This window comes from Procambarus clarkii, chromosome 63 (genome assembly GCF_040958095.1).
Source record: "Procambarus clarkii isolate CNS0578487 chromosome 63, FALCON_Pclarkii_2.0, whole genome shotgun sequence".
Classification (NCBI taxonomy): Eukaryota; Metazoa; Arthropoda; class Malacostraca; order Decapoda; family Cambaridae; genus Procambarus; species Procambarus clarkii.
This window is the reverse complement of record NC_091212.1, coordinates 21,092,306-21,164,394: the sequence shown is the minus strand read 5'-3', so window position 1 is coordinate 21,164,394 and position 72,089 is coordinate 21,092,306. Positions and strand designations below refer to the sequence as shown.

Sequence of the window (72,089 nt, the reverse complement as noted above, 5' to 3'; positions counted from 1 at the left end):
GGACCCGTTGCAGGTCGCTTCCGAACTGGGTTCCCATTTTTCTTCTGTTAGCTCTGGTCTTCATCTTCCCCAATCTTTCCTTCTTCGTAAACCTGTCCTTGAGTCTCGTCCTTTAGATTTCTGCACTCATCTTCAGCTTCCCTATAATGATCCCTTCTCTCTCTCTGAACTTCGTTCTGCCCTGGCCCTCTGCGGTTCTACGGCGGCGGGCTCCGATGGTATTCATTATGAGATGCTTCGCCATCTCCCTCCGGGCACGTCTCAGTATTTACTGAGTCTGTATAATCGGATCTGGGAGTCGTCGTCAGTCCCTGAGGACTGGCTCGATGCCGTTGTCCTCCCTGTTCGCAAACCAGGGTCTCTGGGTACTTCCCCTAAGGACTTTCGCCCTATTGCTCTCACAAGTTGTGTCTGCAAACTCTTTGAACGTATGGTTAACGTTCGTCTGATGTGGTTCCTGGAACACCATCACCTCCTCTCCCCTTCTCAATTTGGTTTCCGCAAGTGCCGCAGCACGACAGATGTCCTGGTGAACTTGGAGGTCTATATTCGTACTGCTTTTGCTGCGAAGACCTCCGTTGTTGCCGTCCTTTTTGACCTAGAAAAGGCTTACGACACCACTTGGCGTTATCATATCCTCTCTCAACTTCATTCTTTTGGCCTTCGTGGTCATCTCCCTCTCTTTCTCCGCAGCTTCCTCTCTCGTCGTTCCTTTCGGGTGCGCCTTGGTACCGCTCTCTCTCCCTCTTTTCAGCAATACGAAGGTGTGCCCCAGGGTAGTGTTCTGAGCACTACTCTTTTTCTTGTTGCCCTCAATGGTCTTCTTTCCTCTCTTCCTTCTGGTGTCTTCTCCGCTCTCTATGTCGATGATCTTACCCTTTGTTGTCAGGGTGATGATTCGCCTCTCCTTCAACGCCGGCTTCAACTTGCAATTGATGCCGTGTCGTCTTGGGCCACAGGTCATGGCTTCAAGTTCTCTACTTCTAAGACTTGTGCCATGACTTTTACGCGGAAACGGGTTGTTCTTCGTCCCTCTTTGTCGCTTTATGGTCATCCCCTTGAATACAAAGATTCCGTGAAGCTTTTGGGGTTATTCCTTGACACTCGTTTGTCTTGGTCTCCCCATATCTCTTACCTCCGTGTTGAGTGCTCTAAGGCCCTTACCCTCCTTCGGGTCTTGTCCCATACTTCTTGGGGGGCAGATAGGCGCACTCTCCTTGCTTTACATTCCTCTCTCGTCCTGTCTAAGCTCGATTATGGTTGCCCTGCTTACTCGTCTGCTTCTCCTTCTACTCTTCGCCGTCTTGATGCTTTGCACCATACTGGGTTGCGCCTCAGTTCTGATGCCTTTCGTTCGACTCCCATCCTTAGCTTGTATGTTGACACTGGCTTCCTGTCTCTCCAGGACCGCCGTGATCGCTACTGTCTTCGCTATCTTGCGCGGTCCTTGCAACATCCTTCCTCTCGCCTCTGTCGTGCTTTAACTTTTACCCCTCCTGCGGTTCCTGTTCCTCTTCACCACCTCCCTCTTTCTGTCCGGTTATCTCGCCTACAGGATTCTCTCTCCGTTCATATTTCTGATGTTTCTCCTGGTGTTGTTCCTTCTTTGCCCCCGTGGAGGGTCCCTCTTCCGCGGTTTTGTACTTCCTTGACCCGTATCACTAAAGCTTTTACCCCTCCTACGGTTCTAAAACGCCTTTTCCTCGAGCACTTTTCTTCTCACTCCCGCTCCGTTTCTGTCTTCACCGATGGGTCTAAGTCAGCGGACGGTGTTGGCTACTCTGTTGTTTTTCCTGATCGCACTTATATGTGTCGCTTGCCTCCGGAGACTAGCATCTTTACAGCAGAACTTTATGCTATTCTCTATGCTCTTTCTCGTCTCCTGCTTTCTCGTTGTCAGTCCTCCTTTGTGGTTGTTGTTGACTCTCGTAGTGCCCTCATGGCTCTCGGGTCCTTTAATCCGGTTCATCCAGTAGTTGTCGAGATCCAGCATTGGCTGTTTCTCGTTCACAGTAAATTTAAGTCGGTTGAGTTTTGTTGGGTTCCCAGCCATATTGGTGTGTCTTTAAATGAGCGTGCGGATGCTGCCGCTAAGGAAGCTGTCCGCTCTTGTCCCATCTCTCGTAAAGGCATTCTGTATTCCGACTTTTACCCAGTTATCCATTCCTCAGTTCTTACCCGTTGGCAGGCTTCTTGGTTGTCTGTTACTGGTAACAAGCTACGTACTCTTAAATGTTGTGTTTCCTCGTGGCCGTCCTCCTTCCACCGTAACCGGCGGTGGGAAACAGCTCTGGCGAGGTTGCGTATTGGCCATACTCGCTTAACCCATGGTCACTTGATGGAGCGCCGCCCTGCTCCTTATTGTCCTAGTTGCATTGTCCCTCTTACGGTCGTGCATGTCCTTCTTGAATGTCCTGACTTCCAGGACGAGCGTGTGTCTTGCTTTCCGACCGCCCCTCGCGGTCACCTGTCCCTCGATAGAATTCTTGGTGACTCGGATACTTTTGATATCGTTCGCCTTATGCGTTTTTGTTCTCGTATTGGCATCCTTGGTGATATTTAGCGCCCTCTGATTATTTTGCGTATTTGATGGTGCTACATAGCCTTCCCGGTTTGGTGCCTTCTTTTGATAATTACTTACTTACTTGGTGTTGACAACGGCTTTAATCAGGCCGAAACGTTCACTTCCTTACACATTTCTCTGTGGATTTTCCGCACATACATACATATATACTTGCATATTCATGCATATATTCATATATACTTGCATATACATGCATATATTCATATATACTTACATATACATGCATATATTTATATATACATGCATATATTCATACATACAAACACATACATTTTATTTATACATACATGCGTACATACATACGTACATGCATACATATACATACGTACATATATACACCCATAGTTAATAATCCCATTTTATATAAATGACACCTCTATATTGACCAGACCACACACTAGATGGTGAAGGGACGGCGACGTTTCGGTCCGTCCTGTGGACCATTCTCAAGTTGATTGTGATGAGGAAGTAGAGACAGGCAATAGAAAATGGTCCAGGACGGACCGAAACGTCGTCGTCCCTTCACCTTCTAGTGTGTGGTTTGGTCAACATACTTTAGCCACGTTATTGTGACTCATCGCCGACACCTCTATATTATACAGTCAGGTGTAATTAGTTGAACCCTAAACCCCTTTTTAAAAATTATGGGTCATATTTTAGCAATAAATAAAGTGCGTATTCGTCCCAATAATCGTTCAGTTGATAATACCCATAATATTTTATGCATAACAATCAGCGAGATTAACATATCATTCGAGCAACTCCGAAAATATAATGCAAATTACCCTATTCTAACCTAACCTATCCTAGTCTAAACTAACCCTACATTATCCTATCCTAAACCTGCCCTGCCCCAATCCACTCTATCCAAAAACCTATCCATACCCCAAACAGTTGGTTGTCCAACAGCCTGGTTGACCAGTCCAGCAACGAGGCCTGGTCGACGACCGGGCCTCGGGGACGCTAAGCCCCGAAAACACTTCACGGTAACTTCAAGGTAACAAGGTACCCCCCATCAGGCCCTTACCTATCCTAGCCAAAACTATCCTAGAACCTAAATATAGGTTCTAATATAGAACCTAAATTAGGATAAGTTAGAATAGATTTTGGCTAGGTTTTTGGCGATCCCAGCCAGACTAGGATAGGTTAGGTTAGGATAGTTTTGGCTAGGATAGGTAAGGACCTGATGGAGTATGGGTAGGTTTTTGGATAGATTGGATTGGGGCAAGACAGGATTTGGATAGGATGGTGTAGGGTTAATTTAGACTAGGATAGGTTAGGTTAGAATAGGGTAATTTGTGTTGTATTTTTGGAGTTTGGTCGAATGATATGTTAATCTCGTTGATTGTTATGCATAAAATATTATGGGTATTATCAGCTGAACGATTATTGGGACGAATACACACTTTATTTATTGATAGAATGTGACCCATAATTTTTAAAAAAGGCTTTAGGGGTTCATCTAATTACACCCGAGTAAATAGAGATGTCGTTTATATAAAATGGGATTATTAGCTATTGGTGTATGTGCATACGTATATATGCAAATATGAATGTATGTATGTATGAAAAAATGTATGTTTGTATGTATTTATGTATAAATGCGAATATATGTAAGTGTGTGTCTGTATGTGCCCCCGTTTTTTCTTTTTGATTAGGAAAAACAGGACAAATAATTTTTTGGAATAATATTAGGATTTATGTGTATTTTTCGAAGTCCAGGAATGTTTATCCTTAGAATATAGTGACTAGTCCCAAGCTGAGTTGTCAGATGTATGAACTGAGTACGATATTTGGTCAGCAAATTTTTAAATAATGTAATCAAATGATTACAGCGGTAGATGCAATTTTTGTTGTATAATTTCCAGGGTCTGGGAATGACTAGCCTATGATCCCAGGTATTAGCATGCTGAGTTGTCATATGTATGATATACTATTGTAAAATATAGTGTACAATTTATCTACAGTGATGCCTAGTTGTTTTTCCTGTGAAGGAATTACCCAGATATAAAATGGTAGAGGAACTGCAGTAAATCTCTCCCTGCAATGAAGCAGCAGTGTGATTACCGAGATTGTCGTCTAGAATATTGTGCTTCTCACGTTATATATTTGGATATGAACTAGATTGTAAACTTCTTATTGCTAATAAAATAATAAAACGTATAAAATGTATATTCTTAAACCTGTGATGAGGTTAGGTTAGGATGGGGATGGTTAGTCTAGCCACTTTTGAATAATATTATTATGATTATCATTAAACATTAAATATATTACAAAATAAGTAAGACGCCAAGGCATCATTGCATAGCTTGTGACGTTACCCTCCCGTGAAGAGTTAGGCTGCTGTGAGACTGTCACACTTCTGTGTTAATGAGAGGCAAAACTTATCTCTCACTGGAACCACTTGTGACGTCATGCGTCACTTAAGCAACGTACCCAATTTGTGGAACAATCCTCATTATGGATGATGACGTTTCTATTGAGATTATAAGAACATAAGAATGAAAGTAACTGCAGAAGGCCTATTTTACCCATACGTGATAGTTCCTATTTATGTCCTCCAAATATCATTCATATATATGAACACTGAAGGAGTATTTTGATTGGGTATAGATGGATATATGTTACAGTGATGTGTGCGGTGTATGTTTTGAGCGTTAATGAGACATGGGATTGGAAGTGTGGGAGGAATAAATGTAAAATGTCTGAGCGATGTTATAGCTTTGTTTTTTTTTTAAATTATATAATAACAGATAGTTGCATGTCGTTGGAGACTCCACCAGAGGGTTAAGTAGTTTTCCGGTGTGTGATTCTGTGATAATTGACGCAAGTTTAGTTCATGCTCTGTGTTGCTCCCCTTGTTTCATATGAATGGGGAATAGGGAATTAAATAGACCTACTGCAGTTCATCTAATAGTGGTAGTTGATGTTTTGGTTAACATAGATTTGAAGTAAATAGGAAATCCTACAAAAGCCTTTCTGCAATTTCATTTCTTATGTTCAATATGCGATCTTAGCATACTGCTTGTGGCTGCCCCCCTAGTATCCCTTGTCCCCTCCTCCCCCCTGCTTGTGTCTATCCCACCCCCCTGCTTGTCTCTCCTCCCCCCTGCTTGTGTCTCCTCCCCCCTGCTTGTGTCTACTTCCCTCCTCCCCCAGCATCGCTTGTCCCTCCTCCCCCCCTGCTTGTGTCTACCCCCCCCCCCCCAAGCATCGCTTGTTCCCTCCCCCTGCTGGTGTCCACCTTGTCGTGTCGTGAAATATATCCTCTGACCAGACTGTGGCACGTTTATCTAGATTTATTTATGCTGAGCCTTCCGTTGTCCCCTTCTGCTGTCGGTGTCTGTCTGATGTTTGGCTCAGTTGTGTTGTGTTTGTGGTCAGATAGGCGAGGCTTTGCTCAGTTATGTTTGTGGTCAGTTATGTGATGTTTGTGATCAATTATGTGACGTTTGGTCAGTTTTGTGATGTTTATGGTCAGATCTTTCGGGTCAGTTATTGGATGTTATGCGTAAGGTTGCTGATGTTTGGGTCAATTATGAGATGTTTGTGGTCAGCTTTGAGATGTTCGGGTGGGTAGTGTGATGTTTGGGTCCGTTCAGATGCATGAGATGAAAGGAAACCTGATTTGATGATCTGTATATAAGAGATCTTTTGATTCTTTCTACAATCACAGCTTTAAATATTTTTGTATATAATTTTTTTTACATTTGCTGCAGACCTGCAGGTTTCATACTAAATTAGGTCCATTGTTTTTTGTTTTGAAGATGAATAATGAAAAAAATGAGATCTTGTTAGGTATGAACTCGTAGAGGGCGCATACCTTTAACATGCTGAGGAATACTTAGAGACAAGTATCAGCATATGTGTATGCTTTCTCAGCCAGGATATTATACCAAGACTATCTGCTTGCTACTGGAAAGGCTTTTCTTTAAACATGTGCTTCACAACCTTTTTTATTTACTTGCGGCCGTATTTTTGTATTAATCAAAATATCTACGATCTCCTGCCACACTTTCATAACTGAACAAAAAATTGATTCGACGATTCATATATATGATAAAACTATATATTGCTATCCATACAGTTTAACAAATCTCTCACCCTGTCCAAGGAGGACAGAAGAAAATGTTTATATATGCTAGATAGCATTGTAAATGTGTGGCCACGTCTGTGGTAGACAATAATAATAATAATAATAATAATAATAATAATAATAATAATAATAAAAAGTTTCTCTGAAGTGCAGTGTTCCACCAGTTATACTAGTACTCAACATTTAGGTTTTGCGACCAGCCAGACAGCATTTCGCGATTCCCCCCCCCCTACTCCTGGTTGGTCGCCACTGCTCTAGAACATACAATATACAAGCCTGCAGACTTGTATATTGTATGTTGGGTATGTGAGCTGCCTCGCATGGACCAAGCCTATTGGTCCATGCGAGGCAGCTCACATACCCATCTACACACTTATTTAATATTTGTCTAACCATCTCTTGAAACACTCAGGTTATCTTGAGGTGATTTCGGGGCTTAGCGTCCCCGCAGCCCAGTCCTCGACCAGGCCTCCATATACTTGTCTGCCTGCCTGTCTGCCTGCCTGCTTGCCTGCCTGCCTGCTTGCTTGCTTGCCTGCCTGCCTGCCTGCCTGCCTGCCTGCCTGCCTGCCTGCCTGCCTGCTTGCTTGCTTGCTTGCCTGCCTGCCTCCGGCCTGTCTGACTGATTGATTTGATTTATTCATAAACATATATATTTTTAATTAACTTGTAGTCATTAGCGAAGTCTAGAAATTACTTTTATATTATGCATTATGCTGGGATTACCTTGGGAGGGGTGGGGGGGGAGGATTACCCTGGGAGGGAGGATTACCCTGGGAGAGGGGGAGGGAGGATTACCCTGGGAGAGGTGGGGGGTGGGGAGGAAGGATGAGGGCGGGGAGGGGGGATGGGGTGCAACCTGTCCTCCCAAGTTTTCACAACGTCACAAAAATGATGCAATAAATTGTCAGAACATAACCGAGGACCAACAGAAGAAAACGTAACAGGCCGTCCATTTAGCGAGCCGCTACGGCTTGTAGTACACCATATTTTGACGTTGGAGATTGTTACGTCCATAAATGATGTATTATTTGAGTGAACCGGTTATGGGTTGGGAAGGGAGGATGGGGCGAGGGGAAGAGGGTGTAGGATGGATGAAACGGAAGCTTAGAAAGGATGATGAGATAGCTTTAGCTCCCAGCGTCCCACAGCTTCCCTCCCTCCCCCCGAGACCTCTCCCAGCGTCCCACAGCTTCCCTCCCTCCCCCCGAGACCTCTCCCAGCGTCCCACAGCTTCCCTCCCTCCCCCCGAGACCTCTCCCAGGGTCCCACAGCTTCCCTCCCTCCCCCCGAGACCTCTCCCAGCGTCCCACAGCTTCCCTCCCTCCCCCCGAGACCTCTCCCAGGGACCCACAGCTTCCCTCCCTCCCCCCGAGACCTCTCCCAGCGTCCCACAGCTTCCCTCCCTCCCCCCGAGACCTCTCCCAGGGACCCACAGCTTCCCTCCCTCCCCCCGAGACCTCTCCCAGCGTCCCACAGCTTCCCTCCCTCCCCCCGAGACCTCTCCCAGGGACCCACAGCTTCCCTCCCTCCCCCCGAGACCTCTCCCAGCGTCCCACAGCTTCCCTCCCTCCCCCCGAGACCTCTCCCAGGGACCCACAGCTTCCCTCCCTCCCCCCGAGACCTCTCCCAGCGTCCCACAGCTTCCCTCCCTCCCCCCGAGACCTCTCCCAGCGTCCCACAGCTTCCCTCCCTCCTCCCCAGACCTCTCCCAGGGTCCCACAGCTTCCCTCCCTCCCACAGACCTCTCCCAGCGTCCCACAGCTTCCCTCCCTCCTCCCGAGACCTCTCCCAGGGTCCCACAGCTTCCCTCCCTCCCACAGACCTCTCCCAGGGACCTGCTTCAAGTGTCACCCTCGGGTACTCCTGGACCCAACAGAGCGACATAATAAATTATAAAACCATAATATACAACGTTGGACAGTGATAAATGGACGGAGATTTATTGTGCCTTATAATCTATTTATATTCATAATTGGCTTCCACGCGACGTCATCTGTCTTAGCTTCCACGCGACGTCATCTGTCTTAGCTTCCACGCGACGTCATCTGTCTTAGCTTCCACGCGACGTCATCTGTCTTAGCTTCCACGCGACGTCATCTGTCTTAGCTTCCACGCGACGTCATCTGTCTTAGCTTCCACGCGACGTCATCTGTCTTAGCTTCCACGCGACGTCATCTGTCTTAGCTTCCACGCGACGTCATCTGTCTTAGCTTCCACGCGACGTCATCTGTCTTAGCTTCCACGCGACGTCATCTGTCTTAGCTTCCACGCGACGTCATCTGTCTTAGCTTCCACGCGACGTCCCCAATCGTGGCTTCCACTTAGCTTCCCAAAGCTTTCCTTCCACTTAGCGTCCCAAGGTTTGGCTTAGTTTCCCAAGGTTTAGCTTCCACTTAGCGTCCCAAGGTTTGGCTTCTAGATAGCGTCCCATCGCTTGCCTTCCACTTAGCGTCTCAAGGCTTGGCTTCCACTCTGCGTCCCAACGTTTGGCTTCCACTTAGCGTCCCAAGGGTTGGCTTCCACTTAGCGTCCCAACGTTTGGCTTCCACTTAGCGTCCCAAGGCTTGGCTTCTCTTAGCGTCCCAAGCTTGGCTTCCACTTAGCATCCCAAGGCTTGGCTTCCACTTAGCGTCCTAAGGTTTGGCTTAGCTTCCCAAGGTTTGGCTTCTACTTAGCGTCCCAAGGTTTAGCTTCCACTTAGCTTCCTAAGGTTGGGCTTAGCTTCCCAAGGTTTGGCTTCCACTTAGTGTCCCATCGCTTGGCTTCCACTTAGCGTCCCAAGGCTTGTCTTCCACTTAGCGTCCCAAAGCTTGGCTTCCACAAAGCGTCCCAAGGCTTGTCTTCCACTTAGCGTCCCAAAGCATGGCTTCCACTTAGCGTCCCAAGGCTTGTCTTCCACTTAGCGTCCCAAAGCTTGGCTTCCACTTAGCGTCCCAAGGTTTGGTTTCCTTGTATCACACACCACCAGCTGCCCTTGTATCACACACCACCAGCTGCCCTTGTATCACACACACACCTCCAGCTGCCCTTGTATCACACGCCACCAGCTGCCCTTGTATCACACACCACCAGCTGCCCTTGTATCACACACACACCTCCAGCTGCCCTTGTATCACACGCCACCAGCTGCCCTTGTATCACACACACACCTCCAGCTGCCCTTGTATCACACACCTCCAGCTGCCCTTGTATCACACACCTCCAGCTGCCCTTGTATCACACATCTCCAGCTGCCCTTGTATCACACATCTCCAGCTGCCCTTGTTTCACACACCTACAGCTGCCTTTGTATCACACACCTCCAGCTGCCCTTGTATCACACACCTCCAGCTGCCCTTGTATCACACACCTCCAGCTGCCCTTGTATCACACACCTCCAGATGCCCTTGTATCACACACACACCTCCAGCTGCCCTTGTATCACACACCTCCAGCTGCCCTTGTATCACACATCTTCAGCTGCCCTTGTATCACACACCTCCAGCTGCCCTTGTATCACACACCTCCAGCTGCCCTTGTATCACACACCACCAGCTGCCCTTGTATCACACACCTACAGCTGCCCTTGTATCACACACCTCCAGCTGCCCTTGTATCACACACCTACAGCTGCCCTTGTATCACACACCTCCAGCTGCCCTTGTATCACACACCACCAGCTGCCCTTGTATCATACACCTACAGCTGCCCTTGTATCACACACCTCCAGCTGCCCTTGTATCACACACCTACAGCTGCCCTTGTATCACACACCTCCAGCTGCCCTTGTATCACACACCTACAGCTGCCCTTGTATCACACACCTCCAGCTGCCCTTGTATCACACACCACCAGCTGCCCTTGTATCACACACCACCAGCTGCCCTTTTATCACACACCACCAGCTGCCCTTGTATCACACACCACCAGATGCCCTTGTATCACACACCTCCAGCTGCCCTTGTATCACACACCACCAGCTGCCCTTGTATCACACACCACCAGCTGCCCTTGTATCACACACACACCTACAGCTGCCCTTGTATCACACACCTCCAGCTGCCCTTGTATCACACACCACCAGCTGCCCTTGTATCACACACCTCCAGCTGCCCTTGTATCACACACCTCCAGCTGCCCTTGTATCACACACCTACAGCTGCTCTTGTATCACACACACACCTCCAGCTGCCCTTGTATCACACACACACCTCCAGCTGCCCTTGTATCACACACCTACAGCTGCCCTTGTATCACACACACACCTCCAGCTGCCCTTGTATCACACACCTCCAGCTGCCCTTGTATCACACACCTCCAGCTGCCCTTGTATCACACACACACCTCCAGCTGCCCTTGTATCACACACACACCTCCAGCTGCCCTTGTAACACACACCTCCAGCTGCCCTTGTATCACACACACACCTACAGCTGCCCTTGTATCACATACACACCACCAGCTGCCCTTGTATCACACACCACCAGCTGCCCTTGTATCACACACCTCCAGCTGCCCTTGTATCACACACCTACAGCTGTCCTTGTATCACACACCTCCAGCTGCCCTTGTATCACATACACACCTCCAGCTGCCCTTGTATCACACATCTCCAGCTGCCCTTGTATCACACACCTCCAACTGCCCTTGTATCACACACCTCCAGCTGCCCTTGTATCACACACCACCAGCTGCCCTTGTATCACACACACCTCCAGCTGCCCTTGTATCACACACCTCCAGCTGCCCTTGTATCACACACACACCTCCAGCTGCCCTTGTATCACACACACACCTCCAGCTGCCCTTGTATCACACACACACCTCCAGCTGCCCTTGTATCACACATCTCCAGCTGCCCTTGTATCACACACCTCCAGCTGCCCTTGTATCACACACCTCCAGCTGCCGTTGTATCACACACCTCCAGCTGCCCTTGTATCACACACACACCTCCAGCTGCCCTTGTATCACACACCTCCAGCTGCCCTTGTATCACACACCTCCAGCTGCCCTTGTATCACACACCTCCAGCTGCCCTTGTATCACACACCTACAGCTGCCCTTGTATCACACACACACCTCCAGCTGCCCTTGTATCACACACACACCTCCAGCTGCCCTTGTATCACACACCTACAAATGCCCTTGTATCACACACACACCTCCAGCTGCCCTTGTATCACACACCTTCAGCTGCCCTTGTATCACACACCTCCAGCTGCCCTTGTATCACACACACACCTCCAGCTGCCCTTGTATCACACACCTCCAGCTGCCCTTGTATCACACACCTCCAGCTGCCCTTGTATCACACACCATCAGCTGCCCTTGTATCACACACACACCTCCAGCTGCCCTTGTATCACACACCTCCAGCTGCCGTTGTATCACACACACACCTCCAGCTGCCCTTGTATCACACACCTCCAGCTGCCGTTGTATCACACACACACCTCCAGCTGCCGTTGTATCACACACACACCTCCAGCTGCCCTTGTATCACACACACACCTCCAGCTGCCCTTGTATCACACATCTCCAGCTGCCCTTGTATCACACACACACCTCCAGCTGCCCTTGTATCACACACCTCCAGCTGCATTTGTATCACACATCTCCAGCTGCCGTTGTATCACACACCTCCAGCTGCCCTTGTATCACACACCTCCAGCTGCCCTTGTATCACACACCACCAGCTGCCCTTGTATCACATACCTCCAGCTGCCCTTGTATCACACACCACCAGCTGCCCTTGTATCACACACCTCCAGCTGCCCTTGTATCACACACCTCCAGCTGTTCTTGTATCACACACCTCCAGCTGCCCTTGTATCACACACCTCCAGCTGCCCTTGTATCACACACCTCCAGCTGCCATTGTATCACATACCTCCAGCTGCCCTTGTATCACACACCACCAGCTGCCCTTGTATCACACATCTCCAGCTGCCCTTGTATCACACACACACCTCCAGCTGCCCTTGTATCACACACCACCAGCTGCCCTTGTATCACACACCTCCAGCTGCCCTTGTATCACACACCTCCAGCTGCCTTTGTATCACACATCTCCAGCTGCCCTTGTATCACACACCACCAGCTGCCATTGTATCACACATCTCCAGCTGCCCTTGTATCACACACCTCCAGCTGCCATTGTATCACACACCTCCAGCTGCCCTTGTATCACACACCACCAGCTGCCCTTGTATCACACACACACCTCCAGCTGCCCTTGTATCACACACCACCAGCTGCCCTTGTATCACACACACACCTCCAGCTGCCCTTGTATCACACACCTCCAGCTGCCCTTGTATCACACACCACCAGCTGCCCTTGTATCACACACACACCTCCAGCTGCCCTTGTATCACACACCTCCAGCTGCCCTTGTATCACACACCTCCAGCTGCCCTTGTATCACACACCTCCAGCTGCCCTTGTATCACACACCACCAGCTGCCCTTGTATCACACACCTCCAGCTGCCCTTGTATCACACACCTCCAGCTGCCCTTGTATCACACACCTCCAGCTGCCCTTGTATCACACACCTCCAGCTGCCTTTGTATCACACATCTCCAGCTGCCCTTGTATCACACACCACCAGCTGCCTTTGTATCACACATCTCCAGCTGCCCTTGTATCACACACACACCTCCAGCTGCCTTTGTATCACACATCTCCAGCTGCCCTTGTATCACACACACACCTCCAGCTGCCCTTGTATCACACACCACCAGCTGCCCTTGTATCACACACCTCCAGCTGCCCTTGTATCACACACCTCCAGCTGCCTTTGTATCACACATCTCCAGCTGCCCTTGTATCACACACCACCAGCTGCCTTTGTATCACACATCTCCAGCTGCCCTTGTATCACACACCTCCAGCTGCCCTTGTATCACACACCTCCAGCTGCCTTTGTATCACACATCTCCAGCTGCCCTTGTATCACACACACACCTCCAGCTGCCCTTGTATCACACACACACCTCCAGCTGCCCTTGTATCACACACCTCCAGCTGCCTTTGTATCACACATCTCCAGCTGCCCTTGTATCACACACACACCTCCAGCTGCCCTTGTATCACACACCTCCAGCTGCCCTTGTATCACACACCTCCAGCTGCCCTTGTATCACACACCTCCATCTGCCCTTGTATCACACACCTCCAGCTGCCCTTGTATCACACACCACCAGCTGCCCTTGTATCACACACCACCAGCTGCCCTTGTATCACAAACCTCCATCTGCCGTTGTATCTCACACCTCCAGCTGCCCTTGTATCACACACCTCCAGCTGCCCTTGTATCACACACCTCCAGCTGCCCTTGTATCACACACCTCCAGCTGACCCTTGTATCACACACCTCCAGCTGCCCCTGTATCACACACCTCCAGCTGCCCTTGTATCACACACCTCCAGCTGCCTTTGTATCACACATCTCCAGCTGCCCTTGTATCACACACCTCCAGCTGCCTTTGTATCACACATCTCCAGCTGCCCTTGTATCACACACACACCTCCAGCTGCCCTTGTATCACACACCTCCAGCTGCCCTTGTATCACACACACACCTCCAGCTGCCCTTGTATCACACACCTCCAGCTGCCTTTGTATCACACATCTCCAGCTGCCCTTGTATCACACACCTCCAGCTGCCTTTGTATCACACATCTCCAGCTGCCCTTGTATCACACACACACCTCCAGCTGCCCTTGTATCACACATCTCCAGCTGCCCTTGTATCACACACACACCTCCAGCTGCCCTTGTATCACACACCACCAGCTGCCCTAGTATCACACACCTCCAGCTGCCCTTGTATCACACACACACACCTCCAGCTGCCCTTGTATCACACACCTCCAGCTGCCCTTGTATCACACACCTCCAGCTGTTCTTGTATCACATACCTCCAGCTGCCCTTGTATCACACACCACCAGCTGCCCTTGTATCACACACCTCCAGCTGCCCTTGTATCACACACCTCCAGCTGCCCTTGTATCACACACCTCCAGCTGCCATTGTATCACATACCTCCAGCTGCCCTTGTATCACACACCACCAGCTGCCCTTGTATCACACATCTCCAGCTGCCCTTGTATCACACACACACCTCCAGCTGCCCTTGTATCACACACCACCAGCTGCCCTTGTATCACACACCTCCAGCTGCCCTTGTATCACACACCTCCAGCTGCCTTTGTATCACACATCTCCAGCTGCCCTTGTATCACACACCACCAGCTGCCCTTGTATCACACACCACCAGCTGCCCTTGTATCACACACACACCTCCAGCTGCCCTTGTATCACACACCACCAGCTGCCCTTGTATCACACACACACCTCCAGCTGCCCTTGTATCACACACCTCCAGCTGCCATTGTATCACACACCTCCAGCTGCCCTTGTATCACACACCACCAGCTGCCCTTGTATCACACACCTCCAGTTGCCTTTGTATCACACATCTCCAGCTGCCCTTGTATCACACACCACCAGCTGCCATTGTATCACACATCTCCAGCTGCCCTTGTATCACACACCTCCAGCTGCCATTGTATCACACACCTCCAGCTGCCCTTGTATCACACACCACCAGCTGCCCTTGTATCACACACACACCTCCAGCTGCCCTTGTATCACACACCACCAGCTGCCCTTGTATCACACACATACCTCCAGCTGCCCTTGTATCACACACCTCCAGCTGCCCTTGTATCACACACCACCAGCTGCCCTTGTATCACACACACACCTCCAGCTGCCCTTGTATCACACACCTCCAACTGCCCTTGTATCACACACCTCCAGCTGCCCTTGTATCACACACCTCCAGCTGCCCTTGTATCACACACCACCAGCTGCCCTTGTATCACACACCTCCAGCTGCCCTTGTATCACACACCTCCAGCTGCCCTTGTATCACACACCTCCAGCTGCCCTTGTATCACACACCTCCAGCTGCCTTTGTATCACACATCTCCAGCTGCCCTTGTATCACACACCACCAGCTGCCTTTGTATCACACATCTCCAGCTGCCCTTGTATCACACACACACCTCCAGCTGCCTTTGTATCACACATCTCCAGCTGCCCTTGTATCACACACACACCTCCAGCTGCCCTTGTATCACACACCACCAGCTGCCCTTGTATCACACACCTCCAGCTGCCCTTGTATCACACACCTCCAGCTGCCTTTGTATCACACATCTCCAGCTGCCCTTGTATCACACACCACCAGCTGCCTTTGTATCACACATCTCCAGCTGCCCTTGTATCACACACCTCCAGCTGCCCTTGTATCACACACCTCCAGCTGCCTTTGTATCACACATCTCCAGCTGCCCTTGTATCACACACACACCTCCAGCTGCCCTTGTATCACACACCTCCAGCTGCCCTTGCATCACACACCACCAGCTGCCTTTGTATCACACATCTCCAGCTGCCCTTGTATCACACACACACCTCCAGCTGCCCTTGTATCACACACACACCTCCAGCTGCCCTTGTATCACACACACACCACCAGCTGCTCTTGTATCACACACACACCACCAGCTGCTCTTGTATCACACACCACCAGCTGCCCTTGTATCACACACCACCAGCTGCCCTTGTATCACACACCTCCAGCTGCCCTTGTATCACACACCACCAGCTGCCCTTGTATCACACACCACCAGCTGCCTTTGTATCACACACCACCAGCTGCCCTTGTATCACACACCACCAGCTGCCCTTGTATCACACACCTCCAGCTGCCCTTGTATCACATACACACCACCAGCTGCCCTTGTATCACATACACACCTCCAGCTGCTCTTGTATCACATACACCTCCAGCTGCCCTTGTATCACACACCACCAGCTGCCCTTGTATCACACACCACCAGCTGCCCTTGTATCACACACCACCAGCTGCCCTTGTATCACACACCACCAGCTGCCCTTGTATCACACACCACCAGCTGCCCTTGTATCACACACCTCCAGCTGCTCTTGTATCACATACACCACCAGCTGCCCTTGTATCACACACCTCCAGCTGCCCTTGTATCACACACCACCAGCTGCCCTTGTATCACACACCACCAGCTGCCCTTGTATCACACACCACCAGCTGCCCTTGTATCACACACCACCAGCTGCCCTTGTATCACACACCACCAGCTGCCCTTGTATCACACACCACCAGCTGCCCTTGTATCACACATCACCAGCTGCCCTTGTATCACACACCTCCAGCTGCCCTTGTATCACACACCTCCAGCTGCCCTTGTATCACACACCTCCAGCTGCCCTTGTATCACATACACCACCAGCTGCCCTTGTATCACATACACCACCAGCTGCCCTTGTATCACACACCTCCAGCTGCCCTTGTATCACACACCACCAACTGCCCTTGTATCACACACATCCAGCTGCCCTTGTATCACACACCTCCAGCTGGTCTTGTATCACATACACCACCAGCTGCCCTTGTATCACACACCTCCAGCTGGTCTTGTATCACATACACCACCAGCTGCCCTTGTATCACACATCTCCAGCTGCCCTTGTATCACACACCACCAGCTGCCCTTGTATCACACACCACCAGCTGCCCTTGTATCACACACCACCAGCTGCCCTTGTATCACACACCACCAGCTGCCCTTGTATCACATACACACCTCCAGCTGCCCTTGTATCACACACCACCAGCTGCCCTTGTATCACACATCTCCAGCTGCCCTTGTTTCACACACCTACAGCTGCCCTTGTATCACACACCACCAGCTGCCCTTATATCACACACCACCAGCTGCCCTTGTATCACATACCACCAGCTGCCCTTGTATCACACACCACCAGCTGCCCTTGTATCACACACCACCAGCTGCCCTTGTATCACACACCACCAGCTGCCCTTGTATCACACATTCCAGCTGCCCTTGTATCACACACCTCCAGCTGCCCTTGTATCACACACCTCCAGCTGCCCTTGTATCACACACCTCCAGCTGCCCTTGTATCACATACACCACCAGCTGCCCTTGTATCACATACACCACCAGCTGCCCTTGTATCACACACCTCCAGCTGCCCTTGTATCACACACCACCAGCTGCCCTTGTATCACACACATCCAGCTGCCCTTGTATCACACACCTCCAGCTGGTCTTGTATCACATACACCACCAGCTGCCCTTGTATCACACACCTCCAGCTGGTCTTGTATCACATACACCACCAGCTGCCCTTGTATCACACATCTCCAGCTGCCCTTGTATCACACACCACCAGCTGCCCTTGTATCACACACCACCAGCTGCCCTTGTATCACACACCACCAGCTGCCCTTGTATCATACACCACCAGCTGCCCTTGTATCACATACACACCTCCAGCTGCCCTTGTATCACACACCACCAGCTGCCCTTGTATCACACACCTCCAGCTGCTCTTGTATCACACACCACCAGCTGCCCTTGTATCACACACCACCAGCTGCCCTTGTATCACATACACACCTCCAGCTGCCCTTGTATCACACACCACCAGCTGCCCTTGTATCACACACCACCAGGTGCCCTTGTATCACACACACACCTCCAGCTGCCCTTGTATCACACACCACCAGCTGCCCTTGTATCAAATACACACCTCCAGCTGCCCTTGTATCACACACCACCAGCTGCCCTTGTATCACACACCACCAGCTGCCCTTGTATCACATACACACCACCAGCTGCCCTTGTATCACACACCACCAGCTGCCCTTGTATCACACACCTCCAGCTGCTCTTGTATCACACACCAGCTGCCCTTGTATCACACACCACCAGCTGCCCTTGTATCACATACACACCTCCAGCTGCTCTTGTATCACATACACCTCCAGCTGCCCTTGTATCACACACCTCCAGCTGCCCTTGTATCACATACACCTCCAGCTGCCCTTGTATCACATACACCTCCAGCTGCCCTTGTATCACACACACACCTCCAGCTGCCCTTGTATCACACACCTCCAGCTGCCCTTGTATCACATACACCTCCAGCTGCCCTTGTATCACATACACCTCCAGCTGCCCTTGTATCACACACACACCTCCAGCTGCCCTTGTATCACATACACCTCCAGCTGCCCTTGTATCACATACACCTCCAGCTGCCCTTGTATCACACACACACCTCCAGCTGCCCTTGTATCACACACACACCTCCAGCTGCCCTTGTATCACACACCTCCAGCTGCCCTTGTATCACACACACACCACCAGCTGCCCTTGTATCACACACATACCTCCAGCTGCCCTTGTATCACACACATACCTCCAGCTGCCCTTGTATCACACACACACCTCCAGCTGCCCTTGTATCACACACCACCAGCTGCCCTTGTATCACACACACACCTCCAGCTGCCCTTGTATCACATACCTCCAGCTGCCCTTGTATCACACACCTCCAGCTGCCCTTGTATCACACACCTCCAGCTGCCCTTGTATCACACACCTCCAGCTGCCCTTGTATCACACACACACCTCCAGCTGCCCTTGTATCACATACCTCCAGCTGCCCTTGTATCACACACCTCCAGCTGCCCTTGTATCACACACCTCCAGCTGCCCTTGTATCACACACCTCCAGCTGCCCTTGTATCACACACCTCCAGCTGCCCTTGTATCACACACCTCCAGCTGCCCTTGTATCACACACCTCCAGCTGCCCTTGTATCACACACACACCTCCAGCTGCCCTTGTATCACACACCACCAGCTGCCCTTGTATCACACACACACCTCCAGCTGCCCTTGTATCACATACCTCCAGCTGCCCTTGTATCACACACCACCAGCTGCCCTTGTATCACACATACACCTCCAGCTGCCCTTGTATCACACACCTCCAGCTGCCCTTGTATCACACACCTCCAGCTGCCCTTGTATCACACACACACACCTCCAGCTGCCCTTGTATCACACACACACCTCCAGCTGCCCTTGTATCACACACACACCTCCAGCTGCCCTTGTATCACACACCACCAGCTGCCCTTGTATCACACACACACCTCCAGCTGCCCTTGTATCACACACCTCCAGCTGCCCTTGTATCACACACCTCCAGCTGCCCTTGTATCACACACACACACCACCAGCTGCCCTTGTATCACACACACACCACCAGCTGCCCTTGTATCACACACACACCTCCAGCTGCCCTTGTATCACACACACACCTCCAGCTGCCCTTGTATCACACACACACCTCCAGCTGCCCTTGTATCACATACATACTTCAACAAGCTCCTAAGCACAGGTACATAATCAATTAGACTTAACTCACTATTTCATCATTTACACGGTACCAATTATCACGTATACAATTATGCACGAGTTAATTGACCCAGTCTCCCTTTGTTATAATGCCAGTAATATAATAATAATAATAATAATAATAATAATAATAATAATAGTAATAATTCGTGGAGCAACAAAACTATTGCAAGAGCGAGAGAGCAATAACTAGCAATTCAGAACAGCAACTACAGCAACGATTACATACAACACCAGCAACAAAATACAGCATCAAATACAGCGGCTACAGAAACAATATCAAGTTGATGGTGTTGATGTCCTGACGTTGATGTTCTGATGTTGACGTCCTGATGTTGATGTCCTGACGTTGACGTCCTGATGTTGATGTCCTGACGTTGACGTTCTGATGTTGACATCCTGACGTTGACGTCCTGATGTTGACATCCTGACGTTGACGTCCTGATGTTGACATCCTGACGTTGACGTCCTGATGTTGACATCCTGACGTTGACGTCCTGATGTTGACATCCTGACGTTGACGTCCTGATGTTGACATCCTGACGTTGACGTCCTGATGTTGACATCCTGACGTTGACGTCCTGATGTTGACATCCTGACGTTGACGTCCTGATGTTGACATCCTGACGTTGACGTCCTGACGTTGACGTCCTGATGTTGACGTCCTGACGTTGACGTCCTGACGTTGACGTCCTGACGTTGACGTCCTGATGTTGACATCCTGACGTTGACGTCCTGACGTTGACGTCCTGATGTTGATGTCCTGACGTTGACGTTCTGATGTTGATGTCCAAACGTTGACGTCCAATCGTTGACGTCCTGACGTTGACGTCCAAACATTGACGTCCAGACGTCAATCACCTAAGACAATTGTGCACACACATTTCGGGTGATGTTTGTTAGTTGTTGTTGTTGATGTTGACTTGCAGTTGTTGTGTCGATGAGAACTAATTATCCTGATGCAGATAATCAGATGATGAGTGTTTGTTTGTTTCTTTATTTGCTTGTGCGTGATAGTGATCATTAGTGTAATGGAAATTTGAGTGAATTAGGTCGTGGGGGTTTGAGACGAGTAAATTATGTGGACACGTTTTGTTAGAGGAGAGAGAGACAGAGAGACAGACAGACAGACAGAGAGACAGACAGACAGACAGACAGACAGACAGACAGACAGACAGACAGACAGAGAGAGAGAGAGAGAGAGAGAGAGAGAGAGACAGAAGCAGAGAGAGAGAGAGGGAGACAGAGACAGAGAGAGAGGCAGAGAGAGAGAGAGAGATACAGAGGCACAGAGATAAAAATAAAGAAAGAGAAATGGGGGGGATGGGGGGCAAAGAGGCAGAGAAAGAGAGAGAGAGATAAAAACAAATATACAGAGATAAAGAGAATTTTGAGTGACAGAGACAGAAATATATATATATATATATATATATATATATATATATATATATATATATATATATATATATATATATATATATATATATATATAGAGAGAGAGAGAGAGAGAGAGAGAGGGAGGGAGAGAGAGAGAGAGAGAGAGAGAGAGAGAGAGGCAGAGAGAGAGGGAGACAAACAGTCGAGGACAAAAGGAAACAAAATGAAAGAAAATTTGAGAGTGAGAGAAAGAACAATAGTCACAGTTCGTGACCTGCCGTCGTTTGTGTTATTCATTCACGTACACGACAGCTCGTGCACGGAAGGTCACGTACATGTCAGCTCGTGCACGGAAGGTCACGTACAGGACAGCTCGTGCACGGAAGGTCACGTACATGACGGCTCGTGCATGGAAGGTCACGTACATGTCAGCTCGTGCACGGAAGGTCACGTACATGACGGCTCGTGCACGGAAGGTCATGTACATGTCAGCTCGTGCACGGAAGGTCACGTACAGGACAGCTCGTGCACGGAAGGTCACGTACATGTCAGCTCGTGCACGGAAGGTCACGTATAGGACAGCTCGTGCACGGAAGGTCACGTACATGTCAGCTCGTGCACGGAAGGTCACGTACATGACAGCTCGTGCACGGAAGGTCACGTACAGGACAGCTCGTGCACGGAAGGTCACGTACACGACGGCTCGTGCACGGAAGGTCACGTACATGACAGCTCGTATGCGGAAGGTCAAGTACATGACAGCTTGTGTACGGAAGGTCACGTACATGACAGTTTACGTACACGGGAGGTTAAAAAGAGGCGGTCTGGTATATGGACATGCACGCACTCGGCCGGATATGCTCACATGCACGGATGTAAACACGCACACAATATGGGCACGCACACAATATGGACACGCACACAGTATGGACACGCACACAAGCAGACACGCAAGTATTCCGACACACACATACAAGTATATTTCACCAACCAGACTAGTTCTGGAACTGAGAGGAACGAGCTACTAGGACCTCCCTCCTCCACCCGCATCCCCCTATACCAGATCCTCCCAGCCCCCACACACCCTAGATCCCCCAAGTTCCCCTTCTCAGGCCCTCCCATCCCGCACCCTTCCTGTTTCCCTGCTTCAGGAGAATCAACAGAAACTGAGAAAGGACAGAAGAGAGTCAGTTTCAAGGTGATGTACTCGAATATAGATGGGATTACAAGCAAGGAAAATGAATTAAGGGAAAGAGCACCAGAGATGAACCCAGATGTAATTGGACTCACAGAAACAAAACCCTCCGGAATCATAACAAATGCCGTGTTTCCCTAGGACTACACTGTAATAAGGAAAGAGAGGGAAGGAAGGGGAGGATGTGGAGCGGCCCTACTAATGAGAAAGGAATGGAGCATCAAGGAGATGGTTATCCAGGGTTGTGAGGGGTTCAGTTACTACATAACAGGCACCATGATGATGGGGAAGACCAAGAGTAGTAGTAGTAGTAGTGATATATAATCCTCCACCAAATGACAGAAGTCCAAGGCAAGAGTATAACAACAACAACATGGCAGTTAACACTATAATTGAGAGGCCAGCTGCTGCTGCCTGTAGAAACAGATCCCACCTGCTCATCATGGGGGACTTCAATCACGGAAAGATAGAATGGGAGAACAAGGAACCGCATGGAGGCCAGGATACATGGAGAACCAAACTATTGGAGGTGGCGAGAGAAAACTTTTTAAGCCATCATGTCAGGGAACCCATGAGAGGCAACGATGAACCAGCGAGACGACCTAGTCTTCATTCTGAACGAATTCTGACATAAGGGAAATCGGTTTCGAGGCTCCAGTAAGTAATTGTGACCACAGTGTAATGACGTTTGAGTATCTGGTTGAAAAAGGGTTAATGAACTCAAGGAAAGGAATTGAAAACAAAAGGCTGGCATTCCGAAAGGGAAACTATGAAGAGGTAAGAAAATTCCTGACAGATATAACATGGGAAACAGATCTCAGAGGAAAGACGGCCCAAAACATGATGGACTACATCACGTAGATGTGTAAGGAGGCAGTAAACAAGTTTGTCCCCGGTTCAAAATGAAAAAATGAAATGAAGATCAGAAATCGATGGTTTAATCAGAGATGTAGGCTAGCTAAGCAATAAAGTACAAGGGCGTGGAGAAACTATAGAAATAACATGACGCTTGAGAGCAGAGAAAGTTACCAGAATGCCAGGAATGAATATGTCAGGGTAAGAAGAGAGGAAAAGGACAATACGAAAATGGCATAGCAAGCAAGGCAAAGGCGCAACCAAAAGTAGTGCACAGTCACATCAGGAGAAAAACAACAGTTAAAGAACAGGTAATGAAACTGAGGATAGGGGCAGACAGATTCACTACAAACGACAAGGAAGTGTGCGAGGAACTGAATAAGAAATTCCAAGAAGTCTTCACATTAGAGCAAGGAGAAGTTCGAGAGATAAGAGAGGGAATAGTTAACCAGGCACCGCTAGAGGCGTTCGGGATTACCAGTGGGGATGTAAGGAAGCTCTTGCTAGACTTGGATGTGACAAAGGCTATAGGCCCAGATGAAATCTTCCCTTGGGTCCTAAAGGAAGCAGCAGAAGCACTGTACCTACCACTCTCCATAATGTATAAAAAAATCACTGGTAACAGGGGAACTGCCAAAAATTTGTAAGACAGCTAATGTAGTTCCGATATACAAAAAGGGGGATAGACAGGAGGCACTGAACTACAGGCCAGTGTCTCTAACTTGCATACCATGCAAGTTGATGGAGAAGATTGTGTGAAAAAAGCAAGTGGAACATCTGGAGCAAAAGAACTTTGTAACGCAGCATCAACATGGGTTCAGGGATGGCAGGTCCTGCCTCACAGGATTAATTGAATTCTACGACCAGGTAACAAAAATCAAGCAAGAAAGAGAGGGGTCGGCAGACTGCATATTTTTGGATTGTCAGAAAGCCTTTGACACAGTACCACACAAGAGGCTAGTGCAAAAGCTGGAGATGCAGGCTGGAGTGAAAAGAAAGGTACTCCATTGGATAAGGGAGTACCTAAGCAACAGAAGACAGCGAGTCACTGTGAGGGGTGAGGTCTCAGACTGGCGGGACGTCACCAGTGGAGTCCCGCAGGGGTCAGTCCTTGGACCTATACTGTTTCTGATATATGTAAATGATCTCCCAGAGGGTATAGATTCGTTCCTCTTATTGTTTGCTGATGATGCAAAAATTATGAGGAAGATTAAGACAGAGGAAGATAGTATGAGGCTACTAAAGTGGCCAACCAACCAACGTTCAACCCGAATAAATGTAAGGTAATGAAGCTTGTATAACCTTGTATACCACATATGTAAGACCAATCCTGGAGTATGCGGCACCCCGCATGGAGCCCGTACCTTGTCAAGCACAAGACGAAGCTGGAAAAAGTTCAGAGGTATGTCACTAGGCTAGTCCCAGAACTAAGAGGCATCAATTACGAGGAAAGGCTGTGTGAAATGCACCTCACGACACTGGAAGATAGAAGAGTAAGGCGAGACATGATTACTATCTGCAAAATTCTCAGAGGAATTGGCAGGGTTGAAAAGGATAAACTGTTAAACACGGGTGGGAGGGGGGGGGGGGTACGCGAACAAGGGGACACAGGTGGAAACTGAGTACCCAAATGAGCCACAGGGACGTTAGAAAGAACTTTTTCAGTCTCAGAGTAGTTAACTGGTGGAATGCATTAGGCACTGATGTGGTGGAGGCTGACTCCATACACAGTTTCAAATGTAGATACGACAGAGCCCAGTAGGCTCACGAGTCTGTATATCAGTTGATTGACAGTTGAGAATCGGGACCAAAGAGCCAGAGCTCAACCCCCACAAACACAACAACTAGGTGAATACATACATCATACACAGGCGCTCACATACACAAGCCCCTGGTAGACCTAGGAGTAATCTCTCCAAAAAAGAACTAGAAAACAAGGGCCTGGCGTACCGAAAGGGAAATTATGAGGAGATGAGAAAATTCCTAAGAGATATACCATAGAACACAGAACTCAGAACTAAGTCCGTACAAGACATGATAGACTATGTCACCCAAAAGTGTCAGGAGGCAGTAAACAGGTTTATCCCAGCCCAAAAGGAAAACAATGAGAGGCAAAAGAAGAATCCGTGGTTTAATACGGCATGAATGGAAGCAAAGAAACGGAGCAAAATAGCGTGGAGGAACTTCCGAAATAACAGAACACCAGAAAGCAAAGTGAGATACCAGAGAGCCAGGAATGAGTATGTGAGAAGAGAAGCAGAGAGACAGTAAGAAAATGATATAGCAAATAAAGCCAAAACTTCTCCACAGCCACATCAGGTGGAAAACAACAGTGAAAAGACAGGTGATGAAACTTAGAACGGGTGAGAATAGGTATACACTGAGAATGACAAAGATATGTGTGAAGAATTCAATAAGAAATTCCAAGAGGTCTTCTCAGTAGAACGAGGTGAAGTCCTTGAGCTAGAAAGGTGGCAGTAAACCAGGCGGCCTTGGAAGGGTTCGAAATTACCAGAGATGAGGCATCTGTTGGATCTGGATGTGAGAAAGGCTGTTGGTCCGGATGGAATCTCACCATGGGGTACTGAAAGTGTGTGCAGAAGTACTTTGCTTGCCACTCTCCATAGTGTATAGTAGGTCAATGGAGATGGGAGACTTACCAGAAATATGAAAGACTGCTAATGTAGTCCCAATATACAAAAAGGGTGACAGACAAGAGGCACTGAACTACAAGCCAGTGTCCTTAACTTGTATACCATGCAAGGTGATGAAGAAGATCGCGAGAAAAAAACTAGTAATACATCTGGAGAGAAGGGACTGCGTGACAACCCATCAACATGGGTTCAGGGCAACATGGGTAATCTTGCCTTACAGGCTTAATAGAATTCTATGATCAGGTGACAAAGATTAAGCAAGAAAGAGAAGGAACACAGACTGCATTTTCTTGGACTGTCGGAAAGCCTTTGACACAGTACCCCATAAGAGGCTGGTACATAAGTTTGAGAAACAGGCAAGAATAACTGGTAGGGTGCTCCAGTAGATAAAAGAGTACCTAAGCAATAGGAAGCAGAGAGTTACTGTGAGGGGGTGAGACCTCAGATTGGCGTGAAGTCACTAGTGGAGTCCCACAGGGGCTCAGTACTCGGACCTATCCTGTTTCTGATATACGTAAATGATCTCCAAGAGGGTATAGACTAATTCCTCTCAATTTTTTTTTTTTAATTTTGCCACGAGGAGCGAGTTTATTGGGCAGCGCCACTCATCCTGTGAGTGGACATACCGCCATAGTAGCATGTACAACACTCCCCAATAGGAAGAAAACCCGCTGGATTGTTCATCCTGTCACTTGTACCCAGACACAGCTGGGACTTGCTTAACTGTCTCAAGTGAACAGCTCCTCAAATAAGAAGATTAACATCTGTCAACCCTTAAAAGTTTACGTTATCTTGCGGGTGCAAAATGGGCGAATCTTTTAAGAACAGTATCAATATTTGACAAATAGTGTTTTCCTAACTCAAACAATGTGGGGTTTATTATTCTACACATACTTCTAATGTATCTCAGGTGTTCACATTCACGTAAATAGTGGACAAGGCAGTGTCCGTCACTCTCACCACAGATTCTGCAACTTCGCTGATCAACTGTTGTTTCCATTCCATATCTCCATGGATAGTCCTCCTCCTCTTCGTCCATAATGATTGGGATTTCCAGCTGCAACCATGTGCCATCGTACAGATTCACTGGTTTGTGCTTCTATCCTCCTTTCCTCAGTTACCTTGTCACGGTGATGTTGCCTGACAATACCTGAAATTTGTAGTAGAGTCTTGGATATGAAGTATTCAATATGGTCTCCTTCAGCGCCTTCAGCAGCCAGCACATCTGCTCGTTCATTCCCACGTATTCCAAGATGGGAAGGGATCCACAGAAACTTGATGACTCTTCCCTGATTGGTAAGTACTCTCACAGCTCTCTTAATTTCAGCGACTATTGCAAGATTTTCTGCCCGATTTTTACTTAGGCTTTGTAGTGCTGTTTTTGAATCAGTGCAGATCACTGCACCATTAGTGTTCCGTTCAAGAAACCTTAACGCCATAATAATGGCAGTTAGCTCCGCTTGTGTTGAAGAGGCATAGTTCTCAATACGCGCTTTTTCTTCATTTCTGCGTTGGAAAGCATTATCCTTAATTACCGTGTATGCTGCACCAGCCCTGCCATTGACAGGATTAGATGACCCGTCAGTGTAGATTTGATCTAGTTCATTTCCGGCTTCTTTATAAATTTCCTCGAGATACTTGTCCCCTCATTTCTTGTGGTATCATGTTGGATTTTTTCATTGCCATTTCATTGATGATAATTCTGCACGAGTCTTCCTCCCAGGGAGGTAACCTCTCTACAGGAAGGAGCTCACGGGCTTGCTCAAGCAGGTGAAGTTCTTCGAGGTAGCAGACTGATCTGTGATGCCATTTTTTGCTTCTCCTGTTTCCCCCTGAAAGTAGCACAGAGCTCAGTTTTTCTTAGCAATATCATTGTAATGGGGATCTCTGGCTATCCTAATTGCAAGCTTAACATTCAGCTCCTTAATTCTGCTTTTAACACTGGGTAGGGACAACTTCTCTCGTAGATTAGACGTTTTTGCAGTTCTTGGAACTCCAAGAATGATTGTCATGGCTTCATTCTGAATGCTCTCGAGCCTTTTCATATCGCTTTGGGAGTAGGTGCATAAGGATTAAAACATAGGAGGAGAGCATGAGGTTTCAAGAAAACCTGGACAAACTGAAGGAATGGTCCAACAAATGGTTGTTAGAGTTTAACCCGAGCAAATGTAATATAATGAAGTTAGGTGTAGGGAACAGGTGGCCAGATACAAGGTACCATTTGAGAGATGAAGTTCTTCTAGAATCAGAGATAGAGAAAGACCAATGGGATTATATCACGCCAGACCTGTCCCACACGCACTAGGGAACACAGGTGAAAATTGAGTGCCCAAATTACAAAGAGACATTAGAAAGATTTTTTTAGTGTCAGAGTAGTTAGTTAATAAATGGAATGCACTAGGAAGTGATATGGTGGAGGCTGACCCCATACACAATTTCAAATGTAGATATGATAGAGCCCAGTAGGCTCAGGAATCTGTACACCAGTTGATTGACAGTTCAGAGGCGGGACCAAAGAGCCAGAGCTCAACCCCCCGCAAGCACAACTAGGTGAGTACACATAAACTGACTCGCACACACGTACATTTGGACACTGACAAGCGAACTCGCCTTGTACCATGGCTGCTGACCTGGAGAGAGAGAGAGAGAGAGTGAGAGGGAGAGAGAGTGAGAGAGAGTGAGAGGGAGAGAAAGAGAGGGAGAGAAAGAGAGAAAAAGAGAGAGAGAGAGAGAAAACGAGAGAGAGAGAGAAAACGAGAGAGAGAAATCGAGAGAGAGAGAGAGAGAGAAAGAGAGAGAGAGAGAGAGAGAGAGAGAGAGAGAGAGAGAGAGAGAGAGAGAGAGAGAGAGAGAGAGAGTAATAGGTTAAATTAGTTTCATATTACTACGGAAAAATATCATTGGTATATGAAAACAAAAGCAAGGGGGAAATAAAGAAATATAAAAATATATATTTTTCATTCAGAAAGGGAAGAGTTCACTTAAAAAAGCGAAAGCAAAAAGCAAAATAGAAATAATAAAAGGGCGGTAGGCATAATGCGTGAAGGGAATGTTGAGGGAATGTGGAGGGAATGTGGAGGGAATGTGGAGGGAATGTGGAGGGAATGTGGAGGGAATGTGGAGGGAATGTGAAGGGAATGTGGAGGGAATGTGGAGGGAATGTGGAGGGAATGTGGAGGGAATGTGGAGGGAATGTGGAGGGAATGTGAAGGGAATGTGGAGGGAATGTGGAGGGAATGTGGAGGGAATGTGGAGGGAATGTGGAGGGAATGTGAAGGGAATGTGGAGGGAATGTGGAGGGAATGTGGAGGGAATGTGGAGAGAATGTGAAGAGAATGTAGAGGAAATGTGAAGAGAATGTAGAGGGAATGTGAAGAGAATGTAGAGGGAATGTGAAGAGAATGTGAAGGCATGGTAGCTGCATCACACAGAGGAATTGTATAGGGATTTAAGGAGGGGCGATTCGGGGATGGATTAAAGGATGGATATAGGATGGCTTATGGATAATCATGGGTAAGAATGGATGGGTAAAGATGAGCTTGATGGCTTAGGATGGAATGCCTTGGTAATGAAGGTTAAGGATGGATAAATAATGGATAAAGATGGATAAAGATGGGGTTAATATTGGGTATATGGGTACAAAACGGGGTGGATGGGTTAGGTGCATGGATAACGATGGATAAGGATGGGGGAAGGGGGGGTACATATAATAAGGGATTTAAGAGGAATGTAAAAATATTTCCTTTACTCCAAAAACCATTTGAAATCTCGTACTAAAAATTATACAGCTGCACATAAACAAAAATTGTGACAAGAAAAATGTTACAATTTTCCTTTTAAAGGAAAAATGCGTTTTGTACGCAAACAATAACTCTCGCCAAAACAAAGGAAGAGTTTCAACGCCAAAGTTTACACTCTCTAATAAATTGTTTACAGTCTCTAACAAATTGTTTACAGTCTCTAACAAATTGTTTACAGTCTCTAACAAATTGTTTACAGTCTCTAACAAATTGTTTACAGTCTCTAATAAATTGTTTACAGTCTCTAATAAATTGTTTACAGTCTCTAATAAATTGTTTACAGTCTCTAATAAATTGTTTACAGTCTCTAATAAATTGTTTACAGTCTCTAATAAATTGTTTGCAGTCTCTAATAAATTGTTTACAGTCTCTAATAAATTGTTTTTCGACGAAACTCAAGACAACGCAATAAACAGATATTATGAGGCCTCTGGCACATTACGTTAGTGATGGTGAGAGTTTTGTCTGTGTGGTTGTGATAGTGAGAACAGTGGTTGTTATAGTGAGAACAGTGACTGTGATAGTGAGAACAGTGATTGATTTCTGCATGTAGTCTATCATCTTTCACAACACTACAAGTTCTTCAAACTAATTGTTTCTTCGATTTGAGCCCCCAAGAGTCAGACACTTGACAGAGGACCTTGACAACCACCAGCTGAGTGACGTCAAGCACAACAAGGTGGACCATGGCTCGCTGGAATTTGACGAACCATGTCAAAAGATGAAGAATATTTTTGTTTGAGGAGCTGTTCACTTGAGACAGTTAAGCAAGTCCCAGCTGTGTCTGGGTACAAGTGACAGCATGAACAACCCAGCGGGTTTTCTTCCTATTGGGGAGTGTTGTACATAATGTAAGTAATGAAGGCGCAGAGGGAGGGTTGGTGAGGGCGTCGTGGCAACACTTGCTCCGCGCCTCGCCAGCCATATTGGCCGTGTTCCAGCCTTGTCAGCAAGGATTGACGGGGCATCAGTCTTTGACTGTTCTCCCCCTGTTCACCCAGCAGTAACTGGGGACCTGGTTGCTAACCGTTTGGTGGGTCGTGTTCCAGGGAAAGACTGGTAGGGATAAGGTTTACTGTGAGCTATGGGAAGGGAAGGCTCTCAGCCTGCTTACAGGAGTCAGAAGTTATGTACTCCTGTACCCACATTGTTTTAGAGAGAGAGAGAGAGAGAGAGAGAGAGAGAGAGAGAGAGAGAGAGAGAGGGAGAGAGAGAGAGAGAGAGAGAGAGAGAGAGAGAGAGAGAGAGAGAGAGAGAGAGGGAGGGAGGGAGGGAGGGAGGGAGGGAGGGAGGGGGAGAGAGAGAGAGAGAGAGAGAGAGAGAGAGAGAGAGAGAGAGAGAGAGAGAGAGAGAGAGAGAGAGAGAGAGAGAGAGAGAGAGAGAGAAGGGTTCCGAACCAAAATTTAAGATGTAAACATGAAAAGTTTTTAATTAAGAAGATTTTAATTTTGAATTAAGAATTTTAATTTAATTAAAACAAAACTATGTGTTTTGAACATAAGAAATTACATTTTGAAAGAAGCTAATTTTAAGATTTTAATAAATCATGAGACGAGCAATGCGATAGACAAATTAAGTATCTTGACAACTCTATATGTTTTTTTGAATCTTTGACTGAGAAAATATTGAGTCAATACTATGGGGATCGAACCCGCATTCCTGGCCTCCCTTGGCACACACACTTCCGACTGAAATGAGCACCTAAGCCATAATGTGACACTAAGAAAACCACGGAACCAGATTTAATCCCATTGTATGACCTCAATATAAATCCATCACGCTTACAATTGTTAAATCTGCATTCCCTACAAAGGATACTTGATCAACCAGGCTGTGATTCATACGTCAGACTGCAAGCAGCTGCATCTAACAGCCTGCTCGATCAGACCAGCCAAGAGGCCTGGTCAAAGACCGGTCAGCGGGGACGTTGATCCTAGGAACCAAGAAGAGGTTGTGATTCCATTGTGCTCTGTGAGTCTGTGAGTCTGTAAGTCTGTGAGTCTGTGAGTCTGTGAGACTGTGAGTCTGTGAGACTGTGAGTCTGTGAGACTGTGAGTCTGTGAGACTGTGAGTCTGTGAGTCTGTGAGACTGTATAGTTGTGAGCATTAGTCTGTGAGTCTGTGTCGGTGTGTCTATCATTCTTCCACGTAAAGAGCTGTGTTGGTTCGTAAAAAAGTATATATGTAATTATTAAAACATTCGTTATAATTACGTAATGGGAAAAGAAACGAAAGTGAATTTTAAGTTGCGACCAATTTGTTTATTTCCTCATTCTTCAATGACCGGTATATTAATATTGCTGAAGTATTGCATACACGTTTGTATCGCCATACTTGGGAACCTTGGTTGGATACTGTAACACCACCAATTGTGACACCACTCTACTGCACCACTATAATGGAACACCACTATAATGGAACACTAAACTAATAATGTAAACACTACTTATCCTGAGTTACACTTCCCCATTGGTTGCACTTGGTAACACTGTTATGGGCTGACATATGATGGTTACACCGGGACTACAAAGTACACTGCCAACAAGGAGATGCTAACACAGGATGAAATACGCTGCCACCATCTGCCTTTGACCATTGAGATTATATCAAGCAACGAGGCAAGAAACATTGCTTGACTTGGAGAGTACTTTCTATGACTGTCATTAATTATGGAGACGGTTATTAGCCACTATATCCAAAAGGCTAAGAGGATTCAACAATTGACACAGATGGGAAATTTAACGAGTTTATTGAGACCAAAATTATGTCAATCACCACTGATAAATCCTACTCTAACACTGGCAAAAATTTAAGAAATTTGGACATGGAACAAAACCTCAGAGATCACGCACATTACCTTAAGACCTGTCTCTCCCTGGCTGAGATGTTCTTCACAGCCCTCTCTAGACCCCGGTGTCCCGCACTCTGCCTGTCTAAGTCCCTACAGGACCTCTATATACAACCCCCACAGGGGGGAGGGGGGAGATCTGCTGTCGCTACCCAGGTCAGAAATGCTAGGGGGGGGGGGGGTCGGGCCACACGTGCACAAACACTTAAACAATATTTCAAAAAGCTTGTTTGACATTCACCATACACTCTTCAAGAGAGGAGTTATTAATTACATGTGTGACTGACCTCTGACCTGGCCAAAAGGGGGAGATCCAGGGATGTTTACACATAAGAATCTGGAGTCTAATTCCCTTGCCTGAAATATTACATACTTGAAACTATGCTGACTAAGACTAACCCAGGAATTTTTAATCAATATACAAGATAAACCGGAGGTCATCTGGGCTCACCTCTTGGAGAAGGCTTCCCTGGGTGTGAACTCTAAGGGGGAGGGGGTCATGGGTGTTACAATACAACCCAGGGATACAACAAGGGACCCAGGGATACAACAGGGACCCAGGGATACAACAGGGAGCCAGGAATACAACAGGGACCCAGGGATACAACAGGGACCCAGGGATACAACAGGGACCCAGGGATACAACAGGGACCCAGGAATACAACAGGGACCCAGGAATACAACAGGGACCCAGGAATACAACAAGGACCCAGGGATACAACAGGGAACCAGGGATACAACAGGGACCCAGGAATACAACAGGAACCCAGGAATGCAACATGGACCCAGGGATACAACAGGGACCCAGGAATACAACAGTGACCCAGGGATACAACAGGGACCCAGGAATACAACAGGGACTCAGGAATACAACGGACCCAGGAAAAAAACAGGGACCCAGGAATACAACAGGGACCCAGGGATACAACAGGGACCCAGGAATGCAACATGGACCCAGGGATACAACAGGGACCCAGGAATACAACAGGGACCCAGGAATACAAAAGGGACCCCATGTACCTGGGGCTATTGTATATATCACTTAAATATTCCCTACTAATGTGATCACGTTTCAGCATGGTTGAGTTCATGTGTCGTGAAACTGGTATGAGGAGAATATTTTAAAATGGTAGAAGACCATCTCTTTGTTAACCTAACCACTTGGATTGATGGGTACAGCGAAGACCTCGCTTCTTGCAGGGGTCGGAGTTCGATCCCCGATGGTGCAAGTGGTTGGCACCGTTCCTTCCTTCCGTGCTATCCCAGCTTCCTGTCCTCGTATACCTTCCAAGAGTTACATACTCATGATAGTTTAGTGATTTCCACTCATAATTGCCTTACCTTCGTTAGCTGTATTACACAGCTAGTTAGGGATCAGTTTGGAGCAGTTGTTAAACTTTGTAAAGATGTCAAGTACTGAATGTTATCTCATTATTATTTAATATTTCTTTCTCCTTTCCATCTTCCGTCTCATTCTTTTCGCTTAATATGTCTCCTTCTTACTCTATGTCTTGTCTCTTTCCTTCTTGTCTTAAATCTTACTGCAATTATTCTCTCTCGTTCTCTCGTCCAATCATTCTTTTGCCCACTCTTCCCATTCTTCCTCCTTTCCTCCCTCTCTATCTCTCTTTTGCCTTGGCTGCCTCTCTCTTTGCCTCCCATTCCGTCCCATTCCTCCCTCTCTCTTTGCCTCCCTCCCTCCCTATCCCCTCACCCCTCTCTCTCTCTCTGCCTCCCTCCCTCCCTGCCTCCCTGCCATCCCTCCCTCCCTGCCCTCCCTCCCTAACCCCCTCCCTCCCTCCCTCCCTCCCTCCCTCCGTCTCTCCCTCCCTTCCTCCCTCCCTCCCTCCCTGCCATCCATCCCTCCCTCCCTCCCTCCCTCCCTGCCTACTTCCCTCCCTCCCTGCCCTCCCTCCATAATCCCCTCCCTCCCTCCCTCTCTCCCTCTCTCCCTCCGTCCCTCCCTGCCCTCCCTCCCTCCCACCCTCCCTCCCACCCTCCCTCCCACCAACCACACTATGCAATATTCTCAACACGTACATGTTTAACATTGTGAGTTCCAATGTTAAATATTCCAACAGGACCCTCGCCTGTTGATTAACCTTTCAGGTCTCCCAGAGTTCCGTCCCATGTTAACTTTCACCATGTTAACTTAACATTAGTGTCACCCGGCTGATGTTAAATTGTTGCCGCGATATGGAAAGTTAGCACACAAATTACTAGCATAAGGTGCATGAGAGTGGACTGGAACTTAGTTTTGTCTGGAAGGTAAATTAGTTAACATTTATGGAAGTTAGTTAACATTATACCTGGTAGAAACCGTACCATTTTTACTTGGAAGAGAAGTCAAAATCTTACGAGGAAGCGAAAGGAACCAATGAGCAGAAAAGGAAATAATGGTTCATAATTAAATAAGAGATTGAAGGTATGAGGGAAAAGATAGCTTGATATCACTGCACAAGACGGCTGAGGAATGTAAGAAAGGTATTACCAGACCATACTTGAAGACGGGGTCCATAACTCACACCCTCTTGAGGCCAGGGGCTAGATTCACGAAGCGGTTACGCAAGCACTTGCGAACCTGTACATCTTTTCTCAATCTTTGGCGGCTTTATTTACAATTAGTAAACAGTTAATGAGCTCCGAAGCACAAGGAGGCTGTTTATAACAATAACAACAGTTGATTGGGAAGTTTTCATGCTTGTAAACTTTAATAAATTTGTCAAAGATTGATTAAAGATGTACACGCTCGTAAGTGCTTGCGTAACTGCTTCGTGAATTTGGGCCCAGAAACTCATCGGTTTCTGCTGAGGAGAGAAACTGCTGCAGCTCTGTGGAGGGAGACTTTCTAGTCAAACTTTGACGTTAAATTAGACAAACAGGCTTCTTCTTCGTTTTGGTAGAGGTAGAACTTTAACATGAAGATAGACCAGCTGATAGATGTTAATCTTCTTGTTTGAGGAGCTGTTCACTTGAGACAGTTAAGCAAGTCCCAGCTGTGTCTGGGTACAAGTGACAGGATGAACAACCCAGCGGGTTTTCTTCCTATTGGGGAGTGTTGTACATGCTGCTATGGCGGTGTGTCCACTCACAGGATGAGTGGCGCTGCCCAATAAACTCGCCCCTCGGGGCAAAATTTAAATTTAAATTTAACCCGCCCAGCTTAAGGTTTCACAACATCATGAAAATGGTTAATTTAAAATGACCTAATCTAACCCAAGAGACTACGTCAGAGGACCCATCACTCCCATCACCTCAGGACCCACCACTCCTATCACCTCAGGACCTGTCACTCCCATCACCTCACGACCCACCACTCCCATCACCTCAGGACCCATCACTCCCATCACCTCAGGACCCATCACTCCCATCACCTCAGGACCCACCACTCCCATCACCTCAGGACCTGTCACTCCCATCACCTCAGGACCCACCACTCCCATCACCTGAGGACCCATCACCTCAGGACCCACCACTCCCATCACCTGAGGACCCGTCACTCCCATCACCTCAGGACCACCACTCCCATCACCTCAGGACCACCACTCCCATCACCTCAGGACCCACCACTCCCATGTAACACCCATGACCCCCCTTCCCTAGAGATCTCACCCAGGGAAGCCTTCTCCAAGAGGTCAGCCAGATGACCTGATTATCTTGTATGTTGATTAAAAAATTCCTGGGTTAGTCTTAGTCAGCATAGTTTCAAGTATGTAATATTTCATGATACTCTTCTCAAACATTGCAATGGAATTAGACCCCAGATTCTTATGTGTAAACATCCATGGATCTTCCCCCCCCCCCCTTTAAGCCAGGTCAGAGGTCAGTCACGCACGTAATTAATAACTCCTCTCTTGAAGAGTGTATGGTGAATGTCAAACAAGCTTAATTGAAATATTCTTAAGTGTTTGTGCACGTGTGGCCCGACCCCCTTGCATTTTTGGTGTAGGTAGCAACAGGAAATCTCCCCCTCCCCCTCTTGGGGTTGTATATAGAGGTCTTGTGGAGATTTAGTGGGAACAGAGTGCCGGACACCGGGGTCCAGAGAGGGCTGTAGAGAACATCGCACAGCAGGGAGTGACAGAGTGAATCCACCGGAGGGAGAGACAGAGGTCTTAAGGTCTTAAGATAAAGTGTGATCTCTGAGGGTTTTGTTCCATGTCTAAATTTCTTAACTATTTGCCAGTGTTAGAGTAGGATTTATAGTGGTGATTAGCATAATTTTGTTCTCAATAAACTCATGTTAAATTTCCCGTCTGTGTCAATTGTTGAATCCGCTTAGCCTTTTGGATATAGTGGCTGACAACCGTCCCATAATGACAGTTATAGAAAGTACTCTCCAAGTGAAACAATGTTTCTTGCCTCGTTGCTTGATATAGTCTCAATGGTCAAGGCAGATGGTGGCAGCGTTTTTTTAATCCTGTGTAGCATTTCCTTCTTGGCAGTGTACCTTTTGGTTCCGGTGTAACCATCATATGTCAACTCATATTACAGTGTTCAATAACAGTGTTACCAAGGGCAACCGATAGGAAGTGTTACTCAGGATAAGAAGTAGCTTACCTGAGTAACCATCACCTGAGGATCCATCACTCCCATCACCTCAGGACTCACCACTCCCATCACCTGAGAACCCGTCACTCCCATCACCTGAGGATCCATCACTCCCATCACCTCAGGACCCACCACTCCCATCACCTGAGAACCCTTCACTCCCATCACCTCAGGACCCACCACTCCCATCACCTCAGGACCCGTCACTCCCATCACCTCAGGACCCGTCACTCCCATCACCTCCAGTCGTGGCCAGTTAAAGCTACCTATTACTGCTCGCATCCCAAACTTTAAATGCAAGTTGTGTGAATTTCAACCATCCCGATGCATCCCAGACTTTGCTTTTAATGACACTTAAGGTAATTTACACTTAATGACGGAGCTCTCTGTCAGTTGGCGGCCCGCTGCTGCTGCTGCTGCTGCTGCTGCTGCTGCTGCTGCTGCTGCTGCTGCTGCTCTTACTGTTGGTGGTAATTGTTGACACCTAAATTGTTCATGTTGTCAGCAGGAGAACACAGTGTTGTCATTTGGGAAGATTTTGTTTTGTTAATAGAGTAACACAAGAAAAGTCTCTTGTTGGCAGGTAAGAAATTGTCCCCCGGGAAATATTTTGTTAACAAGAGGAGAAATTGTTGTAAGGAGACTAGAGCTGCCGCCAGGTGAGGCACTGCTGTCAGCAGGTGAGGCACTGTTGTCAGCTGGTGAGGCACTGCTGTCAGCAGGTGAGGCACTGTTGTCAGCAGGTGAGGCACTGTTGTCAGCAGGTGAGGCACTGCTGTCAGCTGGTGAGGCACTGTTGTCAGCTGGTGAGGCACTGCTGTCAGCAGGTGAGGCACTGTTGTCAGCAGGTGAGGCACTGTTGTCAGCTGGTGAGGCACTGCTGTCAGCTGGTGAGGCACTGTTGTCAGCTGGTGAGGCACTGTTGTCAGCAGGTGAGGCACTGCTGTCAGCAGGTGAGGCACTGTTGTCAGCTGGTGAGGCACTGCTGTCAGCAGGTGAGGCACTGCTGTCAGCAGGTGAGGCACTGCTGTCAGCAGGTGAGGCACTGCTGTCAGCAGGTGAGGCACTGTTGTCAGCTGGTGAGGCACTGCTGTCAGCAGGTGAGGCACTGTTGTCAGCAGGTGAGGCACTGTTGTCAGCAGGTGAGGCACTGCTGTCAGCTGGTGAGGCACTGTTGTCAGCTGGTGAGGCACTGCTGTCAGCAGGTGAGGCACTGTTGTCAGCAGGTGAGGCACTGCTGTCAGCTGGTGAGGCACTGCTGTCAGCAGGTGAGGCACTGTTGTCAGCAGGTGAGGCACTGTTGTCAGCAGGTGAGGCGCTGCTGTCAGCAGGTGAGGCACTGCTGTCAGCTGGTGAGGCACTGCTGTCAGCAGGTGAGGCACTGCTGTCAGCAGGTGAGGCACTGCTGTCAGCAGGTGAGGCACTGCTGTCAGCAGGTGAGGCGCTGCTGTCAGCAGGTGAGGCACTGCTGTCAGCAGGTGAGGCACTGCTGTCAGCAGGTGAGGCACTGCTGTCAGCAGGTGAGGCACTGCTGTCAGCAGGTGAGGCACTGCTGTCAGCAGGTGAGGCACTGCTGTCAGCAGGTGAGGCACTGTTGTCAGCAGGTGAGGCACTGTTGTCAGCAGGTGAGGCACTGCTGTCAGCAGGTGAGGCGCTGCTGTCAGCAGGTGAGGCACTGCTGTCAGCAGGTGAGGCACTGCTGTCTGCAGGTGAGGCACTGCTGTCAGCAGGTGAGGCACTGCTGTCAGCAGGTGAGGCACTGCTGTCAGCAGGTGAGGCACTGCTGTCAGCAGGGTAGACAGCCATGTCAGCAGGTGAGGCACTGTGACACTGTTGTCAGCGCGTGGATCAAGTGAGTATGAGTGTCGGGTGGAAGAAAGTGATAACACGCATGTTGGGCATGATGGTGAGGATGATGTTGAAGGTGATGTTTGTGGAGGAAGGTGATGACATGTTGGGAGAATGTTCAGGAGAACACAGAACATAATGATGGGAAGGGATGTTCTTAAGAACGAGCGGAATACACAGTATACCACACAGGACACAATTTTATTGAGCAGCATCCTGAAAAACCATTGATATCGAATTACAAGACGAGCCAATTGTGTTGTATCTCTGATGAACCTGATAAGATCACTCCAAGAGTTGTTCCTACCTGCTGTGGGGTCATTAACGCTGTAATGATCATTACTACAGTCATTAGAGAGGACTGTTGCTCTGGTACGGGCAATACATAACACAAAATTATTGAAATACTGTATGACTATACAGACTATATAGCTTACAATTTCTGGTAATATCGGGAGGTGTTTTGTGTGTAGCCATCTGTATAGCTCTCCCTACCTATCTGTATAGCCCTCCCTCCTCACCTGTATAGCTCTCCCTCCCCATCTGTATAGCCCTTCCTCCCTATCTTTCAAACTCTCCATATTTATCTCCTCTGTCAATCACATCTTTTATTAAGAAAACGTTGTAGTAAATCAGTTAAGTCTGAATTTCTCCCTGTAGCCTGGATGGACCCTAATGTGGTGTTGTCCCTGTAGCCTGGATGGTCCCTAATGTGGTGTTGTCCCTGTAGCCTGGATGGTCCCTAATGTGGTGTTGTCCCTGTAGCCTGGATGGTCCCTAATGTGGTGTTGTCCCTGTAGCCTGGATGGTCCCTAATGTGGTGTTGTCCCTGTAGCCTGGATGGTCCCTAATGTGGTGTTGTCCCTGTAGCCTGGATGGTCCCTAATGTGGTGTTGTCCCTGTAGCCTGGATGGTCCCTAATGTGGTGTTGTCCCTGTAGCCTGGATGGTCCCTAATGTGGTGTTGTCCCTGTAGCCTGGATGGTCCCTAATGTGGTGTTGTCCCTGTAGCCTGGATGGTCCCTAATGTGGTGTTGTCCCTGTAGCCTGGATGGTCCCTTATGTGGTGTTGTCCCTGTAGCCTGGATGGTCCCTAATGTGGTGTTGTCCCTGTAGCCTGGATGGTCCCTTATGTGGTGTTGTCCCTGTAGCATGGATGGTCCCTAATGTGGTGTTGTCCCTGTAGCATGGATGGTCCCTAATGTGGTGTTGTCCCTGTAGCCTGGATGGTCCCTAATGTGGTGTTGTCCCTGTAGCATGGATGGTCCCTAATGTGGTGTTGTCCCTGTAGCATGGATGGTCCCTAATGTGGTGTTGTCCCTGTAGCCTGGATGGTCCCTAATGTGGTGTTGTCCCTGTAGCATGGAAGGTCCCTAATGTGGTGTTGTCCCTGTAGCCTGGATGGTCCCTAATGTGGTGTTGTCCCTGTAGCATGGAAGGTCCCTAATGTGGTGTTGTCCCTGTAGCCTGGATGGTCCCTAATGTGGTGTTGTCCCTGTAGCCTGGATGGTCCCTAATGTGGTGTTGTCCCTGTAGCATGGAAGGTTGCAAACGTTGCTAATTACTTGAATTGCAAATCTCAGTTCGTAATCACCTTCAAAACCGTTAATAAACTAATGTACAACAGTGTGGATACAGTAGAGTGTGTTCATATCTTCCATTATCATTTATAATCAGTTAAGAGGAAAGCGGTAGATAGTAAGTGTTAAAAATTATAATTCTTTGTATCTTCATGTTATCAAGGACTCCGACACTTCTGCCTGATATAACAATCAGGTTGAAGCATCACGTGTCCCCAACTGTAAACAAGCTCTACGTGTTTCTCACCTGTAAACAACTCCACGTGTTCCTCACCTGTAAACAACTCCACGTCTTTCTCACCTGTAAACAACTCCACGTGTTCCTCAACTGTAAACAACTCCACGTGTTTCTCACCTGTAAACAACTCCACGTGTTCCTCAACTGTAAACAACTCCACGTGTTCCTCACCTGTAAATAACTCCACGTGTTCCTCACCTGTAAACAACTCTACGTGTCCCTCAACTGTAAACAACTCCACGTGTTCCTCACCTGTAAACAACTCCACGTGTCCCTCAACTGTAAACAACTCCACGTGTTCCTCAACTGTAAACAACTCCACGTGTCCCTCAACTGTAAACAACTCCACGTGTCCCTCACCTGTAAACAACTCCACGTGTTCCACAACTGTAAACAAGTCCACGTGTCCATCAACTGTAAACAACTCCACGTGTCCCTCAACTGTAAACAACTCCACGTGTCCCTCAACTGTAAACAACTCCACGTGTCCCTCACCTGTAAACAACTCCACGTGTTCCACAACTGTAAACAAGTCCACGTGTCCATCAACTGTAAACAACTCCACGTGTCCCTCAACTGTAAACAACTCCACGTGTCCCTCAACTGTAAACAACTCCACGTGTCCCTCAACTGTAAACAACTCCACGTGTCCCTCACCTGTAAACAACTCCACGTGTTCCACAACTGTAAACAAGTCCACGTGTCCATCAACTGTAAACAACTCCACGTGTCCCTCAACTGTAAACAACTCCACGTGTCCCTCAACTGTAAACAACTCCACGTGTCCCTCAACTGTAAACAACTCCACGTGTCCCTCACCTGTAAACAACTCCACGTGTTCCACAACTGTAAACAAGTCCACGTGTCCCTCACCTGTAAACAAGTCCACGTGTCCCTCAACTGTAAACACGTCCACGTGTCCCTCAACTGTAAACAAGTCCACGTGTCCCTCAACTGTAAACAAGTCCACGTGTCCCTCAACTGTAAACAAGTCCACGTGTCCCTCAACTGTAAACAAGTCCACGTGTCCCTCAACTGTAAACAAGTCCACGTGTTCCACAACTGTAAACAAGTCCACGTGTCCCTCACCTGTAAACAACTCCGCGTGTCCATCAACTGTAAACAAGTCCACGTGTCCCTCACCTGTAAACAACTCCACGCGTCCATCAACTGTAAACAAGTCCACGTGTCCCTCAACTGTAAACAACTCCACGTGTTCCACAACTGTAAACAAGTCCACGTGTCCATCAACTGTAAACAAGCTGTTATGAGTTAGCAATACCCAACAAGGGGGGCATGAGGTAATTAGCTTGTACTCACAGGTGTCGCCCAGAGTAGGCTGCGTGAAATTAGCTCTAAAAACCTGAATGTTTGACCCTGAAGACAAACTGCCAGTGTAACAAACAAGCACTATATCAATACTAACTAGCGCCATGATAAAACTATCACAGTAAAAAGAGTAACCACCACCGTGACAAAGACTGACTAGCACAGTATTTACCAGTTGATTGACAGTTGAGAGGCGGGACCAAAGAGCCAAAGCTCAACCCCCGCAAGCACAATTAGGTGAGTACAGACAAAACTAGCAGGTAAGTGCCATTTTCCGAGACGGTAGTTGAAGACCTTGCCTGGTTGTCTTCAACTTGTCCTCTGACTTACACAGGAGGCCATCCTTCCTTCCTCCTCCTGTTTAGTGTAGTTGCTGAATTTGGCTTCCCCCCCCCCTCCCCCCCCCGTTCCCAAGACACCAGTGAACATAGTATCCAAGAGTATCGTTAATTCGACGTTAAACAACGATGTTAACGTTGATTCAACGGTGTCGTTGTTAATTCAAAATTAAATAACAGGAAACGGTACACTGCGGACTCACTATAGCCCGTGCTACTTGGAACTTTAAGTTCCAGGTAGCGAATCTTAGACAACAACAACAACAACAAACAGGAAACAATTATAATCAGTCAATGAATAATAATTCAGTCGGTCATTTAACAGTTAAAGTCATCCACTCATCAAAAAATATTATTCGTCCACTCATATTATTCATCCTGGGTTATGAACAATAATCATCTTAAAAGCTTACTTCAAAGATTATTCAAGTCGATTTTGCATTATAAAAATACTTATCGGACACATAAAACTAATTAAAGATTACAATGAAAATAATAATTATCTACCGCTTTACAAAAGGGCATAATTGCCAATATATTTACTGCCAACTTTTGTCAAGCTTGGCATAGATCGTGTCAAGTTTGTAATGGTTCGTGTCAAGCTTGGTATGGTTCGTGTCAAGTTTGTAATGGTTCGTGTCAAGCTTGGTATGGTTCGTGTCAAGCTTGGTATGGATCGTGTCAAACTTGGTATGGTTTGTGTCAAGCTTGGTATGGTTCGTGTCAAGCTTGGTATGGATCGTGTCAAACTTGGTATGGTTTGTGTCAAGCTTGGTATGGTTCGTGTCAATCTTGATATGGTTCGTGTCAAACTTGGTATGGTTTGTGTCAAGCTTGGTATGGTTCGTGTCAAGCTTGATATGGTTCGTGTCAAACTTGGTATGATTTGTGTCAAGCTTGGTATGGTTCGTGTCAAGCTTGGTATGGTTCGTGTCAAGCTTGGTATGGTTCGTGTCAAGCTTGGAATGGTTTGTGTCAAGCTTGGTATGGTTCGTGTCAAGCTTGGTATGGTTCGTGTCAAGCTTGTAATGGTTCGTGTCAAGCTTGGTATGGTTCGTGTCAAGCTTGGTATGGTTCGTGTCAAGCTTGGTATGGTTCGTGTAAGCTTGGTATGGTTCGTGTCAAGCTTGGTATGGTTCGTGTCAAGCTTGATATGGTTCGTGTCAAACTTGGTATGGTTTGTGTCAAGCTTGGTATGGTTCGTGTCAAGCTTGATATGGTTCGTGTCAAACTTGGTATGGTTTGTGTCAAGCTTGGTATGGTTCGTGTCAAGCTTGGTATGGTTCGTGTCAAGCTTGGTATGGTTCGTGTCAAGCTTGGAATGGTTTGTGTCAAGCTTGGTATGGTTCGTGTCAAGCTTGGTATGGTTCGTGTCAAGCTTGTAATGTTCGTGTCAAGCTTGGTATGGTTCGTGTAAGCTTGGTATGGTTCGTGTCAAGCTTGGTATGGTTCGTGTCAAGCTTGGTATGGTTCGTGTCAAGCTTGGTATGGATCGTGTAAGCTTGGTATGGTTCGTGTCACGAACCATGTCAAGCATGTCATGGCATGGTTTGTGTCAAGCTTGGCATGGTTCGTGACAAACTTGACATGGTTCATGTCGAACTTGGCATGGTTCGTGTCACGGATATATACCTCACCGTATTTTTTACTGTGTGGTTTTTGGTCCAGTCCGTCCTCATCTAATAGGTCGCGTTTTTTACGTTACTGTAACCAACTTGACAAATGCACACTATTAATTAAGAAAAGTAACGGCTCACAAATATTAAAGTTTTCTAAGTATGGAACTCAGTAAGTTAGGTGGAATGCTCCGGTTTGTACGTTTTTAGTTAGGCTATAAGGTTGGATTTTGCTTCACAGTTCACCATAAATTGTTCCTTTATAACTAGGCTACTGCCGCCCACAGGAGGGGTATGGGACGCATAATAAATGAAGAAAATAAATAAAACAATCACCGCTCGAGTCCGTACACGCACACACTCACATGCTCCCCCCCCCCCCCCCCTAAAAGAAAACGTCATTTTCAATAAAAAGTGTGATGAAAATTACTAAAAAATAAATTATCAGCAAAATATCCGTTGTGCATTAGGTTCGTCGCGCATGGTGACATGCACCTAAAGAAATAATTCACAAACGAAGGATATCCTTTTGTCTGAAATAATTCGAAGGATATCCTTTTGTCTGAAATATATCCCCAGCTGGATATTTGGAGTTGTGAAGGAACTACTGTCACAAAGAGATGGCTAACTGACTGACATGTTCAGTCCTCTTGAAGTCAGATCTATTTTGCATGACGGAAGGAACCATCAGGAGAAAGCGCCGAGTAATTACCACTATAGCACTGAGAAGGGGTGAGGATATGGATTTGGGATGGAAAGGGGGAAAGGAATGGAGCGCAACCATTTGGACGGTCGGGGATTGAACGCCGACCTGCAAGAAGCGAGACTGTCCAGCCCAATATGTTGTATGAACTGTGTGTTGGGAGTGATTTTTTTTTATCCAGGATAACCCTAGACTCCGTTGATGGATAATGCTGAGGGCGTGAAAGTATACCTTCGTGAAGTTCTAAGTTATGTTAGTTTTTTCAATTGTCTTTTCATCATCCTGCTTTTGTGATATAAGGTATGTTAATATCTGTATTACTGCTCTAATGGTAAGCTACACTTTATTTGTGAAATATATATATATATATATATATATATATATATATATATATATATATATATATATATATATATATATATATATATATATATATATATATATCACCTTGAAAGCTGAATGTCTCTCACTTGATGCCAGAAATGCAGTTTCATTTAAACAGCTGTACACCGGTTTAGTTGTCATTATTGTAATGAATTAGACAACTGTACACCTGTTTAGTTCAACCGTTATTGTAATGATTTGTACACGTTGTTGCAAACATATTTCTGACTGAATTTGTCAACTGTGATGGTTTAAATAATCACTTATAAGTGTAGCTTCTAAATCTAAATCTAAATCAAGAATATCCATTATATAATTACAGATATTACATGTTATATTATAATTAAGACCCTTAGCTAAATACTTTACTGTAAATTTGTGTAAACTAACTCATCTATAACTGTACAAACATTCATGAATAAAGTATTTCAATTTCAATTTGATTAATTGTCTGGACAAGGAAGTTATGTTCGATGATGTGCATCAATATTTTCATTAATCACCTCTTGATCTGATGGAGTGTTCCAGCTTATGTTTGTACTTGTAAAATTCCAGTGTTTCTAAGTATCACTTAGTTCTAAGTAGTGTTTTGTGATTGAAGTGGGAGATGGGGAGTAGGATGTGGAAGAATGTGGGAGGGTGTAGGAGGGCGTGGGAGGATGTGGGAGGGTGTAGGAGGGTGTGGGAGGGTGTGGGAGGATGTGGGAGGGTGTAGGAGGGTGTGGGAAGGTGTGGGAGGATGTGGGAGGGTGTAGGAGGGTGTGGGAGGGTGTGGGAAGGTGTGGGAGGGTGTGGGAGGGTGTGGGAAGGTGTGGGAGGGTGTGGGAAGGTGTGGGAGGATGTGGGAGGGTGTAGGAGGATGAGAGAGAGTGTGGGCAGGTGGGTAAGATCCAATATGGTAATCCACCTTTCTATAGTAATAGTACTTACAACAACTATTTGGTCGAGCATACAAATATGTACTGTTGGGACCCTTAACTTTCCAACAGTACAAAGAGAATGAGGGAACCTAATGCTGGAGAATCAGGGAAGGAAGCTGGAAAAGCAGCAACAAGCCTAAACACACCTAATTTAATAATTACAATTACTATTATTTTCATTATTATTGTAATTACATAATAATAATCATGATAATCATAATAATATCAAAATAATAATGTTAGTAATATTTCAACAATATTTTCCTATTGGCTGAGATATTTACACTTGGCTGTGTTGGCTCAAGTGTGTGGCCCCGGCACCTACGGTACGCAGGCAGGTGTCTGCAGGCAGGTGTCTGCAGGCAGGTGTCTACAGACAGGTGTCTGCAGGCAGGTGTCTGCAGGCAGGTGTCTACAGGCAGGTGTCTACAGGCAGGTGTCTGCAGGCAGGTGTCTACAGACAGGTGTCTGCAGGCAGGTGTCTGCAGGCAGGTGTCTGCAGGCAGGTGTCTGCAGGCAGGTGTCTGCAGGCAGGTGTCTACAGACAGGTGTCTGCAGGCAGGTGTCTGCGGACTCACCAGCTCTCTACGATAATAATATTAATGTTGGCAAAGACAGATGATATAACAGCACTCATTACTGATAATGATAGATTGAATTATGTCAATAATTAGATACAGTAATCATGTTATATAGGTACAATAAACATTAGCTCTATTATTACCATTATTATTGCTTGAAACGTGTGCAGAAGAGTGCGTGTAAATGCGAGTTTGGACGGATAGTTTACAAGTGTGTGGTCATTGGCTACTACGAGACCTTAAGGGGGTCACCTATAAGTGACCTATAAGTTCACATATGACCTATAAGGTCACATATGTGCATGACTTTACTGACTATATCCTGAGTCACTAGAACTATCTTGCGTTTACGCCGCTGTTCTCCGGCGTACATTGTTGCGTAAATTTGCTGTCATTAAAATTATTATCCACGACTAAGGGTCGATGATTTTAATTGCTTTGATGTGCATTTAGTGTTTCAAACTAATGGAGGTTTGATGGATTAGCTGTCGTTTCTGGCGTGACGGGGGAAGAACATAGAACAGGTGAACAGTCTGAAAAACAAATCCTTCAGTCTGAATATATGAAATCTGAAGAATATATATGAAGAGTAAGTCTGATGAATATATAACAAGTTCAGCATATTAACACGTATGATGGTGTGTTTAAAGAATAGGGGATTGATTATAAGTGTTCAAATCAACTTTTAAAGATGGATTTAGGTATATTTTGTATGGTTACTTTGTGAGACTGAATAGCATAAAATTACGTTTAGTCTAGGATAAGTGAAGTTAGCTTAGCTTGGGTTGGCTTCAGTTAGGTTAGATTAGATAGGTTAAGTTAAGGTAGGTTAGGGTAGGAGACATGACTCCTAAATGGAAGCTGTATTTTTGCTAAATATAATTTTTCATAGACGTTATTTCCAATTCCGTAATAATGCCTTTCAGTTAAATTCAGTCATTAATAAAAAGAGCGCCGACTATAACAACCCAACAAATAGTTCACACATCACAAAGAGAGAGAGAGAGAGAGAGAGAGAGAGAGAGAGAGAGAGAGAGAGAGAGAGAGAGAGAGAGAGAGAGAGAGAGAGAGAGAGAGAGAGAATAATAAAAATTCAAGTCATCAGAAGGAACGCAGCTGAGTTAAGCTTCCGATAAACTTATTTAAACTTGCCAATATTACCCAGATACGTTATAATCTCCACTTAACCATTCATGTAAACTACCAGTATTAACCAATTGTGTAATTACTAAATCGCATGTCAACAGTCATTCAAACTTCAATATTTTAACCTGGAGGCGACAGAAGTAGAGACACATCCCTGCTACTCCACAGTGCGCCTGTCTGGGCATTTATGCTTCTCTGTTATTACTACCCGCTGTGTATGTTAATGTTGAGAGTAAACACGCCGAGTATATATAGACCATACTAGGAGTAATCTTGTAGTGACCTCGGTGGTAAACCTTGGTGAGCTGGGATGCTTGCCTTAATTTGCAAGATCCTTTACCTGAATGTGATAATTGTGTGTGCTTAGGCTATATCAAACTGAGTCGTGTTGATGTTCACTCTCAATTGTAATCCTCTCACTCTCAGCTGCTCCCTCCCCTCTCACTCTCAGCTGCTCCCTCCCCTCTCACTCTCAGCTGCTCCCTCCCCTCTCACTCTCAGCTGCTCCCTCCCCTCTCACTCTCAGCTGCTCCCTCCCCTCTCACTCTCAGCTGCTCCCTCCCCTCTCACTCTCAGCTGCTCCCTCCCCTCTCACTCTCAGCTGCTCCCTCCCCTCTCACTCTCAGCTGCTCCCTCCCCTCTCACTCTCAGCTGCTGCTCCTACGGAGATGGAACACGAAGAGATACACTTAGAAACGAGTTCGAAACAGCAAGAAACGAGGCCCATATACTCAGTATCAGACCCAGACCTTTTGTAGCTACAACCTGAAGGCGGACACAGGGAACCCGAGCCATACCTCTCACAGGTTCAGTCAACATTACAACGTCTGGTTCTCCAACGGGAAAGTTAACCTCGCAGGACTCCAACGTCTGAGTGGCGCTGCCCAGTAACCTCACTCTTTAAGGCAAAAATATAAACAAAATGTTAAAAAATCCAGCGGCAGAATGTGAAATCTTTGTGACTTATCAACAGGGCAGGTCAGGTCACTAGACCTGTTGAGTGAAACCTGATTGCCAGAATGGTGCTTAACGTTCAGTGAGGTCACCAATCTCTACGCACTCGGGAGTGATCAGATCAGCCTCTGTGCACTCTGGAGGGATCAGATCAGCCTCTGTGCACTCTGGAGGGATCAGATCAGTCTCTGTGCACTCAGGAGTGATCAGATCAGTCTCTGTGCACTCTGGAGGGATCAGATCAGCCTCTGTACACTCTGGAGTGATCACAACAAATCAAGAAGCGAGAGAAACGCATGGCTGCTAACATGATGCAACTCGTCCTAAGCCCATCGAGGCCCCAGACACCTCGAGGGTCCGCACTGTGGCGCAAAAGGAGAACTACCAGATATGAACACTTGATGATAAAATTTTTGGAACAGGGCGGTGGAATCAAACCTGATGTGACCCGGGGCGCAGGTTCGATCCCCGCCCTGCTCCAAAGATTTTCTCCTAAATATATCACTTTATAGTGATATATTTCTATACTTTCCTATACATGGAAGAACCAACAAAGGAAGTTATTACTTCGTTTAAAGTTATTATTGTTATTAAGTTATTATTAAGTTTTTATGTTATTAAAGTCACATTAGGCTTTGGGACCGGTACTGGTAGGGACTGTACACCCAGATACCAAAACATTGTCAAGAACAGTGAGTGGTCCCTCTGGCCCTGACAGCCAATCGAAAGACTGGTAAAAGATCCAGTTAGACGCAGCCCAGGAGGCTGGAGCGCCCATGTCCCACGCCTTCATTACTGACGAAGTCGATCAGTTCATCACGTATCCATCACCGACATAGCTAGGTCTCACACAGACCTTGTTATGTGCTCAAGAAACAAATCAACAAGTTCTTGCAAGAAGTTCCTTATCCGAATTGTAGAAGTGCCCGATCATCCGGATGGTAGAAGTGCCCGATCATCCGGATGGTAGAAGTGCCCGATCATCCGGATGGTAGAAGTGCCCGATCATCCGGATGGTAGAAGTGCCCGATCATCCGGATGGTAGAAGTGCCCGATCATCCGGATGGTAGAAGTGCCAGGTCATCCGGATTGTAGAAGTGCCCGATCATCCGGATGGTAGAAGTGCCGGGTCATCCGGATTGTAGAAGTGCCCGATCATCCGGTTTGTAGAAGTGCCGGGTCATCCGGATATATGGGCTTCCAGGCGACTCCAACGGTCTGATAGATCAAGTTACCACGTCATTGCTGTCTTGAGGGCGGGCTGAACCCACTCCAAGTATTCCCCGGTTATACTCCAGGACCAACTGAAGGGTCAGGCCCAGATTACGAACATGCAAAAAATAAAAGGTGTTCTTTTTTTCACAGGGCGGGGTGTTTTTCTCATTCACAGCTGTTCTTTATATGGTTCTCTGATGCCTTCTCTTCCCCTCTCACCTGCTCTCACCTACTCAACTTCCTTTATGTATCTACTCTCACTTGTCGCCCTCTCACTCTCATCTGATCTCACATACATTCTAAGGAGCCCCTTTTCCGCCGTGCAGCTCCTTTCACTCTCACTCAACTTCTCTTCATTCACACTTGACTTCCCTTCACTGACAGTCAACTTGACTCACACTCATCCGCCTTACCCTCATACTCGCCTGCCCTTCCCTCACACTCAGCCGCCGTCCGTCCTCCCCTTATCCATCCTTAATATGTTCCAACCTTTCCCATATTGTTTCTATAATCTTCCTTTCCCGTTTTCTTAATTCATCTTCCCCTTCTTCAATCTCTGTTAATATCCCTGCTTTTCCTTTTCCATCTGTGTCGTGTCCTTCTCTCCTTTCCATCTATTCCCTTTATCTTCTCACACATATCTCCTCTCTTCGTCTCCCTCCATTTTTGTTTTCAGTTATCGACAGAGAGAGACAGGTCCGCCTTACCGTATCTAACACAATGCACTCCCCTCTCGCGTGATAGGTTTGAGACGTGCTGCTGAGAGAGACGGAGAGGGAGAGAGAGAGTGAGAGAGTAAGAGAGAGAGAGAGAGAGTAAGGAGAGAGAGTAAGGGAGAGAGAGAGAGAGAGAGGAGGAAGTGGTGAAACAATGTAGAGAGACGATCGAGAAAGGACTGTGTAAGAAATATTTTTATGTAATCTTTTTCACTCTGCAAAAGGGTTGATTAGGAGTGTTGTGTGAGGAAGAGGGTCTGTGAGTGAGGAGGGGAGGGGTGGGAAAAGGGTGTCTGGAAATGGTGGGAGTGTCTAAAGTGGGAGAGAGAAGGAGTGGTAACACAGAGGGGGTCTGATGGAACACTTGCTCCAGCAGCTGCTGTGAGTGGACCTATTCCTGGGTATGTCCACTGCTCACATCACTCATCCTTGCATGATCAAAGAAATACTTCCGTTTGTTCCCCCCCCCCTCACGTGAATACTTAACATGCAGACTTCAATGTTGTATCCTATTAATGTAGTGAAACATAAGCATCTTGCAAGACTGCTTGGGGGCTTAATCTATGTTTTTCAGTATCGTAAATTACATCGACAACTATACTAGATTTTAGCCGCTTCTAGAGCCTATGGTGTACCCGGGAAGTCCAGGGATGCGGGGGTTTGATCCCATTGTATAACTTCAGTAAGTTATTCTACATAATTTTTTGTTTTTGAGGTTATATATATCCTCTTCATCTGCTGTTTTTCAAGTCACTCTTGGTCTCAGCCCGTTCATGTTACAACAGCCCGTTCTTGTTACAACAGCCCGTTCTTGTTACAACAGCCCGTTCTTGTTACAACAGCCCGTTCTTGTTACAACAGCCCGTTCACGTTACAACAGCCCGTTCTTGTTACAACAGCCCGTTCTTGTTACAACAGCCCGTTCTTGTTACAACAGCCCGTTCACGTTACAACAGCCCGTTCTTGTTACAACAGTCTGTTCCTGTTACAACAGCCTGCTCATGTTACAACAGTCCATTCATGTTACAACAGTCCATTCATGTTACAACAGTCCATTCATGTTACAACAGCCCGTTCATGTTACAACAGCCCGTTCATGTTACAACAGTCCGTTCCTGTTACAACAGCCTGCTCATGTTACAACAGTCCATTCATGTTACAACAGTCCATTCATGTTACAACAGTCCATTCATGTTACAACAGCCCGTTCATGTTACAACAGTCCGTTCCTGTTACAACAGCCCGTTCTTGTTACAGCAGCCCGTTCATGTTACAACAGTCCGTTCATGTTACAACAGCCCGTTCATGTTACAACAGTCCGTTCCTGTTACAACAGCCCGTTCTTGTTACAACAGCCCGTTCCTGTTACAACAGACCGTTCTTATTTCAACAGCCCGTTCATGTCACCACAGCCCGTTCTTGTTACAACAGCCCGTTCATGTTACAACAGCCCGTTCTTGTTACAACAGCCCGTTCATGTTACAACAGTCTATTCATGTTACAACAGCCCGTTCATGTTACAACAGTCTATTCATGGTACAACAGCCCGTTCATGTTACAACAGTCTATTCATGTTACAACAGCCCGTTCATGTTACAACAGTCTATTCATGGTACAACAGCCCGTTCATGTTACAACAGCCCGTTCTTGTTACAACAGTCCGTTCATGTTACAACAGTTCATTCATGTTACAACAGTCCGTTCATGTTACAACAGCCCGTTCATTTTACAACAGCCCGTTCATGTTACAACAGCCCGTTCTTGTTATAACAGCCCGTTCATGTTACAACAGCCCGTTCATGTTACAACAGCCTGTTCTTGTTACAACAGCCCGTTCATGTTACAACAGCCCGTTCTTGGTACAACAGCCCGTTCATGTTACAACAGTCCGTTCATGTTACAACAGCCCGTTCATGTTACAACAGCCCGTTCATGTTACAACAGCCCGTTCATGTTACAACAGCCCGTTCATGTTACAACAGTCCATTCATGTTACAACAGTCCATTCATGTTACAACAGCCCGTTCATGTTACAACAGTCCATTCATGTTACAACAGCCCGTTCCTGTTACAGCAGCCCGTTCATGTTACAACAGTCCGTTCATGTTACAACAGCCCGTTCATGTTACAACAGTCCATTCATGTTACAACAGTCCGTTCATGTTACAACAGCCCGTTCATGTTACAACAGTCCGTTCCTGTTACAACAGCCTGCTCATGTTACAACAGTCCATTCATGTTACAACAGTCCATTCATGTTACAACAGTCCATTCATGTTACAACAGCCCGTTCATGTTACAACAGCCCGTTCATGTTACAACAGTCCGTTCCTGTTACAACAGCCTGCTCATGTTACAACAGTCCATTCATGTTACAACAGTCCATTCATGTTACAACAGTCCATTCATGTTACAACAGCCCGTTCATGTTACAACAGTCCGTTCCTGTTACAACAGCCCGTTCTTGTTACAGCAGCCCGTTCATGTTACAACAGTCCGTTCATGTTACAACAGCCCGTTCATGTTACAACAGTCCGTTCCTGTTACAACAGCCCGTTCTTGTTACAACAGCCCGTTCCTGTTACAACAGACCGTTCTTATTTCAACAGCCCGTTCATGTTACAACAGTCTATTCATGTTACAACAGCCCGTTCATGTTACAACAGCCCGTTCTTGTTACAACAGCCCGTTCATGTTACAACAGTCTATTCATGTTACAACAGCCCGTTCATGTTACAACAGTCTATTCATGTTACAACAGCCCGTTCATGTTACAACAGCCCGTTCTTGTTACAACAGCCCGTTCTTGTTACAACAGTCCGTTCATGTTACAACAGTCCGTTCATGTTACAACAGCCCGTTCATGTTACAACAGCCCGTTCATGTTACAACAGCCCGTTCTTGTTATAACAGCCCGTTCATGTTACAACAGCCCGTTCATGTTACAACAGCCTGTTCTTGTTACAACAGCCCGTTCATGTTACAACAGCCCGTTCTTGTTACAACAGCCCGTTCATGTTACAACAGTCCGTTCCTGTTACAACAGCCCGTTCTTGTTACAACAGCCCGTTCATGTTACAACAGCCCGTTCTTGTTACAACAGTCCGTTCATGTTACAACAGCCCGTTCTTGTTATAACAGCCCGTTCATGTTACAACAGCCCGTTCATGTTACAACAGTCTATTCATGTTACAACAGCCCGTTCCTGTTACAACAGACCGTTCCTGTTACAACAGACCGTTCTTATTTCAACAGTCTATTCATGTTACAACAGCCCGTTCTTGTTACAACAGTCTATTCATGTTACAACAGCCCGTTCATGTTACAACAGCCCGTTCATGTTACAACAGTCCGTTCTTGTTACAACAGTTCGTTCATTCTACAATGGTCCGTTCACGTTACAACAGCCCGTTCAAGTTACAACAGTCCGTTCTTGTTACAACAGTCCGTTCATGCTACAATGGTCCGTTCACGTTACAACAGCCCGTTCTTGTTACAACAGCCCGTTCATGTTACAACAGTCCGTTCATGTTACAACAGCCCGTTCATGTTACAACAGCCCGTTCATGTTACAACAGCCCGTTCATGTTACAACAGTCCATTCATGTTACAACAGTCCATTCATGTTACAACAGTCCATTCATGTTACAACAGCCCGTTCATGTTACAACAGTCCATTCATGTTACAACAGCCCGTTCCTGTTACAGCAGCCCGTTCATGTTACAACAGTCCGTTCATGTTACAACAGCCCGTTCATGTTACAACAGTCCATTCATGTTACAACAGTCCGTTCATGTTACAACAGCCCGTTCATGTTACAACAGTCCGTTCCTGTTACAACAGCCTGCTCATGTTAAAACAGTCCATTCATGTTACAACAGTCCATTCATGTTACAACAGTCCATTCATGTTACAACAGCCCGTTCATGTTACAACAGCCCGTTCATGTTACAACAGTCCGTTCCTGTTACAACAGCCTGCTCATGTTACAACAGTCCATTCATGTTACAACAGTCCATTCATGTTACAACAGTCCATTCATGTTACAACAGCCCGTTCATGTTACAACAGTCCGTTCCTGTTACAACAGCCCGTTCTTGTTACAGCAGCCCGTTCATGTTACAACAGTCCGTTCAAGTTACAACAGCCCGTTCATGTTACAACAGTCCGTTCCTGTTACAACAGCCCGTTCTTGTTACAACAGCCCGTTCCTGTTACAACAGACAGTTCTTATTTCAACAGCCCGTTCATGTTACAACAGTCTATTCATGTTACAACAGCCCGTTCATGTTACAACACCCCGTTCTTGTTACAACAGCCCGTTCATGTTACAACAGTCTATTCATGTTACAACAGCCCGTTCATGTTACAACAGTCTATTCATGTTACAACAGCCCGTTCATGTTACAACAGCCCGTTCTTGTTACAACAGCCCGTTCTTGTTACAACAGTCCGTTCATGTTACAACAGTCCGTTCATGTTACAACAGCCCGTTCATGTTACAACAGCCCGTTCATGTTACAACAGCCCGTTCTTGTTATAACAGCCCGTTCATGTTACAACAGCCCGTTCATGTTACAACAGCCTGTTCTTGTTACAACAGCCCGTTCATGTTACAACAGCCCGTTCTTGTTACAACAGCCCGTTCATGTTACAACAGTCCGTTCCTGTTACAACAGCCCGTTCTTGTTACAACAGCCCGTTCATGTTACAACAGCCCGTTCTTGTTACAACAGTCCGTTCATGTTACAACAGCCCGTTCTTGTTATAACAGCCCGTTCATGTTACAACAGCCCGTTCATGTTACAACAGTCTATTCATGTTACAACAGCCCGTTCCTGTTACAACAGACCGTTCCTGTTACAACAGACCGTTCTTATTTCAACAGTCTATTCATGTTACAACAGCCCGTTCTTGTTACAACAGTCTATTCATGTTACAACAGCCCGTTCATGTTACAACAGCCCGTTCATGTTACAACAGTCCGTTCTTGTTACAACAGTCCGTTCATTCTACAATGGTCCGTTCACGTTACAACAGCCCGTTCAAGTTACAACAGTCCGTTCTTGTTACAACAGTCCGTTCATGCTACAATGGTCCGTTCACGTTACAACAGCCCGTTCATGTTACAACACCCTGTTCATGTTACAACAGCCCGTTCATGTTACAACAGCCCGTTCATGTTACAACAGCCTGCTCATGTTACAACAGCCCGTTCATGTTACAACAGCCCGTTCATGTTACAACAGCCTGCTCATGTTACAACAGCCCGTTCATGTTACAGCAGTCTGTTCATATTACAACAGTCCGTTCATATAACAACAGTCCGTTCATGTTACAGCAGTCCGTTTATGCTACAATGGTCCGTTCACGTTACAACAGCCCGTTCACGTTACAACAGCCCGTTCACGTTACAACAGCCCGTTCACGTTACAACAGCCCATTCATGTTACAACAACCCGTTCACGCTACAACAACCCGTTCACGTTACAACAGCCCATTTATGTTACAACAGCCTGTTCTTGTTACAACGGTCCGTTCTTGTTACAACAGCCTGTTCATGTTACAACAGTCCGTTCTTTTTACAACAGCCCGTTCATGTTACAACAGCCTGTTCATGTTACAACAGCCCGTTCACGTTACAACAGCCCGTTATTGTTACAACAGTCCATTCATGTTACAACAGCCCGTTAATGTTACAACAACCCGTTCATGTTACAACAGTACATTCATGTTACAACAGCCCGTTAATGTTACAACAACCCGTTCTTGTTACAACAACCCGTTCATGTTACAACAGCCCGTTCCTGTTACAACAGTGTGTTCATGTTACAACAGCCCGTTCATGTTACAACAGCCCGTTCTTGTTACCACAGGGTCCCCATGCAGGGGACCTTCTTTTGTCAGTTCCTTTTTCTGCACTATGCCTATGATCCACTTCCTATATATATATATATATATATATATATATATATATATATATATATATATATATATATATATATATATATATATATATATATATATATATATGACTGAAAACTCACACCCCAGAAGTGACTCGAACCCATACTCCCAGGAGCAACACAACTGGTATCTACAGGATGCGTTAATCCGCTTGACCATCACGACCGGACTAAGGAAGTGATAGCCGAAGCTATTTGAACCACTTCCCCGCCGGCACTCGGATGGTAATCTTGGGCATAGCATTTTATCAAATCACCTCATTCTTTGGGGCACACGTGAGGAACACAAATGCGAACAAGCCTGAATGGTCCCCAGGACTATATGCGACTGAAAACTCACACCCCAGAAGTGACTCGAACCCATACTCCCAGGAGCAACGCAACTGGTATCTACAGGACGCCTTAATCCGCTTGACCATCACGACCGGACTAAGGAAGTGATAGCCGAAGCTATTTGAATCACTTCCCCGCCGGCACTCAGATGGTTATCTTGGGCATAGCATTTTATCAAATCACTTGCCGGCGGGGAAGTGGTTCAAATAGCTTCGGCTATCACTTCCTTAGTTCGGTCGTGATGGTCAAGCGGATTAAGGTGTCCTGTAGATACCAGTTGCGTTGCTCCTGGGAGTATGGGTTCGAGTCACTTCTGGGGTGTGAGTTTTCAGTCGCATATAGTCCTGGGGACCATTCAGGCTTGTTCGCATATATATATATATATATATATATATATATATATATATATATATATATATATATATATATATATATATATATGTCATATGTCGTACCTAATAGCCAGAACGCACTTCTCAGCCTACTATGCAAGGCCCGATTTGCCTAATAAGCCAAGTTTTCCTGTATTAATATATTTTTTCTAATTTTTTTCTTATGAAATGATAAAGCTACCCATTTCATTATGTATGAGGACAATTTTTTTTTATTGGAGTTAAAATTAACGTAGATATATGACCGAACCTAACCAACCCTACCTAACCTAACCTAACCTATCTCTATCGTTTAGGTTAGGTTAGGTAGCAGAAAAAGTTAGGTTAGGTTAGGTTAGGTAGGTTAGGTAGTCGAAAAAACATTAATTCATGAAAACTTGGCTTATTAGGCAAATTGGGCCATGCATAGTTGGCTGAGAAGTGCGTTCTGGCTATTAGGTACGACATATATATATATATAAATATATATAAATATATACATTATATATATATATATATATATATATATATATATATATATATATATATATATATATATATATATTTTATTAAATATGACCGAAAAAGTAAGATTAATAATTCTAACACGAATTTTCTCAATCTTTCGTACATTATGCTTCACTGTTGGAGGTAAATCAAAAATCACTTCTCCAAAATTCATTTTTATTTCTAGTCTGACGCGACACGGGCGCGTTTCGTAAAACTTATTACATTTTCAAAGACTTCACAAATACACAACTGATTAGAACTTGCATTTCCCTGATTTTATATCTACTTTTGAGTGAGGTGGGAAGGGTGATGTGGCATTACATTTGAGTGAGGTGGGAAGGATGATGTGGCATTAGAGGATATTAATAGGGTATTAAAAGTATCAACACAAGACAGAACACGAAACAATGGATATTGAATAGAAGTGTTTGTAGAAAGCCTATTGGTCCATATTTCTTGATGCTTCTATATTGGAGCGGAGTCTTGAGGTGGGTAGAATATAGTTGTGCAATAATTGGCTGTTGATTGCTGGTGTTGACTTCTTGATGTGTAGTGCCTCGCAAACGTCAAGCCGCCTGCTATCGCTGTATCTATCGATGATTTCTGTGTTGTTTACTAGGATTTCTCTGGCGATGGTTTGGTTATGGGAAGAGATTATATGTTCCTTAATGGAGCCCTGTTGTTTATGCATCGTTAAACGCCTAGAAAGAGATGTTGTTGTCTTGCCTATATACTGGGTTTTTTGGAGCTTACAGTCCCCAAGTGGGCATTTGAAGGCATAGACGACGTTAGTCTCTTTTAAAGCGTTCTGTTTCGTGTCTGGAGAGTTTCTCATGAGTAGGCTGGCCGTTTTTCTGGTTTTATAGTAAATCGTCAGTTGTATCCTCTGATTTTTGTCTGTAGGGATAACGTTTCTATTAACAATATCTTTCAGGACCCTTTCCTCTGTTTTATGAGCTGTGGAAAAGAAGTTCCTGTAAAATAGTCTAATAGGGGGTATAGGTGTTGTGTTAGTTGTCTCTTCAGAGGTTGCATGGCTTTTCACTTTCCTTCTTATGATGTCTTCGATGAAACCATTGGAGAAGCCGTTATTGACTAGAACCTGCCTTACCCTACAGAGTTCTTCGTCGACTTGCTTCCATTCTGAGCTGTGGCTGAGAGCACGGTCGACGTATGCGTTAACAACACTCCTCTTGTACCTGTCAGGGCAGTCGCTGTTGGCATTTAGGCACATTCCTATGTTTGTTTCCTTTGTGTAGACTGCAGTGTGGAAACCTCCGCCCTTTTCCATGACTGTTACATCTAGAAAAGGCAGCTTCCCATCCTTTTCCGTCTCGTAAGTGAAACGCAGCACGGAACTCTGCTCAAATGCCTCCTTCAGCTCCTGCAGATGTCTGACATCAGGTACCTGTGTAAAAATGTCGTCAACATACCTGCAGTATATGGCCGGTTTCAAGTTCATGTCGACTAAGACTTTTTGCTCGATGGTACCCATGTAGAAGTTTGCAAACAGGACACCTAGGGGAGAACCCATAGCGACCCCATCTACTTGCTTATACATATGCCCATCCGGGCTCAAGAAGGGTGCCTCTTTAGTACAAGCTTGGAGTAGTTTCCTCAGAATACTTTCTGGCATGTCAAGAGGAGTACAGGCTGGATCACGATACACTCTGTCGGCTATCATTCCGATTGTCTCGTCCACAGGTACGTTGGTAAACAGCGATTCTACGTCCAACGAGGCTCTTATCCCTGTGGCCCGTGCGCCCCGCAGTAAGTCCACAAATTCCTTTGGAGACCTCAGGCTGAAGGCGCAAGGAACATAAGGAGTCACCTCAGCACTGAAACAAGGATTATCAAGAAACTAACAACATTATATGGAGGACCTATGGCAATCCCACGACCAAGAGATGGCTTCCTGAACCTTGCAGGAATTAACCTCACTGAGGACCAAGTCACTCTCCTAAATCTGGGCATAAACTGTCATGTTATGTCCAGACCGAGTGAAATGGCCGGAAAGTGGAGTTGGAAATTCTGTTGGACGACATATTCGACCTCGAGACACAAAAGAAGGTCACTACCAAAGATACCTTACAAGCAGAACTTATTGCAGAAGGAGGAAAGAATCGAGGCAACTACAGAAGCACCATACTGTCCCCCGAGCTTAGAGCGGCAGCTAAAAGCCTTCGCGAGAACAAGGAGATAGTTGTCAGGAGAGGTGACAAGTCGCCAATATATGTCATTCTTAAAAAAGACGAATATCTGGCGAAAATGAACATCATACTCTCTGACCAAACTAAGTTCCAAAGGGTAACGAAGGACACTACAGCCGAATTAAAAGCAAAGGTCAACAAACTGATCGAAACTGTGAACGCCAAGAAATCCGGACTCCACCTGCCAAAGATCATTGGGGAATATAAACCTGGATATGCGTATGGAAATGTCAAGACGCACAAGCCTGGAAACCCACTTCGGCCAATCATTAGCCAGATACCCACACCCACGTACAGATTGGCAAAGCGACTCAACGGCCTGCTGACTCCTTATGTTCCTTGCGCCTTCAGCCTGAGGTCTCCAAAGGAATTTGTGGACTTACTGCGGGGCGCACGGGCCACAGGGATAAGAGCCTCGTTGGACGTAGAATCGCTGTTTACCAACGTACCTGTGGACGAGACAATCGGAATGATAGCCGACAGAGTGTATCGTGATCCAGCCTGTACTCCTCTTGACATGCCAGAAAGTATTCTGAGGAAACTACTCCAAGCTTGTACTAAAGAGGCACCCTTCTTGAGCCCGGATGGGCATATGTATAAGCAAGTAGATGGGGTCGCTATGGGTTCTCCCCTAGGTGTCCTGTTTGCAAACTTCTACATGGGTACCATCGAGCAAAAAGTCTTAGTCGACATGAACTTGAAACCGGCCATATACTGCAGGTATGTTGACGACATTTTTACACAGGTACCTGATGTCAGACATCTGCAGGAGCTGAAGGAGGCATTTGAGCAGAGTTCCGTGCTGCGTTTCACTTACGAGACGGAAAAGGATGGGAAGCTGCCTTTTCTAGATGTAACAGTCATGGAAAAGGGCGGAGGTTTCCACACTGCAGTCTACACAAAGGAAACAAACATAGGAATGTGCCTAAATGCCAACAGCGACTGCCCTGACAGGTACAAGAGGAGTGTTGTTAACGCATACGTCGACCGTGCTCTCAGCCACAGCTCAGAATGGAAGCAAGTCGACGAAGAACTCTGTAGGGTAAGGCAGGTTCTAGTCAATAACGGCTTCTCCAATGGTTTCATCGAAGACATCATAAGAAGGAAAGTGAAAAGCCATGCAACCTCTGAAGAGACAACTAACACAACACCTATACCCCCTATTAGACTATTTTACAGGAACTTCTTTTCCACAGCTCATAAAACAGAGGAAAGGGTCCTGAAAGATATTGTTAATAGAAACGTTATCCCTACAGACAAAAATCAGAGGATACAACTGACGATTTACTATAAAACCAGAAAAACGGCCAGCCTACTCATGAGAAACTCTCCAGACACGAAACAGAACGCTTTAAAAGAGACTAACGTCGTCTATGCCTTCAAATGCCCACTTGGGGACTGTAAGCTCCAAAAAACCCAGTATATAGGCAAGACAACAACATCTCTTTCTAGGCGTTTAACGATGCATAAACAACAGGGCTCCATTAAGGAACATATAATCTCTTCCCATAACCAAACCATCGCCAGAGAAATCCTAGTAAACAACACAGAAATCATCGATAGATACAGCGATAGCAGGCGGCTTGACGTTTGCGAGGCACTACACATCAAGAAGTCAACACCAGCAATCAACAGCCAATTATTGCACAACTATATTCTACCCACCTCAAGACTCCGCTCCAATATAGAAGCATCAAGAAATATGGACCAATAGGCTTTCTACAAACACTTCTATTCAATATCCATTGTTTCGTGTTCTGTCTTGTGTTGATACTTTTAATACCCTATTAATATCCTCTAATGCCACATCATCCTTCCCACCTCACTCAAATGTAATGCCACATCACCCTTCCCACCTCACTCAAAAGTAGATATAAAATCAGGGAAATGCAAGTTCTAATCAGTTGTGTATTTGTGAAGTCTTTGAAAATGTAATAAGTTTTACGAAACGCGCCCGTGTCGCGTCAGACTAGAAATAAAAATGAATTTTGGAGAAGTGATTTTTGATTTACCTCCAACAGTGAAGCATAATGTACGAAAGATTGAGAAAATTCGTGTTAGAATTATTAATCTTACTTTTTCGGTCATATTTAATAAAATATGTCTACAGGAAAGACTGCTACCAAAATATACTAATATATATATATATATATATATATATATATATATATATATATATATATATATATATATATATATATATATATATATATATATATATATATATATATGTCGTACCTAGTAGCCAGAACGCACTTCTCAGCCTACTATGCAAGGCCCGATTTGCCTAATAAGCCAAGTTTTCATGAATTGTTTTTCGATTACCTAACCTAACCTAACCTAATTTTTTCGGCTACCTAACCTAACCTAACCAATAAAGATAGGTTAGGTTAGGTAGGGTTGGTTAGGTTCGGTCATATATCTACGTTAATTTTAACTCCAATAAAAAAAATTGACCTCATACATAATGAAATGGGTAGCTTTATCATTTCACAAGAAAAAAATTAGAGAAAATATATTAATTCAGGAAAACTTGGCTTATTAGGTAAATCGGGCCTTGCATAGTAGGCTGAGAAGTGCGTTCTGGCTACTAGGTACGACATATATATATGTCGTACCTAGTAGCCAGAATGCACTTCTAGGCCTACTATGCAAGGCCCAATTTGCCTAATAAGCCAAGTTTTCATGAATTAATTGTTTTTCGACTACCTAACCTACCTAACCTAACCTAACCTAACTTTTTCGGCTACCTAACCTAACCTAACCTATAGAGATAGGTTAGGTTAGGTTAGGTAGGGTTGGTTAGGTTCGGTCATATACCTACGTTAATTTTAACTCCAATAACAAAAAATTGACCTCATACATAATGAAATGGGTAGCTTTATTATTTCATAAGAAAAAATTAGAGAAAATATATTAATTCATGAAAACTTGGCTTATTAGGCAAATTGGGCCTTGCATAGTAGGCTGAGAAGTGCGTTCTGGCTACTAGGTACGACATATATATATATATATATATATATATATATATATATATATATATATATATATATATATATATATATGTGTGTGTGTGTGTGGAAAATCCACAGAGAAATATGGAAGAAAGTGAACGTTTCGGCCTGTTAAAGCCTTTGTCAACACAAGACTGACTAAGGGAAGAGAGAGAGAGGATACAGGCCGACACTTGGAACCTGACCACCCATCTGTAAGGAAAGAATTAACCAGAAACAGGTATAGCTTAGCTTAGAATGGTCAAAGAGGATTAAGCGGTCAGAGAATAAGGATGAAAGATTAAAGAAAAGCCTCATGAACACACAATATATGAATATACAATTGTAATGAGACATTGTAAGCTTCTCTATCAGAGTTTTTTCTTAAACTGTTGTGCAATATTATAACTTAAAAATGGATCAAGTTTGTACATACCAGTACTAACATTAAGAAGATTTGGACACTGACTGATTAGAGCAGACTCAATCAAATTCCGTTCCACAAAACCACCAAAATTGGTAATGCTTTTCGTGCCTTTCCAGTTAATAGTGTGATCGCATAAACTCGTGTGCATTAGACATTTGTGCAGTTCTAATACTATAAGCATATTGTGACAACCGCAGTTGTAAGGACTTTCCTGTTTGTCCAAGATACACAAAATCACAATCATTGCAGTGAATCGAATACACACAACCTGCTGTATCAGGGGAGTTTTTTTTATTAAATTGGATTTGATCGTACTATTAGTGAACACCAAATTTATATTAAGTTTCTTAAAAATCGGAGACAGTTTTTCAAGTCCACTCGCATAAGGTACCACCAATGAGTTAATAATTTCTGGTTTCGCCTTGGGGCCGTGATTATAAAACGTACGCTTGGCTTGTTCAAACGAGAAATCCAAAACCTCTTAGGATATTGTAAACTCTTCCCAGTTTCATACATTTTAGCAATCTCTTCATCAAAAAACTCAGGGCTGCATACCCGCCAAACACACACCGAAACTACGACGTTGGTACAACGTTCGAACAAGTTTTAACACCTCCTAACCAGTTATAACAATCAATATAGCAAGTTGTAACAACGTTCTAATACGTCATAAACACGTTAAGCCAAGATGTAACAATATTACAAGTTGTAACAAGCGGAAAATAGAGACAGTTTCGGTTTGTGTTTCCAGGGTACCCTCAAAGCTCGTAGAAACATTCCTGAAATACTGCCTGTTTAACTTTACTGTGATGATTGGAATAAAAATGAACATACGATCCCACGTTGGTAGGTTTCTTATACACATTAAATTTGAACTTTCTATTGACTCTATGAATCATAATGTCCAAAAACGGAAGAGTACCATTCTCCTCAGTCTCACAAGTAAATTTTATTGAAGGTACCAAAGAATTAAGTTCATTAAGAAAAACTTCATTAAGAAAAACATTTTATGAGCCACGTGAGCAATACAAATGCGAACAAGCCTGAATGGTTCCTAGGCATATATGCAACTGAAAATTTTTAACTGAAATTACAACTGAAAACTCCACACCCCAGATGTGACTCGAACCCATACTGTTTCTGGAGCCCTTTGCAACTGGTGTACAGGAGACCTTGACCTACTCGTCCATCACAACTGTACAAAAGATGATGGTAGCCGAGGCTATTTGTCCATCCAGCGGAAAGAGAGAGCCCCACAATCTATTGGACCATAACTCTACTAGCTTTGCCGGCCGACCAGATGGAATCACACTGCGCCCTTGGAAGGGTGGCAGACAGTCGGCGTGGGACTATACTTGTGTATCTTCCATGGCAATCACATATATCAACCTCTCTGCCGGCCAAGCAGGAGCCGCAGTGACACACACAGAGAAAGATACAAGTCGACCAAGTACAGTGAATTAGATCACCGGTACAACTTCGATCCAATAGGATCTGAGACCCTAGGTTCATGGGGAGAGAGTGCAAGAAGAATTCTTAAGAAGAATTCTTAAGGATCTTGGTTCCAGGCTCATTGACACTACAAGAGACCCTAGAGTGGCAAGTTTTCTCTTCCAGCGCCTCAGTGTGGCGATCCAGAAGGGAAATGCGCGCTGTGTCCTCGGTTCCTGCTCGGCGTCGGAGGAATTCGAAGAAGTCTACAGCCTCTAGGAAACAAACTTTCCCTTATTTCCTTTTAATGTTCATTTTTTGTAAACAATTAGGTTTATAACTGCATAATGAAGTGCACAACATAAAAAAATATGTGGTAGAAGTGAACACCCATACGCATTCAGACACGTTTCTCTCGGAATGCTCTGTATTCCCTTTCTCGAGGCTGTGGGTCCCTACAATTGCACCAGAGGTGGTACCCCTATATATATATATATATATATATATATATATATATATATATATATATATATATATATATATATATATATATATGTCGTACCTAGTAGCCAGAACGCACTTCTCAGCCTACTATACAAGGCCCGATTTGCCTAATAAGCCAAGTTTTCATGAATTATTTGTTTTTCGACTACCTAACCTACCTAACCTTACCTAACCTAACTTTTTCGGCTACCTAACTTAACCTAACCTATAAAGATAGGTTAGGTTAGGTAGGGTTGGTTAGGTTCGGTCATATATCTACGTTAATTTTAACTCCAATAAAAAAAAATTGACCTCATATAGAATGAAATGGGTAGCTTTATCATTTCATAAGAAAAAAATTAGAGAAAATATATTACTTCAGGAAAACTTGGCTTATTAGGCAAATCGGGCCATGCATAGTAGGCTGAGAAGTGCGCTCTGGCTACTAGGTACGACATATATATATATATATATATATATATATATATATATATATATATGTATATATATATATATATGTCGTACCTAATAGCCAGAACGCACTTCTCAGCCTACTATTCAAGGCCCGATTTGCCTAATAAGCCAAGTTTTCATGAATTAATGTTTTTTCGTCTACCTAACCTACCTAACCTAACCTAACCTAGCTTTTTTTGGCTACCTAACCTAACCTTACCTATAAATATAGGTTAGGTTAGGTTAGGTAGGGTTGGTTAGGTTCGGTCATATATCTACGTTAATTTTAACTCCAATAAAAAAAATTGACCTCATACATAGAGAAAAGGGTTGCTTTATCATTTCATAAGAAAAAAATTATAGTAAATATATTAATTCAGGAAAACTTGGCTTATTAGGCAAATCGGGCCTTGAATAGTAGGCTGAGAAGTGAGTTCTGGCTACTAGGTACGACATATATATATATATATATATATATATATATATATATATATATATATATATATATATATATATATATATATATATATATATATATATATTGTGATGGAAAAAAGAAGTATAGGTGTTCTGCAGTCCTCCCAATGGCTGGTGTCAATGCCTATCACATTTAAAAAAAAAAGATGACTGCGTAGCTGTTGTGTCCTGTGGCAAAGTAAGGCAAAACAAGCAAAACAAATAGTATGAACAATGAAACTTTAATTAGATTGAAAACAAATATGAATAAGACAATTCCTTGGCTATGTACAGTGCATACAAACAAGATAATAAAGTAAAAAAATAACATAAAATAAAATAGTGGTGACGTTACTTTAAAATGGATAAAGACAAAAATGAAATTAACAGGTGCTGAGAGTAAAGCGCTGGCTGAGAACATCCACTAATAGACAGAGCGTATATCAGATGGTTGTGTCAGCTTTGAGAGCACAGGATATTCTGAATTCAATGGCTGGTACAGGCTCCGTCATCGGCTATGTAGATGGCGCTGAAGTGCAGAGGTGCAGATGTCGATTCACCAATCAGAAGCGGGCTGGCTGGAAGTGGTGGTTTGGTGATCGACGAGGGGGGAGGTAGGAGGTGGAGAGTGAGTGTCGGATACGTATGCGCCTGGCAAAACGTATTTTACTCAATATGTACTACACTTGCTTGTAGTAGCTAGATGTTGTAGATGTCCTGAAGTAACATGATGATAGGAAAGAGCAGGTCAAATCTCTCTTGAAGGAGATTATCGTAACAATATATATATATATATATATATATATATATATATATATATATTAGTATATTTTGGTAGCAGTCTTTCCTGTAGACATATATTATTAAATATGACCGAAAAAGTAAGATTAATAATTCTAACACGAATTTTCTCAATCTTTCGTACATTACGCTTCACTGTTGGAGGTAAATCAAAAATCACTTCTCCAAAATTCATTTTTATTTCTAGTCTGACGCGACACGGGCGCGTTTCGTAAAACTTATTACATTTTCAAAGACTTCACAAATACACAACTGATTAGAACTTGCGTTTCCCTGATTTTATATCTACATTTGAGTGAGGTGGGAAGGGTGATGTGGCATTACATTTGAGTGAGGTGGGAAGGATGATGTGGCATTAACACAAGACAGAACACTAGAGGATATTAATAGGGTATTAAAAGTATCAACACAAGACAGAACAGAAACAATGGGTATTGAATAGAAGTGTTTGTAGAGAGCCTATTGGTCCATATTTCTTGATGCTTCTATATTGCAGCGGAGTCTTGAGGTGGGTAGAATATAGTTGTGCAATAATTGGCTGTTGATTGCTGGTGTTGACTTCTTGATGTGTAGTGCCTCGCAAACGTCAAGCCGCCTGCTATCGCTGTATCTATCGATGATTTCTGTGTTGTTTACTAGGATTTCTCTGGCGATGGTTTGGTTATGGGAAGAGATTATATGTTCCTTAATGGAGCCCTGTTGTTTATGCATCGTTAAACGCCTAGAAAGAGATGTTGTTGTCTTGCCTATATACTGGGTTTTTTGGAGCTTACAGTCCCCAAGTGGGCATTTGAAGGCATAGACGACGTTAGTCTCTTTTAAAGCGTTCTGTTTCGTGTCTGGAGAGTTTCTCATGAGTAGGCTGGCCGTTTTTCTGGTTTTATAGTAAATCGTCAGTTGTATCCTCTGATTTTTGTCTGTAGGGATAACGTTTCTATTAACAATATCTTTCAGGACCCTTTCCTCTGTTTTATGAGCTGTGGAAAAGAAGTTCCTGTAAAATAGTCTAATAGGGGGTATAGGTGTTGTGTTAGTTGTCTCTTCGGAGGTTGCATGGCTTTTCACTTTCCTTCTTATGATGTCTTCGATGAAACCATTGGAGAAGCCGTTATTGACTAGGACCTGCCTTACCCTACAGAGTTCTTCGTCGACTTGCTTCCATTCTGAGCTGTGGCTGAGAGCACGGTCGACGTATGCGTTAACAACAACGTATTGTGATGTATGCGTTAACGTATGTTGTTAACGCATACGTCGACCGTGCTCTCAGCCACAGCTCAGAATGGAAGCAAGTCGACGAAGAACTCTGTAGGGTAAGGCAGGTCCTAGTCAATAACGGCTTCTCCAATGGTTTCATCGAAGACATCATAAGAAGGAAAGTGAAAAGCCATGCAACCTCCGAAGAGACAACTAACACAACACCTATACCCCCTATTAGACTATTTTACAGGAACTTCTTTTCCACAGCTCATAAAACAGAGGAAAGGGTCCTGAAAGATATTGTTAATAGAAACGTTATCCCTACAGACAAAAATCAGAGGATACAACTGACGATTTACTATAAAACCAGAAAAACGGCCAGCCTACTCATGAGAAACTCTCCAGACACGAAACAGAACGCTTTAAAAGAGACTAACGTCGTCTATGCCTTCAAATGCCCACTTGGGGACTGTAAGCTCCAAAAAACCCAGTATATAGGCAAGACAACAACATCTCTTTCTAGGCGTTTAACGATGCATAAACAACAGGGCTCCATTAAGGAACATATAATCTCTTCCCATAACCAAACCATCGCCAGAGAAATCCTAGTAAACAACACAGAAATCATCGATAGATACAGCGATAGCAGGCGGCTTGACGTTTGCGAGGCACTACACATCAAGAAGTCAACACCAGCAATCAACAGCCAATTATTGCACAACTATATTCTACCCACCTCAAGACTCCGCTCCAATATAGAAGCATCAAGAAATATGGACCAATAGGCTCTCTACAAACACTTCTATTCAATACCCATTGTTTCTGTTCTGTCTTGTGTTGATACTTTTAATACCCTAATATCCTCAAGTGTTCTGTCTTGTGTTAATGCCACATCATCCTTCCCACCTCACTCAAATGTAATGCCACATCACCCTTCCCACCTCACTCAAATGTAGATATAAAATCAGGGAAACGCAAGTTCTAATCAGTTGTGTATTTGTGAAGTCTTTGAAAATGTAATAAGTTTTACGAAACGCGCCCGTGTCGCGTCAGACTAGAAATAAAAATGAATTTTGGAGAAGTGATTTTTGATTTACCTCCAACAGTGAAGCGTAATGTACGAAAGATTGAGAAAATTCGTGTTAGAATTATTAATCTTACTTTTTCGGTCATATTTAATAATATATATATATATATATATATATATATATATATATATATATATATATATATATATATATATATATATATATGTCGTACCTAGTAGCCAGAACGCACTTCTCAGCCTACTATGCAAGGCCCGATTTGCCTAATAAGCCAAGTTTTCCTGAATTAATATATTTTCTCTAATTTTTTTCTTATGAAATGATAAAGCTACCTATTTCATTATGTATGAGGTAATTTTTTTTTATTGGTGTTAAAATTAACGTAGATATATGACCGAACCTAACCAACCCCACCTAACCTAACCTAACCTATCTTTATAGATTAGGTTAGGTTAGGTAGCCGAAAAAGTTAGGTTAGGTAGGTTAGGTACTCGAAAAACAATTAATTCATGAAAACTTGGCTTATTAGGCAAATCGGGCCTTGCATAGTAGGCTGAGAAGTGCGTTCTGGCTACTAGGTACGACATATATATATATATATATATATATATATATATATATATATATATATATATATATATATATATATATATATATATATATATATATATATATATAGGTAAATAGTAGTCACTTTGACAGGTATTGATTTAATTTTGTTGATGCTAGGTTTATGTCCTACAGACTATCAGGAACATTTAGAACGAATTATATGTTTTATGTGTTTCTAATTGGCAATTGCGGTATTAGGGATTATATATAATATATATACATTAAGAAATACACCACTCGGTGCATATAAACTGGCGTTTTACTATTAGGTATATTTAACATAAATATACAAACAAATACATGTATATAGTAAATAAATTTTAATCTACAAATAACGATTAAAAAAATAAAAGTGTTTAAACTAAATATTTTTGGTTATTTATATTGTAGAATAATGTGATGAGTTGACAAATAAATACATGTACAGTTTCTAGTTCAAACTCGGGCCGGCTTGTGAAAATTGGCGCTTATAATAGGTATTAATTACATTTTTAGTGGTTATAAAAGAGAGAAGATAATGAGTTATTAATGGTTTGAGGACGGAACATAAATATGGGTTTTATATATATATATATATATATATATATATATATATATATATATATATATATATATATATATATATATATATATATATATATATATATTGTTGTGTAATAGACGTGGGATCACTGGAGTGTTTCAAGCACAGGTTAAACATATATATGAATTAGTTTGGGTGGATATAAATTTGGGCCGCCTCGTATGGGTCAACAGCCCTACTGTAGTGTCCCCTATTTCCATATTCTCAGGTTTTATGAAACAGCGGAGAAGTTCGTTAAGCAAGATTTGTTTCCTCTAAGCCACACTTTAATAATTTTACATGATGCTTCTCTGTGAGATGACTGACGGCTGTGTCTTTCAAAAGCCTCTCTGGGAGATTGAAAACATGGCAAGTTAAGCTCCTTAGGCAAAAGTTTTCTGCTGCTCTTCAGCTAACTTTATTGAACATTGGGGTCGACTTGTGGGTCACTAATCTCGAGGTTGTTCTCCTTGTCGATCACAAACCTTGAGGCACTCCTTGTGCATCATCAAGGTTCTTTGTGTGGATCATCAATCTCGAGACTTGTTGTGGATCATCAATCTCGAGACTCTTGTTGTGGATCATCAATCTCGAGACTCTTGTTGTGGATCATCAATCTCGAGACTCTTGTTGTGGATCATCAATCTCGAGGCACTCCTCCAGGGATTATCCCAAGAGAGATCTACCGAGTTCCTCAGATATTTCTTGATTACTTAAGATATAATTCCATCCACCCCTGGTGGCTTAAAATTTCCTACCTTCGTCAATATTCAACTGGACAACTGCACTTGTAAAAGTTAATACTCCAACTTATATTTCATACGTAATGGGTATAACCCTTACTCGCTTCACATGTAAGGGGTATATTCCAACTCATATTCAACATATAAAGGGTATATATATCCACCCCCCCCCCCCTCTCCAACTCTTCAGTCCCAGCTAACATCCTCTCAGGAAACATTTTGTGCTCTATGTTTTGGTGTTCCACCCATCTTAGTTTGTTCTTTATGTTCTTTCACGAGTTATCTTTGTCTTTGGATAGCATTTTACTTCTGATATATGTGTCAAAGAACATCGTGGGAGCTTTAGTGTTATGTTCTATACGTTGTGTCAACGTCGTGGTCTGATATCCCTGGTGAGAGGCTCCACGTGTTGCTGTAAACAAGCACTTGGATAAGAGTGGACTTCAGTTCTCTAACTGAGGTCTCACGGCTGTAAGAGCTTTGTCGAAGCCTTTACAGCTGAAGCACTTTCTTCTAATAAAGCTTACTTCGTCTATCAGTAAATTTACATCGTCCAGTAAAGTTTACGTTATCTTCCAATAAAGTCTACGTAATCTTCAAATAAAGCTTTCTTCATCGTCCAACAAAGCC

General features: G+C 45.0%; 2 protein-coding genes across 2 annotated transcripts; one reads left to right on the top strand and one right to left on the bottom strand.

Moving 5' to 3' along the window:
- Nucleotides 1–37,843: 37,843 nt before the first annotated feature.
- Nucleotides 37,844–39,103, bottom strand: LOC123769623 (autotransporter adhesin BpaC-like). The gene has a single exon (XM_045760862.2). It carries the CDS (start codon nt 39,101–39,103, stop codon nt 37,844–37,846), a length of 1,260 nt encoding a protein of 419 aa, XP_045616818.2.
- Nucleotides 39,104–43,216: 4,113 nt separating this feature from the next.
- On the top strand, nt 43,217–44,046 carry LOC138354544 (uncharacterized). The gene is made up of 2 exons (XM_069308907.1): nt 43,217–43,729; nt 43,819–44,046. Exons 1-2 carry the CDS (start codon nt 43,217–43,219, stop codon nt 44,044–44,046), a joined length of 741 nt encoding a protein of 246 aa, XP_069165008.1.
- Nucleotides 44,047–72,089: the final 28,043 nt, after the last annotated feature.

Bases quoted from the DNA above. Each gene is read 5' to 3' on its own strand.
- LOC138354544 (XM_069308907.1), top strand. From the start codon at position 43,217: ATGGTTCGTGTCAAGCTTGGTATGGTTCGTGTCAAGTTTGTAATGGTT. The intron at 43,730-43,818 runs GTAAGCTTGGTA...GTTTGTGTCAAG, and splicing joins TCAAGCTTGGTATGGTTCGT to CTTGGTATGGTTCGTGTCAA.
- LOC123769623 (XM_045760862.2), bottom strand. From the start codon at position 39,103: ATGGCTGTCTACCCTGCTGACAGCAGTGCCTCACCTGCTGACAGCAGT.